Below are 72,089 nucleotides of genomic sequence, written 5' to 3'. Positions count from 1 at the left end.
TTGGAAGTGAAGTACTTCGAAAAGACATATGATTCAATGTATGAGAATCTAGATTTCATTTTTTTTTTGATAAGCTGCTCCATAAAGTCCTACATAATAATTCGCTTATGTTATTATTGAAACAACACAAGAATAAAACACTATAATGGTTGTTACTCAAAGTAAAAGAATAGTTGTAGCTCACTCCAAGTATTCTCAGCATCTATGAGAGTTTAACTGCCGTGAGCTTCTCAAATTCCTTCTAGTCTGACGATGTATGTTGTGTGGAAGGTGATCATCTTTTTTATGGGATGCGTGAAAAAAATGACATATGTCTCAGAATCCTCTTTACTTGTCTCAAAAGCCTTATTCTTTGTATCATCATCCTCAATATCTGCCTCATCGTCATTCTTTGCTGTCTCATCATCATCGTTGTCTGTCTCACCATCATCGTTCTTTGTCTCACCATCATTGTTCTCAGTCTGAACATCCTCGATTTCTTTATCAGTTGACTAAACAGTTGACTAAACAGTTGACTAAACAGTTTTGATCCAAAATCTCCAACAGTTGACTAAACAATTTGACCACAAACAGTCAAATTAGACCTGCAACTATGAAATCCATTGTTTCATCCTACTAATTTGGGCATGTATCATCAACATAATATTAGATTTGCCGAAGTTGTTTGTGAACATAAGATACATATGTACACATTCGCAAAACACTAAAATAAACAGAGCAATCAATTACATTGTGACGCCCCGTATAAAACCATCGTGTACGGTTCATCAACAACAGGATCATTACAAGGTCAAGCACTATATGCTGTTTGAAAACCAGTTTTGCATTCATAAAAAGATAGCGTTTTACAAAAGATAACATGACACAAAGGTCGTTACAAATTCATTGTTTGAAATAAAATAACTTACGAATGTAAAAGAAAAGTTCCATGATTGAGACATCTCTAAGTAATGCAGCGGAAATCTAACATAGCAGGTCCATAACAGCAAGTCTATAACACCAATACAGCAAGTCTAACAGCGAAATCAATATGGTCTAAGCACCCGAGAAATACACGCTTAAAATTCAACACTAATGTTGGTGAGCTATAGTTTGTAATCAGTAAAGTAATGTAGACCACGAGATTTCAGTGCTTCAATCAGCAGTATAAATCAGTATGAAAAGTATATGCTTAACCGTGGGCACCCGGTAACTAGACTTAACGTATGTATATCACCCCCTAAAAGTACACCGGACAAGTGCATTTTTCCTCGAAGTATTAAACACCCATTGTCTGCTAGCGCGACTAGCCTGAGTGGGGTTGTCAAACCCTATGGATCCATATATAAGATTCGCATTCATGGTTAGGAAACCAATGATTAAACGTTACCGAGGTAAGGGGAATCTTTGTGCCATTTTGTAACCCACACATATATAAAGTTTAAGTACTCATGTCTAGTATGTAAAATGTAAAAAAAAACGCATGTATTCTCAGTCCCAAAAATAGTAAAAAGTAGTAAGGGATGCAATAACTCACAGTGAATAAGCAGTAAAAGTCGATATGAAACGTATGCAGGTAGTAAGTCGGACCGAAAGGTCGTCAACCTAAGTCAAAGGTCACTTGGTCAGTATGTTGTCCCAATAAGTGTAAAAGTGCATAAATTAAGTTTAAGTGTCATCATCCACATTATCATCGTTCATCAAAACTAAGGTAAGTTTAACAAGAATAGTGATCGAAACAAAAGGCTGACTTTGGACAGCTGTTAAGACCTCCATACAAATCGAAAAGATGCGTAGTCAGTGGCCATGGCTCCGTATGTGAGTCTTCTAACCGCTGACCAATTTTCAGAACCTAACTCGTCTTCGTTTGACCGTGGTGATGGTTTAAGTGCGAGCAGGTCAAAAATTTTCAGCACAACGTTACAAAGGCGTAGTGACTTTCGGAAGGCTATAAATCCTAAACCATATATCGGATTAAGGCGAGGCCTAAACGAAAAGTCATCTACTCGAAAAGAACTATCTTAAAATCAATTTTACAGAAGTCCAGGAGTCTGATCAGACCCTGGAAAACAGCAAACAAGTGCTCCGGTGAGATTCTTGGTGCTTGATGCTCATCACGGTTCTCATCCTTGATGTTGTAGCTTCAAGAGTACAACTCATTGATGTGTTAGCATCACTTTGACCAAGATTCGACCATCAACACACAATATGTTAAGACCAAGTAAGAATAAAACTCACTTAAGAGTCTTAGAAGGATGATGAACCAAGGTTACATCATATTCTTACTCTTAACACAAATACAAGTTCTATTTACAACTAAAGCTATAAACTTTCCATCAATCAAACAAGTATGAACACAAATTTGATCAAACAAAGTAATGAAACCCTAAGCTAGAGAGGTTGGATCCTTTTCACACAAGTTATGAGATTACAAAGCTAGAAAGCTTTAATCTTTGGTGTTCTTGAAGATCTTGAAGCATTAAGCTTGGATCTTCAAGTTACATGAAGATCATAAACACAAGTTTTGATCTTTATAACAAAATAATGAGATCATAAGTTAGAAAACCTAGATCCAATAAAAGAAATAAAGATTCAAAGATAGAAAGCTTGAATCTTGGTTGTTCTTGAAGATCCTTGAAACATGAAGCTAGATCTTCAAGTTACATGAAGATTACAAACACAAGTTTGAATCTTTACAACAAAATAAAGCGATTAAAAGCTACAAGATTTAGATCTACAAAATAGGTGAAGATTCAAAGCAAGAAAGCTTGAATCTTCCATGTTCTTGAATGATTCAAATCCATGTTTGAATCTACAAGATGTAACAAGACCAAAAGCTAAAAACTTGATCCTTTAAATGATGATGATGATGTCGTGGATGAGAAGGGAAGAAGAAGAGAAAGAAAATTTAAAACTTACACTTTTTAGAGTGAGAAAGACTAGAGAGAGAATTAGAGAGTAAGTGTGTGTAAATTGTAAATGAAATCAAGTGTGAAATGGGATGAATAAGCTTGGTATTTATAGAAGGTGAGGGTGTGGGGAGGTGGTGGTGGCTGTGGGGTTTAGGGGGGGACATGGGGGATAACTTTTTGCTTTTTGGTTAATGGTTGTCTAAAGTTGGTGGTTATGTTAGGATCCCATGCAACATTAAGGATAATGGTTAACAAAAATGCTAGTATGTTCCCTCTAATAAATGGGTATTTGTCTTTCATTAATATGGGTCACTAACTTATTAAAATTGGGCTAATTAAATAGTTCACTAGCTAGTGTAGGGTGGGCTAACGTCCAACAAGGTAGAAAGTCCAACAAGACTAACTATTGTGCTCTAGTAAATTACTAAGCATAATTAAGCATCTAAAACCCCAAGTAATCGTTATTATAAAATAACAATTAGTATTTTGTAGTCATAATATTCTGATTATGACCAAAGTTAAACGTGTACACAGTACGCAGTTCGTTCTAAACGTCAAGTGACACCAACGGTCATAAAGGCTTCCGGGGATCAAGTTAAGTAACCTACGTACTTAAAGGCACGTTTCAACATATAAACGAAAGTAATCCACACGTAGTAAGATCTCAGAGAATAATATAGCTTAGTATGCACAAATACACAATTTCGTGAAAGCACAAAGCACAAAAGCAAGTCGAAAAAGTCGGGTCGTTACATTACCCACCTGTTAATGAAAATTTCGTCCCGAAATTTTAAGCTGAGGTAGATGGTAGAGTTGTGAAGAGGTGAGAATACTTCTGCTTCATCTGATCCTCTCGTTCCCAAGTAACCTCATGTCCTCGTTTTACATTCCATCGGACTCGGACGATTAGAATCTTATTGCGTTTCAAGATATTGACCTCACGGTCCATAATTTCGACAGGTTCTTCCACGAAGTGGAGTTTGTCGTTAATCTTAAGCTCCTCGAGAGGTATGATGAGTTCTGGTTCGGTAAGACATTTCTTCAGATTCGACACGTGAAAAGCGGGGTGAACTGCGCTCAATTGAGTCGGAAGATCGAAATGGTAAGCAACGGGTCCAACACGCTCCAAGACTTTAAAAGGACCAATATATCGCGAATTCAACTTCCCACGCTTTTCGAAATGGATTACACCTTTCCAAGGTGCGACTTTCAACATAATGCGGTCGCCGATTTGAAATTCGCGATCTCCACGTTTAAGGTCGGCATAGCTCTTTTGACGATAACGGGCCGTCTTGAGCCTCGCTTGAATTTGGACAATCTTCTCGGTTGTTTCATGGACGAGTTCGGGATCGGTGATTTGCTTTTCACCTACTTCGGGCCAACAGATAGGAGAACATCATTTACGGCCATACAATGCTTCAAAAGGTGCGGCCTTAATGCTTGGGTGATAGCTGTTGTTGTAAGAGAATTCGGCTAGCGGAAAGTACTTCTCCCAAGTCTTTCCGAAATCAATAACACAAGCACGTAACATGTCCTCCAAGGTTTGGATCGTGCGCTCACTCTGTCCGTCGGTTTGCGAGTGATACAAAGTACTCATATCTAGACGTGTTCCCAAGGCTTCTTGTAAAGATCGCCAAAATCTGGAAGCGAAACGGGTATCGCGATCTGAGATAATCGATAAGGGTACACCGTGACGAGATACAATCTCCTTTATGTATAACTGTGCCAGTTTCTCCATCGTATCAATTTCCTTCATGCCTAGGAAGTGTGCAGATTTGGTAAGACGGTCAACGATAACCCAGATGGTATCATAACCGCCTACCGTCTTCAGTATCTTCGTGATGAAGTCCATTGTTATTCCTTCCCACTTCCATTGTGGGATTTCAGGTTATTGAAGTAATCCATACGGCTTCTGAGGCTCGGATTTAATCTTGGAACAAGTTAAACATTTTCCAACATATGTTACAACATCCCTTTTGAGGTTTGGCCACCAATATTGAACCTTGAGGTCGTGGTACATCTTACCAGCTCCTGGATGAATCTAATACCTTGACTTATGAGATTCTACTAGAATAAGGCTCCGTAAATCTCCATAACTAGGTACCCAAATTCTTCTGATAAAGTATCGGAGTCCAGTCTCCTTGACCTCAAATCGAGAAACGAGAATGTTCAAGTGCTCTTGAGAAATATTCTCCTCCTTGAGAGCCTCTTCTTGAGCTACGCGGATCTGGCTGTTGAGATTCGTCTGAATGGTGATGTTCAAGGCACGGACACGAAGAGGTACCATTCTCTCCTTTCGGCTCAAGGCATCGGCTACAACATTTGCCTTGTCAGGGTGGTAACGAAGTTCACAATCATAGTCGTTCAACGTCTCAATCCATCGACGCTGTCTCATATTTAGTTGCTTTGGATCAAAGATGTGTTGGAGGCTTTTGTGGTTGGTGAAGATAGTGCTCTTGGTTCCATAGAGATAGTGTCTCCACATTTTGAGTACAAAGATAACGGCTCCAAGTTCAAGATTGTGAGTAGTGTAGTTTCGCTCGTGAATCTTCAGTTGTCGGGAGGCGTAAGCAATAACCTTCTTCCGTTGTATCAATACACACCCAAAACCTTGTCGGGAGGCATCGCAATACATAACGAAGTCATCACTGCCTTCAGGAAGGGATAGAATAGGAGCGGTGGTTAACTTCTGCTTCAGGGTTTGGAATGCCGACTCTTGCTCGGTTTCCCAAACGAACTTCTTCCCCTTGTGAGTTAACGCAGTCAAAGGACGCGTAATTAAAGAGAAACCTTCGATGAATCTACGATAGTAACCGGCGAGGCCTAAGAATTGGTGGATATGAGTAGGAGTAGTGGGGGTTTCCCACTTGCTGATAACTTCGATCTTTACGGGATCGACTTTGATACCCTGATCGCTCACAATATGACCGAGAAATTGAACTTCCTTCAACCAAAATTCGCACTTAGAGAATTGGCATAAAATTGCTCTTGTCTCAAGAGTTCTAGCATGAGTCGAAGATGTTGCTCATGTTATTCTTTGCTTTTGGAATAGATGAGGATATCACCTATGAACACGATAACGAACTTCTCTAGGTACGGCTTGCATACACGATTCATGAGATCCATAAACACGGCAGGTGCGTTGGTTAAACCAAATGGCATCACAAGAAATGCATAATGGCCATAACGATTTTGGAACGTAGTCTTCAGCACATCGCTCTCCTTCAACCTCAACTGGTGATAACCTGATCGTAAATCAATCTTGGAGTAAACAGTGGATTCTTGTAGCTGATCAAAAAGATCGTCAATCTTGGGAAGGGGATACTGATTCTTGATCGTCAACTTGTTCAGTTCACGATAATCGATACACATGTGGAAGATCCGTCCTTCTTCTTCACGAACAAAACAGGTGCACCCCAAGGCGATGAACTCGGTTGGATAAACCCTCGGTCTAGCAAATCTTGTATTTGACTCAGCAACTCTTGCAGTTCAGATGGTGCAAGTCGATAAGGTGCGCGAGCTACGAGTGCAGCTCCTGGCACTAGGTCGATCTAAAACTCCACTTATCTCGGCATCGGTAATCCAGGCAACTCTTCTGGAAAGACGTCGGGAAATTCTTTCACAATTCGTACATCATCCACGCTATTCTCTTCAACTTCTAACTTCTTCACATGTGCCAGAATAGCAAAGCGCCCACTCTTCATAACCATTTGTGCCTTCAAGAAACTAATAAGGTTCAGCTTCGAGCTACATCTATCTCCGTAAACAATCAGTGGCTCTCCAGTCTCACGTGGTATACAGAGAATCTTCTCACCACAGATAACTTTGGCTCTTACTTTGGACAACCAGTCCATACCAACAAGCACATCAAAACTTTCCAACTTGATGGGTATCAGATCAATCTCAAAATCCACTCCGGCTAGGTTGATAATTCCTCCTCAACCAATTTGGTCAACTTTCTCATGTTTTCCATTGGCTACCTCAACAAACATACTCTCCTCCAAATGTACAAACGACCAATCTATCTTAGAGCAAAAGTGTTTACATACATAACTCCTATCGGCACCAGTATCAAACAGAACAGAAGCTAATAGGTTATTGATCGTGAATGTACCTGTAATCAAGTCAGGATTCTCGCGGGCATCTCTTGCGTTCATGTTGAAGGCTCTTCCACATGCTGGCCCGCCATCCTTCTTCTTGTTGGGACATTCATTCCTGAAGTGGCCCTGCTGTCCGCACTCATAGCACTTCCTTGGTCCATTTGGGTTTGTCCTCACAGCTGAGGCGGTGCTCTTACAAACTCTGCCGATGTGTCTAATCCTTTTACACTTCTCACACACTACATTGCATTGTCCGGTATGATGCTTGTAGCATTTCTTACACTGAAGAAGAGTACTCTTGTAGTTAGGATTTGAGCTAGGGTTCGGGTTCGGTTTCCTCCAGTCATTGTTCCCTTTGAAATTCTCATACCTCTTAGCTGGGTTCTGGTCAAAACCTTTTCCCTTGTTTCCGTCCCACTTACGTTTCCCATTACTAAATCCCGATTCTGATTTCGCCTTCTCTGGCTCTTGGCGGGTAATTTGATTCATCAGGGTGTTCGCCATGCGCATAGCTTCTGAGACATTCGCTGGTTTCGATGAAGTGAAATTTCATTGAATGTCCTTGGGGAGTCCCCACATATACCTCTCCATTCGCTTGTACTCTGGAGTAACCATTGTGGGACACATCAGCTCTAACTCCAAGTACCTTCGGTTATAGCAATCAAGATCAGTTCCTACCACTTTCAGTTCCCAAAACTCTACTTCCATCTTCTGAATTTCTATTTTGGGGCAGTACTCCTCGATCATAGCCCTTTTAAACTCTTCCCATGGTGTAGCATAAGCTTCGTCAATTCCCTGAGCCTATGCGAACGCATTCCACCAAGTCAAAGCGTCATCCGACAAAGTGCAGGATGCAAACTTAGTTTTATTCCCCTCAGAGTAGTTACTCACACAGAACATAGATTCCAACTTCTCAAACCATCTTGTCAGCCCAACTGGCCCTTCTGTTTCACTGAAATTGTGGGGCTTGCAGCTCTGGAACTCCTTGTAAGTACACCCGTTCTGAACAACTGGGTTAGTCGGTGGAGCTGGAGCAGGGTTGGCATTCGCCATAGCCGCGGCTACTCGAGTAGCTATCATCTACTCGATCTGAGTTGCGGTGGGGATTTCTCGCGGACCTCTTCCGTTAGCCATCGATCTTCCAAACAAAAATTTCGACTTACGTCAAAATCCAATGATTGGTAACGTCATAGCATAAGGTAAACAGTATGGAAACAACACCACACACGATAACTAAGCATGACAACAAGTAGCAGGTAGCACAAAAGCCAACATGTAATAAAACGATGTACAATAATTAAGCAGCAGTAATTCCATACATAATAAGAAAGTTACGTACAATGGCATGAGGTTCGTACATTACATTAATGAAATACAGGAAACTACAAATGGAATACATAAGGAAATCTAATACAATAGTCCTAGGGTGAAGGTGGGTAAATGATGTCATCAGGTGGGACATCTGGCCCTCGAGCTCAGTTACTCGAGCCCGGAGGGCATGCATTTCCCTCGTCAGTTCCTCGAAGACGGGGGATGCTGGTGGGACAGGTGGTGCATATGGTGCAGATGGTGCAGGTGGTCCATATGATGCAGATGTAGACGGCACAGTGCGGGCGGTCTTACGCACGAATGGATCAACAGGATAAGGTACTACCCGCTTACGGGTTGTGACCCTAACCAACTGTCCATGTGCGTCCACGAATGGTCTACCTCTGTTAACCCCTGGAATAACAGTACTATCAAAATGATACCGATTCTTCGGCGGGGTAGAGGGCGGCTGCACGAGCTCCTCCTCATAATCCTCCTCAGGATCCTCCTCGCTGGAGTCGTCTGATGATGATCCGTCTGAATCGTCGAAAGGTAATGCGGGATCATCGCGGGTGGGAGAAAGCATCTGGCCGGTGGTCATAAGTCGATATCTGCATAGTGGAATCGGTACAACACGTCCATCAGTGGTGCGTCTAGCCCATTGTCCATGCTTGTTACGAAAAGGACCGTCTCCATTTCCCCCAGGGATCACAGTACCACCAGAATGGTGCTGTGGCTCGAGGAGTCTAGGGTTGGGTGGTGCTAGAATCATCTCGGGATCCTCATCTCCGTTTGAGATGTCCATCAGGTCAAGCACGAGTCCACTATCACCAGAAGGCGAATCGCCAGAGTCGTCGAAGGGTAGCAGTGAGTCAGCAATAATAGTAGGCGAGGCAACAGTTTTAACGACCCGTCCTAATCCATCTAGACGAATTCATTACATTTGGTTACATCGCGAGGTACTTGACCTCTATATGATACATTTTACAAACTATTGCATTCATTTTTAAAAGACAAACTTTCATTACATCGAAAGTTGACGGCATGCCTACCATTTCATAATATAACCAGCTATAATTGACTTAATAATAATCTTGATGAACTCAACGACTCGAATGCAACGTCTTTTGAAATATGTCATGAATGACTCCAAGTAATATCTCTAAAATGAGCAAATGCACAGCGGAAGATTTCTTTCATACCTGAGAATAAACATGCTTTCAAATGTCAACCAAAAGGTTGGTGAGTTCATTAGTTTATCATAATCAATCATTTCTATCATTTTTATAGACCACAAGATTTTTATATTTTCGAAAACAATCTGTGCATGTCTGCTCACTACTGTAAAAATCATTCAAACGAATTGAACCCTGGTAACTGACATTAACAAAATGCATCTAGAATATCCCCAAACATAAAAACTTCGAAGTACTAAAGCAGTTCAAATTCTCTGACTGGGGCTTGTCAAGGCCTATAGATCTATCTTTAGGATTCGCCTCAATTGGTAGCAATTATAATAAACAGCAATTCTTAGGTTACCAAGCTCAAAGGGGTGATATCCGGTATAAAAATTCAATCGTAGAATGTAGTTTCTAATTACTTGTGTCTATTCGTCAAACATTTATAAAAGCGCATGTATTCTCAGTCTCAAAATATATATTGCAAAAGCATTTAAAAAGGGAGCAAATGAAACTCACTATACGATATTTTGTAGTAAAAATATTCATACGACGAAACTGAACAATGCAGGGTTGGCCTTGGATTCACGAACCTATATCAAGTATATATATTAACACATATTACATTTAATCAACTAAGTTTATATATATTTTATAAGGTATTAAGATTAATCTATTTATATATAATTATATGAAATATTATGGTATTTGTAATAAATATATTCTTTTATAGATATTATTTATTTGTTATAATGATATTGTTATTATGAAAGTAATAATAATAATGATAGTTTTGATAATAAAGGCAATCTTATTAAAAATAATAATTTTAATAATAATAATAAAAATGATGATGATGATGATGATGATGATAATAATAATAATAATAATAATAATAATAATAATAATAATAATAATAATAATAATAATAATAATAATAATAATAATAATAATAATATGTAATAATAAGGATGATGAAAATTATACCATCCTAATCATCATCGTCATTCAATTAAAGTTTCATCATGATCATCGTTTTCATAACATCTATAATCATCTCTATAATCATATTCATCCTAACGTTTAATATCACCATTATCTCTACATCATCAACATCAAATATCTATCATCTTCTTCATTTTCATAATCTCATATTCTTATCATCATAATCATGATTTCATATCATCATACTTGTTACCCTAATCACAATCTAATTATCATCTTGTCCTCCCATCATTACTTAACACCACGATTATCATCGTTATCATTTTTAACCGAGACCCTCTCATCATCTAGCATATCATCTTTATTGTCCTTAAACCGTCATCATCATTCATCATCGAATCATCATCAACATCATAAACTAAACATCATGATCATAACTTAGTCATCATCCTAACTATTATCATACGTGGACTCCTCACCATCTTCAAACCCCATCATCATTATCATACGCTAATCAAAACATCATCTTTATCATTTTCATTTTAACACTTAACAAAATAATTGTAATTGAGGTGTGGAGAGTTGGGCTGGGCTTTCTTATGCATATATATATAGCATGATGGGCCTGATGAAAACGAATCCACCATCTAGCAATATATATAATGTGAGTAATATGACAAAAGTTGCTGTCAGATTACAATTATTTAATTAATACGAATAGTATTTTCACATCATCACTTAATCATCTAGTGTTACCATCTCATTGCCTTTTATCTGTGTTATCGTAGTTGTAATAGAAAACCATAGCAGGAACAGTACAAAATAGCAGCTAAAGCTTCGCTTTTGGCTGCACTTTTTGAGCATAAAGAAGCTGACAGAAACTATAGTTAGCGAGCAGTAATGACAGTAAAAATGGAGTTGTATTAGTGTGTTTTACATGGTGTTGGTTGTTCGTAGGGTATGTTGTGGTTGTGACCATGAAGCGGAAAAACAACGCAGCCAAAGCTACTGTTTGGACAGCCATGGCAGCGACAGGAACTGTCACAGCAGCAGTTTTCGAGCAACAGAAAGTTTCAGAGATGGTTCGTGATGGTTAGCTGCAACAACAGAGAAAAAGTAGTAGTGCCATGATGGTCTCGGTTGGGCTGAGTAATCAAGAAGAAGTGAGGTGATGAAGAAGAAGAGAAAGGTTTTATATCAATATGTATATGTATATCATATATATCATATGTATATTTTGTGTGTATATAAGTAGTTAGAGAAAGGTGATAGGATATTAAACGAAAAGAAGGAAACAATATTAGTGGGTGGGGTATTTGGGGTGTCAATCAATCAAAGAAAATAACACATATGTCCAATTTTTAAAAAGTGGTGATCGACTAATATTCATGAGGGTGGTCCTTGATGGGGTCGATGAAGTTAGTGATCAAGTGGGGTTGTGGTGGGTAACAAGAAATCAAAGTTACAAAATTTTAAATATGTGCATTTACGTAGTATTTAATAGTTACTGAAAAAAATTCATGTAAGTGATATTAATAGCTTTTTAAAAATAATCAAAATTCACGTCAAAAACATCATTTAATGCTGACCTTCTTTCATCATTTTAGCAACCAGAATAAATTTAGCATCATATTTAATTGGATAAGCTTTTAGACTTCTAAAGTTAGCATCACATTTCAGTTACATCAGAATGAGATAAGCACCGGTGACCAAGCTCGATGTAATAGATGTAGATAACAAAATGCATCTCTATATATACTAGTGGGTTACAAGTAGTTCATATAATAATAAAAACATAAATAATAGAACGTGGAAATAAAATATATATAGCAGCCACCTAAATTTGACGATCTTGACTGCCCATGACTAAATTTAAAATGACTATAGTCATGGAAATCGCAGCTGTAATTTATCAAAAGATCTACAAAAAAATGCATTGTGTATCATATCCTTGTCTCAAGGGATATACGGCACATATACAAAAACTCATACACGTAAGTACATTTACACTTATAGATGTACGTTGCCAAATTTGACTAACAAAGAAATTCAAAATTTTCTGAAATAAATGAAAATCATGATTGTCCTTTATGTCGACACTTTAGATATTTTTAATATACTTTAATTATATATATAGATATGTTTTAAATAATAATTTTCATAATATCATATTTTTATTTCACACAATTACTTTTAATAACAACAACATATAATATTTCAAATTATATTTCCAATTATATATATATATATACACACACACACACACACACACACATATATCTATTTACGATTAATTGTTCGTGAATCGTCATAAATGGTTAAAGGTTAACTGAATTCATGTAAACAGTTCAAAATTTTTGAGACTCAACATTACAGACTTTGCTTATCGTGTTGAAATCATATAAAGATTAAGTTTAAATTTGGTCGGAAATTTTCGGGTCATCACAACAGTCGTCTCTAAGTCACTCTCGAAGTCAAAGGTCATGGGTAGCATGTCTGATATCTGAACAAGGAAAAATAACTTTTTTCATGTCAGTAAGACATATAGCAAGAACGTAATCAGGCACTACATCAACCTAGATCGTCTACCGCAGTACATAGCATGGCAATAACAACAGTACCAAACAAAGTAACATGCAATCGAAAGCAGACAGTAGCATGCAGTAACGAGGATAAGTAATAGCATACAGCAAGTTCACATAGTAGTAAGGGCAAGAAGTAGCATGCAGCAAGATCATACGGCAATATAAGTAAGCAGTAACAAGTAAACGAGCAAGTTGTAGATTAGTCCTATTAGTGAATCCTACTCGGTCTGGTCTAGACTCACTAATGCAACCTAATTCCCTACAACCAATGCTCTGATACCAAATGTGACACCCCGTACAAAACCATCATGTATGGTTCATCAACAACAGGATCATTACAAGGTCAAACACTATATGTTGTTAGAAAATAAGTTTTGCATTCATAAAAAGATAGCGTCTTACAAAAGATAACATGACACAAAGGTCGTTACAAAGTCATTGTTTAAAAATAACATAAGTTATGAATGCAAAATAAAAGTTCCATGATTGAGACATCTCTAAGTAATGCAGCGGAAATCTAACACATCGGGTCCATAACAGCAAGTCTATAACATCAAGACAGCAAGTCTAATAGCGGAAGCAACATCGTCTAAGCACCTGAGAAATACACGCTTAAAAGTTAACACGAATGTTGGTGAGCTATAGTTTGTAATCTGTAAAGTAATATAGACCACGAGATTTCAGTGCTTCAATCAGCAGTTTAAATCAGTATGAAAAGTATATGCTTAACCGTGGGGACCCGGTAACTAGACTTAACGTATGTATATCACCCCCTAAAAGTAGACCGGGAAAGTACGTTTGTCCTTGAAGTATTAAACACCCGTTGTCTGCTAGCTTGACTAGCCCGAGTGGGGTTGTCAAACCCTATGGATCCATATCTAAGATTCGCGTTCACGGTTAGGAAAGCAATGATTAAACGTTACCGAGCTAAGGGGAATCTTTGTGGCGTTTTGTAACCCACACATATATAAAGTTTAAGTACTCGTGTCTACTATGTAAAACGTAAAAAAAAACGCATGTATTCTCAGTCCCAAAAATAGTAAAAAGTAGTAAGGGATGCTATAACTCACAGTGAATAAGCAGTAAAAGTCAATATGAAACGTATGCAGGTAGTAAGTCGGTCCGAAAGGTCATCAACCTAAGTCAAAGGTTACTAGGTCAGTATGTTGTCCCAATAAGTGTAAAAGTGCATAAATTAAGTTTAAGTGTCATTATCAACATCATCATCGTTCATCAAAACTAAGGTAAGTTTAACAAGAATAGTGATCGAAACAAAAGGCTGACTTTGGACAGCTGTTACGACCTCTATACAAATCGAAAAGATGCGTAGTCAGTGGCCATGGCTCCGTATGTGAGTCCTCTAACCTCTGACCAATTTTCAGAACCTAATTCGTCTTCGTTTGACCGTGGCGACGGTTTAAGTGCGAATAGGTCAAAAATTTTCAGCACAACGTTACAAAGGCGTAGTGACTTTCGGAAGGCTATAAATCCTAAACCGTATATCGGATTAAGGCGAGGCCCAAACGAAAAGTCATATACTCGAAACGAACTATCTGAAAATCAATTTTAAAGAAGTCCAGGAGTCTGATCAGACCCCGGAAAACAGCAAGCAAGTGCTCCGGTGAGATTCTTGGTGCTTGATGCTCATCACGGTTCTCATCCTTGATGCTTGTAGCTTCAAGTGTACAACTCATTGATGTGTTAGCATCACTTTGACCAAGATTAAACCATCAACACACAATATGTTAAGACCAAGTAAAAATACAACTCACTTAAGAGTCTTAGAAGGATGATGAACCAAGGTTACATCATATTCTAAGTCTTAACATAAATACAAGTTCTATTTACAACAAAAGCGACAAACTTTCCATCAATCAAACAAGTATGAACAAAAATTTGATCAAACAAAGTAATGGAACCCTATGCTAGAGAGCTTGGATCCTTTTCACACAAGTTATGAGATTACAAAGCTAGAAAGCTTGAATCTTTGGTGTTATTGAAGATCTTGAAGCATAAAGCTTGGATCTTCAAGTTACATGAATATCATAAACACAAGTTTTGATCTTTATAACAAAATAATGAGATCATAAGTTAGAAAACCTAGATCCAACAAAAAAAATGAAGATTCAAAGCTAAAAAGCTTGAATCTTGGTTGTTCTTGAAGATCCTTGAAGCATGAAGCTAGATCTTCAAGTTACATGAAGATTACAAACACAAGTTTGAATCTTTACAAAAAAAATAAAGAGATTAAAAGCTACAAGATTTAGATCTACAAAATAGGTGAAGATTCAAAGCAAGAAAGCTTGAATCTTCCATGTTCTTGAAGGATTCAAGTCCATGTTTGAATCTACAAGATGTAACAAGACCAAAAGCTAAAAGCTTGATCCTTTAAATGATGATGATGATGTCGTGGATGAGAAGGGAAGAAGATGAGAAAGAAAATTTAAAACTTACACTTTTTAGAGTGAGAAAGACTAGAGAGAGAATTAGAGAGTAAGTGTGTGTAAATTGTAAATGAAATCAAGTGTGGAATGGGATGAATAAGCTTGGTATTTATAGAAGGTGAGGGTGTGGGGAGGTGGTGGTGGCCGTGGGGTTTAGGGAGGAGGGGAAGGGGGGACAACTTTTTGCTTTTTGGTTAATGGTTGTCTAAAGTTGGTGGTTATGTTAGGATCCCATGCAACATTAAGGATAATGGTTAACAAAAATGCTAGTATGTTCTCTCTAATAAATGGGTATTTGTCTTTCATTAATATGGGTCACTAACTTATTAAAATTGGGCTAATTAAATAGTTCACTAGCTAGTGTAGGGTGGGATAACGTCCAACAAGGTAGAAAGTCCAACAAGACTAACTATTGTGCTCTAGTAAATTACTAAGCATAATTAAGCATCTAAAACCCCAAGTAATCGTTATTATAAAATAAAAATTAGTATTTTGTAGTCATAATATTCCGATTATGACCAAAGTTAAACGTGTACATAGTACGCAGTTCGTTCTAAACGTCAAGTGACACCAACGGTCATAAAGGCTTCCGGGGATCAAGTTAAGTAACCTACATACTTAAAGGAACGTTTTAACATATAAACGAAAGTAATCCACATGTAGTAAGATCCCAGCGTATAATATAGCTTAGTACGCACAAATACACAGTTTCGTGAAAGCACAAAGCACAAAAGCAAGTCAAAAAAGTCGGGTCGTTACATACATTACCCGAATCAAGTGTGTACGAACTTGGTACGATAACATAACAAAATGCAAATTTATAAATGTCAAAAAAATACTATACAGGAACTATCATTTCAGTTCCAATCCAATCCAGGAACCATTTTACAATTATTCTTAACCATTTAAAATTGTACATATAACTATCGATCAATTCAGTTCCAATACAATATAGGAACCATTTTGACCCAATATCTCCAACAGTTGACTATACAGTTTGACCAAAAACAGTCATATCAGACCTGCAACTATGAAATTCATATTTTCATCCTACTTATTTATGCATGAATCATCATCACAATATCAGACCTGCAGAAGAAATGTCTGTAAACATAAGATACATATGTACACATTCGCAAAATACTTAACTAAACGGAGCAAACATTTACATGACCCGAATCTAGTGTGTACGAACTCAGTATCATAACATAACCAAAATCAATTTTATAAATGTCAAAACAATATCCTACAAATTATCATTTAAGAAACATTGATCAACATAGGTATTAAAAAAAAAAAAAAAAAAAAAAACTTAAGATTAACCTACTGGTGGTTTACATCTACCTATCTTGAATCATGACTCAACTTCAACATCTACTTCTGTATTTTCAATAACAGTTGTAGTGACCCGAACTTTTCCATGTTTATATATATATTAAATGAAATTGTTATTTTACATGATTAAGTGTTTCCAACATGTTAAGTAATCAAACTTGTTAAGACTTGATTAATTGAAATAGGTTTCATATAGACAATTGACCACCCAAGTTGACCGGTGATTCACGAACGTTAAAACTTGTAAAAACTATATGGTTATATATATAGTTAACATGATATTATGATAAGTAAACATATCATTAAGTATATTAACAATGAACTACATATGTAAAAACAAGACTACTAACTTAATGATTTTGAAACGAGACATATATGTAACGATTATCGTTGTAACGACATTTAATGTATATATATCATATTAAGAGATATTCGTACATCATAATATCATGATAATATAATGATTTAAAATCTCTTTTGATATTATAAACATTGGGTTAACAACATTTAACAAGATCGTTAACCTAAAAGTTTCAAAACAACACTTACATGTAACGAATAACGATGACTTAACGACTCAGTTAAAATGTATATACATGTAGTGTTTTAATATGTATTCATACACTTTTGAAAGACTTCAAGACACTTATCAAAATACTTCTACTTAAAAAAAATGCTTACAATTACATCCTCGTTCAGTTTCATCAACAATTCTACTCGTATGCACCCGTATTTTTACTCGTACAATACACAGCTTTTAGATGTATGTACTATTGGTATATACACTCCAATGATCAGCTCTTAGCATCCCATGTGAGTCACCTAACACATGTGGGAACCATCATTTGGCAACTAGCATTAAAATATCTCATAAAATTACAAAAATATGAGTAATCATTCATGACTTATTTACATGAAAACAAAATAACATATCCTTTATATCTATTCCATACACCAACGACCAAAAACACCTAAAAACACTTTCATTCTTCAATTTTCTTCATCTAATTGATCTCTCTCAAGTTCTATCTTCAAGTTCTAAGTGTTCTTCATAAATTCCAAAAGTTCTAGTTTCATAAAATCAAGAATACTTCCAAGATTGCAAGTTTACTTCCAAGTTTTCTAAATCCATTCCAAGTAATCATCCAAGATCAAGAAACCTTTATTACTTACAGTAGGTTATCTTTCTAATACAAGGTAATAATCATATTCAAACTTTAATTCAATTTCTATAACTATAACAATCTTATTTCGAGTGGAAATCTTACTTGAAATTGTTTTCGTGTCATGATTATGCTTCAAGAACTTTCAAGCCATCCAAGGATCCTTTGAAGCTAGATCCATTTTTCTCATTTCTAGTAGGTTTATCCAAGGAACTTGAGGTAGTAATGATGTTCATAACATCATTCGATTCATACATAAAAAGCTATCTTATTCAACGTTATAAACTTGTAATCACTAGAACATAGTTTTGTTAATTCTAAACTTGTTCACAAATAAAGTTAATCCCTCTAACTAGACTTTTAAAATAAACTAAGCACATGTTCTATATCTATATGATATGCTAACTTAATGATTTAAAACCCGGAAACACGATAAACACCATAAAACTTGATATACGCAGTCGTAGTAAAACCGGGGGCTGTTTTGGTTGGGATAATTAAAAGCTAAGAAGAACTTTGATTTAAAAGCTATACTTCTGGAAAAATGATTTTTCTAATGAACATTAAACTATATCCAAAAATCATGGTTAAACTCAAAGTGAAAGTATGTTTTTCAAAATGGTCATCAAGATGTCGTTCTTTCGACGGAAATGACTACCTCTTTCAAAAATGACTTGTAACTTGTATTTCTGACTATAAACTTATACTTTTTCTGTTTAGATTCATAAAGTTAAGTTCAATACAAAACCGTGGCCACTGGAATCAATCAAAACGGATTAGAAACGAAGAAATGGCGAGTAAAACAAGATTGATAAAAACTACTCATTTTACCTACGTGAAAGTTAGTAATAAATCTATTCCAAACATAACCTAATCAACTTATATTGTATATTATGTAATCTTGAGATACCATAGACACGTATACAATGTTTCGACCTATCATGTTGACCCATCTATATATATATTGCGGAACAACCATAGACACTCTATATGTGAATGTTGGAGTTAGTTATACAGGGTTGAGGTTGATTCCAAAATATATATATAGTTTGAGTTGTGATCAATACTGAGATACGTATACACTGGGTCGTGGATTGATTCAAGATAATATTTATCGATTTATTTCTGTACATCTAACTGTGGACAACTAGTTGTAGGTTACTAACGAGGACAGCTGACTTAATAAACTTAAAACATCAAAATGTATTAAAAGTTTTGTAAATATATTTTGAACATACTTTGATATATATGTATATATTGTTATAGGTTTGTGAATCAACCAGTGGCCAAGTCTTAATTCCCGACGAAGTAAAAATATGTGAAAGTGAGTTATAGTCCCACTTTTAAAATCTAATATTTTTGGGATGAGAATACATGCAGGTTTTATAAATGATTTACAAAATAGACACAAGTACGTGAAACTACATTCTATGGTTGAATTATCGAAATCGAATATGCCCCTTTTTATTAAGTCTGGTAATCTAAGAATTAGGGAACAGACACCCTAATTGACGCGAATCCTAAAGATATATCTATTGGGCCCAACAATCTCCATCCAAAGTACCGGATGCTTTAGTACTTCGAAATTTATATCATATCCGAAGGGTGTCCCGGAATGATGGGGATATTCTTATATATGCATCTTGTTAATGTCGATTACCAGGTGTTCACCATATGAATGATTTTTATCTCTATGTATGGGATGTGTATTGAAATATGAAATCTTGTGGTCTATTGTTACGATTTGATATATATAGATTAAACCTATAACTCACCAACATTTTTGTTGACGTTTAAAGCATGTTTATTCTCAGGTGAATACTAAGAGCTTCCGCTGTTGCATACTAAAATAAGGACAAGATTTGGAGTCCATGTTTGTATGATATTGTGTAAAAACTGCATTCAAGAAACAGATTTCGATGTAACATATTTGTATTGTAAACCATTATGTAATGGTCGTGTGTAAACAGGATATTTTAGATTATCATTATTTGATAATCTACGTAAAGCTTTTTAAACCTTTATTTATGAAATAAAGGTTATGGTTTGTTTTAAAAATGAATGCAGTCTTTGAAAAATGTCTCATATAGAGGTCAAAACCTCGCAACGAAATCAATTAATATGGAACGTTTTTAATCAATAAGAACGGGACATTTCAGTTGGTATCCGAGCGTTGGTCTTAGAGAACCAGAATTTTGCATTAGTGTGTCTTATCGAGTTTGTTAGGATGCATTAGTGAGTCTGGACTTCGACCGTGTTTACTTGAATAAAAAAAAAAAGATTGCTTAACAAATTTTGTTGGAAACTATATATTTTTAACATGTGAATATTATGTGATATATTAATCTCTTAACGTGTTTGATATTATGTGATAGATGTCTACCTCTAGAACAAGTCCCATTGACTCACCTAATAATAATGAAGAGTCGAATGTAAATTGGAATGATTCGTGGACTGATTCACAAGTTCCCGAAGAGGAACCGGAAGAAGAGTCGGAACCGGAAGAAGAATCAGAACCGGAAGAAGAACCAGTGGGGGAAATAATAAAACGGTTAAGTAGAAGAAAATCCTCAACCAACCGACCAAAGTTAATTATGGTCAACGGTGTTTCCGCCAAGGAAGCAAAATATTGGGAGGATTACCAATTCTTCTATGAATCAGATCCCGACGATGATTCCGATGATGTTATAGAAATTACCCCAATTGAATTTAAAAAGGCAAAAGAGAACAATAAGGGAAATGGCATAAAAATAGAGAAATCTGATTCCAACCCCGATGAACTTTATATGTATCGTCAACACCCGTATTTCTTAAGTTGTAACAATAACCCGGGAACCTCTAAACCACCAGGTTTTTCTAGACCAATGTGGAAAACGACGGCTCGTATTAGGGGAACATCATATATCCCTAAAAACTTAGCAAAAAGAACCAATTTCGAAAAAGAAGAAACGAGTGAGTCGGAATAAGATAGTTGTATTTGTGCGGTGTAATATATGTAATATAATGTGCTTATGCTTTACGATATATGTAAAAATTGCTTGTATTAATAAGTATCTTTTATGAATCTAACTCTTGTCTATTTTACAGTATAAAAACACAAAATGGATAGACAACCCAATATTTTAGAAGACTTACCCGGAGACATGATTGATGAAATCTTGTCTAGAATCGGTCAGAATTCCTCGGCACAACTATTTATGGCAAAAATCAGTTTGTAAGACATTCGAAGAACGTTCCAAGAATGCCTTGGTTTATAAAAGGCTTTCGTTTGAAAGATGGGGGATATCACATTGGGAAACCCATAAGTTACGATGTGTTTACTTTGACGCATATATTGCGGGGAACCCAAATACTATTTTACGCAACGGGTTAAGAAATTATTTTGACTCAATGTATCCGAATATAGGACTTCATGATTTAGAAAAAGTGGCTAACATGCAACAAAAAGAAGCATGTTATGCTTACGGGTTAGAAATGTTCGCTTTTCACCAAAGTGAGAAAAAGAACATCGGGCTACAACTATTAAACAAAAAGTTCCCACAAGTGACGGAGTCGGTAATTGGGGTAAGAAATGAGGTTTTTAGGTTATTACGAGACTGTTGGTCATTACGTAACCTTCGCCCTTTTGACGACATTACAACATGTTGTCATACTATCGGTCACAATGGTTACGTTCCACAAGACCAAGGATGGGAAGTGGTATTAGTAAAACCAGAATGCATGACTTGTTTCTGGACGTATGAATTACGTGTCTTTGTTGCCTTTGCTGAACGCCTTATTTATTAACTAGAATTATCTTCGCAACTACTTTGTATCAAAGTTTTATGTGCTATATTTCATGCTATATGTAAAATAGCGGTATTGTAAGTTTGCAAGTTATTGTATAAAGGTTTGAATATGATATATATATTTTTTGTGATTAGTTTTTCATATAGAATTGTAGTAGTTGAAATGGTATGTTAGCTACTAAGTATGAACTTAACGGGTAGGTACTACCCGAATTAAAGAGTATAAAATGCTAATATGAAGAAAGAGCTTTTATAAATAAGTTCATATTACGCTACGAAATACTATTGACTACTCTTGATATTCTATATGATTAACTCGTTTCATTTGACTATTTTGAAGGAAATGGCACCGACTACTCGACACACCTTGAATATGAGTGAAGAGGAATTCCATGCCTTTCTTGCTTTAAACATAGCCGCAGTACAGGCCGCGCTACATACCAACCTTAACCTTGGATCTAGCAGTACAGGAAATCGTGTAGGATGCACCTACAAAGAATTCACTGCCTGCAAACCTTTGGAATTTGATGGAACCGAAGGACCGATCGGATTGAAACGGTGGACCGAGAAGGTCGAATCGGTGTTTGCTATAAGTAAGTGTACTGAAGAGGACAAAGTGAAGTACGCTATACATACCTTCACAGGTACTGCGTTAACATGGTGGAATACCTATCTAGAGCAAGTGGGACAAGATGATGCTTACGCACTACCGTGGTCAGCATTCAAGCACTTGATGAATGAGAAGTACCGTCCCAGAACCGAGGTCAATAAGCTCAAGACAGAACTTAGAGGGTTACGAACCCAAGGATTTGATATTACCACGTACGAAAGACGATTCACAGAATTGTGCCTATTGTGTCCGGGAGCGTTCGAAGATGAGGAAGAGAAGATCGACGCGTTTGTGAAAGGATTACCGGAAAGAATCCAAGAAGATATAAGTTCACACGAGCCCGCCTCCATACAACAGGCATGTAGAATGGCTCACAAACTAGTGAACCAGATTGAGGAAAGAATTAAAGAACAGTCGGCTGAAGAGGCCAATGTGAAGCAAGTCAAAAGAAAGTGGGAGGAAAACGGTGATAAGAATCACCAATACAACAACAACAACAATAACAATTACAACAATAATCACAACAACTATCCCAACAATCGCAACATCAATCGCAATTACAACAAACGACCCAACAAAAACAACAACAACAACAACATCAACTACAACAATCATCCCAATAACAATAACAACCGCAACAACAATAACAATCAGAAGCAGCTATGCCAAAGGTGTGAAAAGTATCACTCGGGGTTCTGCACCAAATTTTGCAACAAGTGTAAAAGAAATGGTCATAGCACGGCGAAGTGTGAGGTCTACGGACCGGGGGTTAACAGAACGAAAGGAATAAATGGTGTCGGAACGAGTAATGGCGGAGCAAGTAGTGTCGGAGCAAGTTATGCCAATGTAGTTTGTTATAAATGTGGAAAACCGGGCCACATTATTAGAAATTGCCCGAACCAGGAGAACACGAATGGACAAGTCCGTGGAAGAGTTTTCAATATTAATGCGGCAGAAGCACAGGAAGACCCGGAGCTTGTTACGGGTACGTTTCTTATTGAAAATAAATCTGCTTACGTTTTATTTGATTCGGGTGCGGATAGAAGCTATATGAGTAGAGATTTTTGTGCTAAATTAAGTTGCCCATTGACACCTTTGGATAGTAAATTTTTACTCGAATTAGCAAATGGTAAATTAATTTCAGCGGATAATATATGTCGGAATCGAGAAATTAAACTGGTTAGCGAAACATTTAAGATTGACTTGATACCAGTAGAGTTAGGGAGTTTTGATGTGATAATCGGTATGGACTGGTTGAAAGAAGTGAAAGCAGAGATCGTTTGTTACAAAAATGCAATTCGCATTATACGAGAAAAAGGAAAACCCTTAATGGTGTACGGAGAAAAGAGCAACGCAAAGTTAAATCTTATTAGTAACCTGAAGGCATAAAAACTAATAAGAAAAGGTTGCTATGCTGTTCTAGCACACGTCGAGAAAGTACAAACTGAAGAAAAGAGCATCAATGATGTTCCCGTCGCAAAAGAATTTCCCGATGTATTTCCGAAAGAATTACCGGGATTACCCCCACATCGATCCGTTGAATTTCAAATAGATCTTGTACCAGGAGCTGCACCAATAGCTCGTGCTCCTTACAGACTCGCACCCAGCAAGATGAAAGAACTGCAAGGTCAATTACAAGAACTTTTAGAACGTGGTTTCATTCGACCAAGCACATCACCGTGGGGAGCTCCTGTTTTGTTTTTCAAGAAGAAAGATGATACATTCACGTTGTGTATCGACTACCGAGAGTTGAACAAACTTACCATCAAGAACCGCTACCCACTACCGAGAATCGATGACTTATTTGATCAACTACAAGGCTCGCCTGTTTATTCAAAGATTGACTTACGTTCCGGGTATCATCAAATGCGGGTGAAAGAAGATGATAATCCAAAGACTGCTTTTAGGACGCGTTATAGTCATTACGAGTTTATGGTTATGTCGTTTGGATTGACTAATGCACCAGCTGTGTTCATGGACCTTATGAACCGAGTGTGTGGGCGATATCTTGACAAGTTTGTCATTGTTTTCATTGATGACATACTTATTTACTCAAAGAATGACCAAGAACACGGTGAACATTTGAGAAAGGTGTTAGAAGTATTGAGGAAGGAAGAATTGTACGCTAAGTTTTCAAAGTGTGCATTTTGGTTGGAAGAAGTTCAATTCCTCGGTCACATAGTGAACAAGGAAGGTATTAAGGTGGATCCGGCAAAGATAGAAACTGTTGAAAAGTGGGAAACCCCGAAAAATCCGAAATACATATGCCAGTTTTTAGAACTAGCTGGTTACTACAGAAGGTTCATCCAAGACTTTTCCAGAATAGCAAAACCCTTGACTACATTAACGCATAAAGGGAAGAAATGTGAATGGAAGGATGAACAAGAGAAAGCGTTTCAGTTATTGAAGAAAAAGCTAACTACGACACCTATATTGTCATTTCCTGAAGGGAATGATGATTTTGTGATTTATTGTGACGCATTAAAGCAAGGTCTCGGTTGTGTATTAATGCAACGAACGAAGGTGATTGCTTATGAATCTAGACAATTGAAGATTCACGAACAAAATTATGCGACGCATGATTTGGAATTAGGCGCGGTTATTTTTGCATTAAAGACTTGGAGGCACTACTTATATGGGGTCCAAAGTATTATATATACCGACCACAAAAGTCTTCAACACATATTTAATCAGAAACAAATGAATATGAGGCAGCGTAGGTGGATTGAATTGTTAAATAATTACGACTTTGAGATTCGTTACCACCCGGGGAAGGTAAATGTGGTAGCCGACGCCTTGAGCAGGAAGGACAGAGAACCCATTCGAGTAAAATCTATGAATATAATGATTCACAATAACCTTACTACTCAAATAAAGGAGGCGCAACAAGGAGTTTTAAAAGAGGGAAATTTAAAGGATGAAATACCCAAAGGATCGGAGAAGCATCTTAATATTTGGGAAGACGGAACCCGGTATAGGGCTGAAAGGATTTGGGTACCAAAATTTGGAGATATGAGAGAAATGGTACTTAGAGAAGCTCATAAAACCAGATACTCAATACATCCTGGAACGGGGAAGATGTACAAGGATCTCAAGAAACATTTTTGGTGGCCGGGTATGAAAGCCGATGTTGCTAAATACGTAGGAGAATGTTTGACGTGCTCTAAGGTCAAAGCTGAGCATCAGAAACCATCAGGTCTACTTCAACAACCCAAAATCCCGGAATGGAAATGGGAAAACATTACCATGGATTTCATCACTAAATTGCCAAAGACTGCAAGTGGTTTTGATACTATTTGGGTAATAGTTGATCGTCTCACCAAATCAGCACACTTCCTGCCAATAAGAGAAGATGACAAGATGGAGAAGTTAGCACGACTGTATTTGAAGGAAGTCGTCTCCAGACATGGAATACCAATCTCTATTATCTCTGATAGGGATGGCAGATTTATTTCAAAATTCTGGCAGACATTACAGCAAGCATTAGGAACTCGTCTAGACATGTGTACTGCCTATCATCCACAAACTAATGGGCAGAGCGAAAGGACGATACAAACGCTTGAAGACATGCTACGAGCATGTGTTATTGATTTCGAAAACAGTTGGGATTGACATCTACCGTTAGCAGAATTTTTCTACAACAGCTACCATTCAAGCATTGATATGGCACCGTTTGAAGCACTTTATGGTAGAAAGTGCAGGTCTCCGATTTTTTGGAGTGAAGTGGGGGATAGACAGATTACGGGTCCGGAGATAATACAAGAAACTACCGAGAAGATCATCCAAATTCAACAACGGTTGAAAACCGCCCAAAGTCGACAAAAGAGCTACGCTGATATTAAAAGAAAAGATATTGAATTTGAAATTGGAGAGATGGTCATGCTTAAAGTTGCACCTTGGAAAGGCGTTGTTCGATTTGGTAAATTAAATCCAAGGTATATTGGACCATTCAAGATTATTGATCGTGTCGGACCAGTAGCTTACCGACTTGAGTTACCTCAACAACTCGCAGCTGTACATAACACTTTCCACGTCTCTAATTTGAAGAAATGTTTTGCTAAAGAAGATCTCACTATTCCGTTAGATGAAATCCAAATCAACAAAAAACTTCAATTTATCGAAGAACCCGTTGAAATAATGGATCGTGAGGTTAAAAGACTTAAGCAAAACAAGATACCAATTATTAAGGTTCAATGGAATGCTCGTAGAGGACCCGAGTTCACCTGGTAACGAGAAGATCAGATGAAGAATAAATACCCAGCTGCTTAAAATTTCGGGACGAAATTTATTTAACGGGTAGGTACTGTAGTGACCCGAACTTTTCCATGTTTATATATATATTAAATAAAATTGTTATTTTACATGATTAAGTGTTTCCAACATGTTAAGCAATCAAACTTGTTATGACTTGATTAATTGAAATAGGTTTCATATAGACAATTGACCACCCAAGTTGACCGGTGATTCACGAACGTTAAAACTTGTAAAAACTATATGATGACATATATATGGTTATATATATAGTTAACATGATATTATGATAAGTAAACATATCATTAAGTATATTAACAATGAACTACATATGTAAAAACAAGACTACTAACTTAATGATTTTGAAACGAGACATATATGTAACGATTATCGTTGTAACGACATTTAATGTATATATATCATATTAAGAGATATTCGTACATCATAATATCATGATAATATAATAATTTAAAATCTCTTTTGATATTATAAACATTGGGTTAACAACATTTAACAAGATCGTTAACCTAAAGGTTTCAAAACAACACTTACATGTAACGACTAACGATGACTTAACGACTCAGTTAAAATGTATATACATGTAGTGTTTTAATATGTATTCAAACACTTTTGAAAGACTTCAAGACACTTATCAAAATACTTCTACTTAACAAAAATCCTTACAATTACATCCTCGTTCAGTTTCATCAACAATTCTACTCGTATGCACCCGTATTTGTACTCGTACAATACACAGCTTTTAGATGTATGTACTATTGGTATATACACACTAATGATCAGATCTTAGTAGCCCATGTAAGTCACCTAACGCATGTGGGAACCATCATTTGGCAACTAGCATGAAATATCTCATAAAATTACAAAAATATGAGTAATCATTCATAACTTATTTACATGAAAATAAAATTACATATCCTTTATATCTAATCCATACACCAACGACCAAAAACACCTACAAACACTTTCATTCTTCAATTTTCTTCATCTAATTGATCTCTCTCAAGTTCTATCTTCAAGTCTTAAGTGTTGTTCATAAATTCCAAAAATTCTAGTTTCATAAAATCAAGAATACTTCCAAGATTGCAAGTTTACTTCCAAGTTTTCTAAATCCATTCCAAGTAATAATCCAAGATCAATAAACCTTTGTTACTTACAGTAGGTTATCTTTCTAATACAAGGTAATAATCATATTCAAACTTTAATTCAATTTCTATAACTATAACAATCTTATTTCGAGTGGAAATCTTACTTGAAATTGTTTTCGTGTCATGATTCTGCTTCAAGAACTTTCAAGCCATCCAAGGATCCTTTGAAGCTAGATCCATTTTTCTTATTTTCAGTAGGTTTATCCAAGGAACTTGAGGTAGTAATGATGTTCATAACATCATTCGATTCATACATAAAAAGCTATCTTATTCAACGTTATAAACTTGTAATCACTAGAACATAGTTTAGTTAATTCTAAACTTGTTGACAAATAAAGTTAATCCTTCTAACTAGACTTTTAAAATAAACTAAACACATGTTCTATATCTATATGATATGCTAACTTAATGATTTAAAACCCGGAAACATGATAAACACCATAAAACTGGATATACGCCGTCGTAGTAAAACCGGGGGCTGTTTTGGTTGGGATAATTAAAAGCTAAGAAGAACTTTGATTTAAAAGCTATACTTCTGGAAAAATGATTTTTCTTATGAACATGAAACTATATCCAAAAATCATGGTTAAACTCAAAGTGAAAGTATGTTTTTCAAAATGGTCATCAAGATGTCGTTCTTTCGACGGAAATGACTACCTCTTTCAAAAACGACTTGTAACTTGTATTTCCGATTATAAACTTATACTTTTTCTATTTAGATTCATAAAGTTAAGTTCAATACGAAACCGTGGCCACTGGAATCACTCAAAACGGATTAGAAACGAAGAAATAGCGAGTAAAACAAGATTGATAAAAACTACTCATTTTACCTACGTGAAAGTTAGTAATAAATCTATTCAAACCATAACCTAATCAACTTATATTGTATATTATGTAATCTTGAGATACTATAGACACGTATACAATATTTTGACATATCATGTCGACCCATCTATATATATATTGCTGAACAACCATAGACACTCTATATGTGAATGTTGGAGTTAGCTATACAGGGTTGAGGTTGATTCCAAAATATATATATAGTTTGAGTTGTGATCAATACTGAGATACGTATACACTGGGTCGTGGATTGATTCAAGATAATATTTATCGATTTATTTCTGTACATCTAACTGTGGACAACTAGTTGTAGGTTACTAACGAGGACAGCTGACTTAATAAACTTAAAACATCAAAATGTATTAAAAGTTTTGTAAATATATTTTGAACATACTTTGATATATATGTATATATTGTTATAGGTTTGTGAATCAACCAGTGGCCAAGTCTTACTTCCCGACGAAGTAAAAATCTGTGAAAGTGAGTTATAGTCCCACTTTTAAAATCTAATATTTTTGGGATGAGAATACATGCAGGTTTTATAAATGATTTACAAAATAGACACAAGTACGTGAAACTACATTCTATGATTGAATTATCGAAATCGAATATGCCCCTTTTTATTAAGTCTGGTAATCTAAGAATTAGGGAACAGACACCCTAATTGACGCGAATCCTAAAGATAGATCTATTGGGCCCAACAAGCCCCATCCAAAGTACCGGATGCTTTAGTACTTCAAAATTTATATCATATCCGAAGGGTGTCCCGGAATGATGGGGATATTCTTATATATGCATCTTGTTAATGTCGGTTACCAGGTGTTCACCATATGAATGATTTTTATCTCTATGTATGGGATGTGTATTGAAATATGAAATCTTGTGGTCTATTGTTACGATTTGGTATATATAGGTTAAACCTATAACTCACCAACATTTTTGTTGACGTTTAAAGCATGTTTATTCTCAGGTGAATACTAAGAGCTTTCGCTGTTGCATACTAAAATAAGGACAAGATTTGGAGTCCATGTTTGTATGATATTGTGTAAAAACTGCATTCAAGAAACTGATTTCGATGTAACATATTTGTATTGTAAACCATTATGTAATGATCGTGTGTAAACATGATATTTTAGATTATCATTATTTGATAATCTACGTAAAGCTTTTTAACAGGATTCGCGTTTACTAGATCTATCAACAGGATTCGCGTTTACAATACCCATGTAAATAGTAGTTACCAAGCTACAGGAAAATATGTCAGTGGTACAACTCAACGTAGAATATATTTTTAAGTACTTGTGTCTATTTTGTAAACATTTATAAAAGCAGCGCATGTATCCTCAGCCCAAAAATATATATTGCAAAAGCAATTAAAAAGGGAGCAAATGAAACTCACTTTTGCCTTGAAGGTATTTAATTTGACTTGGTCTCCGATAGATATCACGAACATAACCATATATATAATATATCAACATATTTTCTTTTTAAGTAATCGTTACATATATATATATATATATATATATACTTTTAATACTTTTAATATTTTCTTAGTCCGTAGTTAGCAGTCCGATGTTAGTGGTCCACAATTAGTTGCTTAAATAAAATAAATAAAGACCCCATCGTATTCGTATTGATCAGAATTAATCTCGACCCATGGTACCATGTTGTCAAATGACGTGTTGCGTACATAAAGTACCGTGTTGTCAAATGACGTGTTGCGTACAATCATGAGGTCTTATGATTAATCTTCTCGTGTTGTTTACGGGTGGTCCTGAAATATATAAAATCAAATCATAAGTAATTATATATAAAATATCATATTAATTAGAAAAGATATGATTAATTTACTTTTTCTCCAAATATTTTCGTAGCTAAACTAGCTTCGGATACCCAATCTTGTTTTAGTCGTAGTTTCTTCATTACAACTCCGTTTTTGTTGGTTCAACTTGCCACTTCCTTGGATCGAGTCAAATTTCAAGAATATGAACTTAAAATACCTTAGTTTGTATTCAAAATCATAGGTTATAGGTCAAACTTTGGTGAAACTTATGAAAGTGATCATTTTCCATCATAAAAACAACATTTAATGATCATTTTTCTAAAAATACTTACACTTTGAGTTAAACCATGAAATTTTTATGTGTTAACATATTCATAAGAAATATCATTTTTCCAGAACATGAACTTCCAATTCAAAGTTCAAGATGGTTTTTAATTCTCCAACCCAAAACAGCCCCCGGTTGCACTCCGACGACGTAGATTCAGTTTTTAAGATGTTCTTTGTAAAACCAAGTTATATCTTGTTAGGTTAGCGTATAATTATGATATATTACAGGTCTTGAAGTGTTTTAAAAGTCAAGTTAGAAGGATCTATTTAGTTTGTGAACAAGTTTGAAATCATTCAAACTATGTTCTTGTTGTTAAAATTTTATACCACAAAATAAGATAGATATATGATTATGAATTGAATAAGATTATGAACAAGGTTACTACCTCAAGTTATTTGGACAAAGTTACTGCAAAAGATAAGAAATAATCTTGGAATCAAAGAGTGGTGGAGTTAGATCAAAAGGTTGGAAGTAAACTTCTTCAAATGGGTGGTTATTTTGATATGTTCTTGAAAGAGTTTTCTTATGGTGTTTAAGGCTTGTAATTGAAGCTAAATGATGGGAAAAATGCTTGGAGATGATCAAGTATGAAGTTAGGAGTATTTTGAGAGAGAAATGAGGGTGTAGGTATGAGAAAATGGAGTGAAGAAATGGTGTTCATTTATAAAAACGTTTTTAGTTTATAAAGAAAGAAAAGGATTCCTAATTTTGTTTTCTTACTAATAATTCATACTACTTGACAAATTCTAGTTACCTCATATCTAGGGCAGTAATAATGTTAATTAGGATGTTGATTTGATGTGTATATACCAATAGTAAATACGTATAGAAGCTGGGTATGATACATGTACATATACCCTAGATATACGTATAGAAATCTTGAGGAAACGGAACGAGAATTCAAATATAGCTATCTTTTGTGAATATACTTATATTATTTTATGTATTTAAGTCCTTAAAAAGTGATTAAATATATTATATATACGATACATGTATAAGCATTATAGATTATAAGTATATATATCAAAGAATGTTACGTATAGTTATCGTTTTGAAAACTTAAGTTAGTAGTTTCAAAATATACTTATAACTCATTGTCATTAGTACACAATGAGATGTTAAACCATCCTTAGATCATGTTAAATATATATAAATACATATATATACACAAACGTATAATTATCGTATGTTATATAGTTCGTGATATCATCGGTCATATTGGACGGTCAAACGTTGTGTAAAACTCTTTTCAAAAACACAAGTCTCAACAATTTGGATTGCTTATCATGTTGGTATGGTTTAATTTATGTAAATATTAATCTCATAAGTATAATTTGGTCGGAAAATTCTGGGTCATTACAGTACCTACCCGTTAAAGAAATTTCGTCCCCGAAATTTGATAGAGGTTGTTATGGATAACAATAAAAAGGTTTTCATGACAAATATAAGGTGATAATGGAGTTTTATCATCATTGAGTAATGTAGATAAAATGATTTGATTATGCGAAGAATATAAATGAGACTATCGTAAAAGAGTGAGATGAGTAAAATATATTCGTCTTAACCGATGATGTAGTTATGATTGATTTCCGGTATTTAAGGGATTTAAAGAGAATCTTACATAATAAGATTTGGTTCTTTGGTGATTAAGGAAATCAGGATCTTCTTTTATTATATGCAATAATCTGTTTCGATTGCTCTGTCGGATATTTCACTATAAATTCACCCCTCCGTTTCCTTTTTTTCCACGACTCACACCTTCTATTCTTTCTCCCTTGATTCTTACTTTAAAGCATTCATCAATATGCTCCATCTAGTCCTGATTCTTGATATACTCCTAACTTTTATATCTGTCATTCTTCTTTTTCATCTACCACCAGAAGAATCTATTTACTTCTACTATACTCTTGTGTTTATAGTGTTTCTAATTCTCCCGTGTCTCTATATTGCTATCTGCATCGATATACACGGTTTGTAATTTCGGGGTTATTATCGGAGTTTATATTCTTCATTATTTTTCGGAGCTTCATGCTTTCGTTTTCTCTTCCCGTCTTCGAGTAATGAACATAGCTAATGCTCTAAGAAGAAAATGGTAATAGAACAATTTTGATTTGTTAAATTACCAGAATACCCTGGAGAAGACCGAGTCATCCAGAAAAATATTCTCTTGATATGTTTAGAGATTAGATAGAATGTAAGAGTCGTGTAAATGGCACATGATGACGATACTGTGAATCATCATGCTTCATTAGAAACTCGGCATGACTTACTGTAATATAATGACGTTGATCAAGTGTCATTATATTATACTAATCCATGCTTCAGTTCCCAACACTACTTCAAAACATTCATATTTTAAACTCGAAGGTTTCAGAATTTATAAACTAACACAGTTTCTTTTATGTTGCAGATATTACGGAGAGATAAATGATCTCAGATAAGAATAGTTGTGAAAATATCGCCAGAAATATGGAGGATATTTATAATAGAACATACGAGAATATCTTAGAATTTCTAATATCAATGGATGATGAAGAAGATTTTTCTGTGAAGGTTTAGAATGAGAAATAAGATGTTTGCTAACGATTTCAGCAGGCACAGAATCATTTGGATTCTTTGAAGGCAAACTTATTCTTTGTGATTTGTCCATGGCTTTCTTCATAGTTTCGCATAATTCGCTTTTCGGTACTAAATTTTCTATCGAGCGTTCCTAACACTCCTTTCTTTATCATCAAACTTTTAGCCATGAAGATCATCTACAACATGCTGCTTCATCAGCATTTTCAAAGTTAACTGATCTGGGTCATCGGTTATCAAACCGAGGTAGTTTCAGGAGAATTGTGTTTTTAGAATGATTAATCGCTGATGGTAATATTGTGGAATATAAAAGGTTCCCCAGTAACAATAAAGAGTACGCATATATATCGCGGTTATAATAAAGTTGTTTCGGATGAAAAGTCGGAGTTGACTTGCTGGTGCTGTGACAAAATTAGCTACTTTGGAAAGGGATTGCAAAACGATCTTCGGTAATAACAATGTCAAAGGAACTAGAACAGATACGTGTCAAACGTTTACTCAGTTTTCGAGGGTTTTTCAGGTGCATAACTATATGCATCAATCTTTTCTTCCGTAGATGAAGTGCGGTTGGTTTATCCTCTCGATTGAGGTGTTTTTAAGAATCATGATAGATTTGAACGCTGATTATAATCGTCGAGATACGATGAGGTTTAAGATGAAATCAAGTGGCAATCTTGAAGAAATGTTTAGTTTCATATGTAATAATCAATATTTTAATTGTCCAATGTCATTAGTCTACAGTCGATAGTCCACAGTAACAGTCCAATAATTCATATATAGTTTAATATATAATATACGAATTAATTAATACGTGTCGTGACCCGTATACGTCTCAGACTCGATCACAACTCAAACTATATATATTATTGTAGAATCAACCTCAACCCTGTATAGAGAACTCGATCATTACTGCATATAGAGTGTCTATGGTGATTCCAAATAATATATATAGATGCGTCGATATGATATGTCAAAACATTGTATACGTGTCCCGATATTTAAAGTGCGTAAAATAATTACAGAAATTAAATAACGATAAATAAAAGTGCGATAATTAAATTGCGATAAATAAACTACGATAAATAAAATGTAATCAGTTAGCTAGAAACAGTTAGCTGGAACAGTTAGCGTGGATTCTTAACAAAAATTTTCATAGTTAATTTGTTTGTTTCTAACAGATTTTATTTTGTCATATGTTTTCTTCATATGCCACTTGTTGGATTCTGGGAAGTCAAAATCCAAATATGAAATTGAATGAAAATGGTTATTCTACGGTGAACAGATACGTATATCGGTGGTTGTAAGTAGGATAGTAAATGACTATTGAATCAGCTTCGACGAATGTACAATGTAACTTATTAAGATGAAATCTAATTATTCCTCGGGTATTACCTACCCGTTAAAAAAAAAAATTTCACCATTAATATTTTGTACAAAAGAACTTTTAATTACAATCTTTATGAAAACATATATATATATATATATATATATATATATATATATATATATATATATATATATATATATATATATATATATATATATATATATATATATTTTTTCTTCAGATGAAATCATGAATTTAATGAGTTAATATGATATTAATCTCATTTGCTTTTCGGTTTGAGCTAGAATAAGAAATCTCTAAAACTTTTTGAAACCACATATCCTTTGCAGAATATCAATGAAGTTATGGATCAATACTTCATCGTTCATTATTGTTGGTACTCCTTGGTATTTATGGTGCGTATGATGTTGATGTTTGTGGGACAGATTATGATGTCGAGACGTATGATACGGATGTTGTTTGTTAGTGGTGATGATGGTATTGTTGATGTTATTGATGGTGGTGATGATTATGCTGCTGGTGCTGCTGCTGGTGTTTGCAACCTTCGCACCATGTTCTCCAAAGCCGTCACGCGAGCGCGAAGTTCGTTAACTTCTGCTAGTGCACCGGGACGATTGGCGGTTGGAGCGAGCGAATGAACAAGATTTGAAATATGGGATAGTATATAATCATGACGAGATACTCTAGAAATGAGAGAGAAAAATGGTGTTTCGAATAGGTTCGCCGGTAAGTGCTTCAGGTTCATCGCCAAGAGGGCAATTTGGTGGATGGAATGGATCACCTTCTTCTTGTCTCCAGTGATTTAGTATATTACAAACCCATCCCCAATTCATCCAGAATAGATGATGGGAAATTGGTTGATCCATTCCGGTGCGCTGTTTTCGGAGCCCGAATGGAAATCCATATCGACATAACTGTCGGAATCTGAAGAATTCGAACTAGATGCGGAATCCATCTTGTATAATGGGGAAAATGAATTTTTGGTATGGAATAGATTATAGGAGTTAGATTTGGTACTCTTCAATACATAATTTACATATGTATATATAATACCAAAATCCCATAAATTACAGAGAATCTTTGAAAAGGTATCAGTCAAAGTTCGCAATAACAGATATGCTAAGATAAGAATTCGTCTATACACTATCAATGCAGTAAATGCAGTAAAACGTGTCTAGACTTATGAATGATAAGCAGGTAATTTCCTAAGGATGATAAGCAGATGATTTCCGACTAGAAATGATAAGCAAAACTTTTGACATGTAGACACGGTCGAAGTCCAGACTCATTAATGCATCCTAACAATTACTAGTTAGACACACTAATGCAAGACCTGGTTAGCTACGACAACCTGGCTCTGATACCAACTGAAAGGACCCGTCCTAATCCACCTGGACGAAGTCATCAACATTTGGTCCCATTGCGATGATCGGCTCCAAGTAATGTACTTATATTGAGCAAATGCACAGCGGAAGACTTAATTCGTACCTGAGAATAAACATGCTTTAAAGTGTCAACCAAAAGGTTGGTGAGTTCATAGGTTTATCATAACAATCATTTCAATATGTTAATATACCACAAGATTTCATAATCATAAACATAATACACTCGCAAGTGTATGTAAAGCATTCTAAGTGGTTGAGCACTTGGTAACCATACTTAATATTTAATCAACGTCGCATATTCCCTTTATTATGAAATCTCACTACACCGTACCAAGTGTAGTCACCAAAACGAAGTACTGTGCAACCGTTGAATACTGGTTGTCTAGCCCGGTTGGGGTTGTCAGGCCCGATAGATCTATCAACAGGATTCGCGTTTAGAATACCCATGTAAATAGTAGTTACCAAGCTACAGGGAAATATGTCAGTGGTACAACTCAATGTAGAATATATTTTTAAGTACTTGTGTCTATTTTGTAAACATTTATAAAAGTAGCGCATGTATCCTCAGCCCAAAAATATATATTGCAAAAGCAATTAAAAAGGGAGCAAATGAAACTCACTTTTGCCTTGAAGGTATTTAATTCGACTTGGTTCCGATAGATATCACGAACCTAACCATATATATAATATATCAACATATTTTCTTTTTAAGTAATCGTTACATATATATATACTTTTAATACTTTTAATATTTTCTTAGTCCGTATTTAGCAGTCCGATGTTAGTGGTCCACAATTAGTTGCTTAAATAAAATAAATAAAGACCCCATCGTATTCATATTGTTCAGAATTAATCTCGACCCATGGTACCATGTTGTCAAATGACGTGTTGCGTACATAAAGTACTGTGTTGTCAAATGACGTGTTGCGTACAATCATGAGGTCTTATGATTAATCTTCTCGTGTTGTTTACGGGTGGTCCTGAAATATATAAAATCAAATCATAAGTAATTATATATAAAATATCATATTAATTAGAAAAGATATGATTAATTTACTTTTTCTCCAAATATTTTCGTAGCTAAACTAGCTTCGGATACCCAATCTTATTTTAGTCGTAGTTTCTTCATTACAACTCCGTTTTTGTTGGTTCAACTTGCCACTTCCTTGGATCGAGTCAAATTTCAAGAATATGAACTGAAAATACCTTAGTTTGTATTCGAAATCATAGGTTATAGGTCAAACTTTGGTGAAACTTATGAAAGTGATCATTTTCCATCATAAAAACAACATTTAATGATCATTTTTCTAAAAATACTTACACTTTGAGTTAAACCATGAAATTTTTATGTGTTAACAAATTCATAAGAAATATCATTTTTCCAGAACATGAACTTCCAATTCAAAGTTCAAGATGGTTTTTAATTCTCCAACCCAAAACAGCCCCCGGTTGCACTCCGACGACGTAGATTCAGTTTTTAAGATGTTCTTTGTAAAACCAAGTTATATCTTGTTAGGTTAGCGTATAATTATGATATATTACAGGTCTTTATGTGTTTTAAAAGTCAAGTTAGAAGGATCTATTTAGTTTGTGAACAAGTTTGAAATCATTCAAACTATGTTCTTGTTGTTAAAATTTTATACCACAAAATAAGATAGATATATGAATATGAATTGAATAAGATTATGAACAAGGTTACTACCTCAAGTTATTTGGACAAAGTTACTGCAAAAGATAAGAAATAATCTTGGAATCAAAGAGTGGTGGAGTTAGATCAAAAGGTTGGAAGTAAACTTCTTCAAATGGGTGGTTATTTTGATATGTTCTTGAAAGAGTTTTCTTATGGTGTTTAAGGCTTGTAATTGAAGTTAAATGATGGGGAAAATGCTTGGAGATGATCAAGTATGAAATTAGGAGTATTTTGAGAGAGAAATGAGGGTGTAGGTATGAGAAAATGGAGTGAAGAAATGGTGTTCATTTATAAAAACGTTTTTAGTTTATAAAGAAAGAAAAGGATTCCTAATTTTGTTTTCTTACTAATAATTCATACTACTTGATAAATTCTAGTTACCTCATATCTAGGGCAGTAATAATGTTGATTAGGATGTTGATTTGATGTGTATATACCAATAGTAAATTCGTATAGAAGCTGGGTATGATACAGGTATATATACCCTAGATATACGTATAGAAATCTTGAGGAAACGGAACGAGAATTCAAATATAGCTATCTTTTGTGAATATACTTATATTGTTTTATGTATTTAAGTCCTTAAAAAGTGATTAAATACATTATATATACGATACATGTAAAAGCATTATAGATTATAAGTATATATATCAAAGAATGTTACGTATAGTTATCGTTTTGAAAACTTAAGTTAGTAGTTTCAAAATATACTTATAACTCATTGTCATTAGGACACAATGAGATGTTAAACCATCCTTAGATCATGTTAAATATATATAAATACATATATATACACGAACGTATAATTATCGTATGTTATATAGTTCGTGATATCATCGGTCATATTGGACGGTCAAACGTTGTGTAAAACTCTTTTCAAAAACACAAGTCTCAACAATTTGGATTGCTTATCATGTTGGTATGGTTTAATTTATGTAAATATTAATCTCATAAGTATAATTTGGTCGGAAAATTCCGGGTCATTACACATAGGTATGTCACTCTGTAAATGTTCATCTACATCTTCGATACACGTTTGTTCATCCATGTCGAAAAAATCTCTAGGTGTCGCCTTGATCATAACTTTTAATCCTTTATGAACACAATCTGCAACATAAAATACTTGTTGTGCTTGAGAAGCTAGGATAAATGGCTCTTTAGGAGTCCTCAAATGGTCAAAATTGACTGTCGTATACCCATTCTCATCAACTTTTATACTTGATCCACTCGGGATCCAATCACAATGGAACAACACAACTGACCTTTCAACCGCATACTGCAACTTAACGATATAATTTATGACACCGTAGTATGTTACATCTCCCACGATAGGATTGTTATCTCTAGCACTCACTAAGCTATTTGTAATGGCCGCAAGCATGACTCCACTGTTCTGTGTTCTCCTATTCTTTTCTAGATGTTTGTTGTGAAATCGATAACCATTTATGACATATCCGTTATATTTCTTCACCTTCTCATCTGGACCACTTGCGAATTTCCTTATATCTGCAGTGATTCTATTATCCCCTATAGCATGTAGAGCCTTAACCTAAAATGGTAGCAGATAAACAAATTGATTTTATAAGAAAAATATTTACTATTATCTCTTAATCTCTAAACAAATCACCCATCGCAGCTGTTAAAAGAAAAAAAAACATGAAGATGCTTACTTGTTCATGAAACCAAGATGCAAAATTATCACTATGCAATTGTTGTATCTCACGCTCACGTCTTTTCCGTTTACCCTGACGAGTGCGAGTAACTGCCAGATGTTCTCTACAATGTCAAAAAAACAAATTCATAATTACCACAATTGCAGAAGGTAAGATATATAGTTAGTTAAAGTCACAAGTTATAATAAAAACACTTACGTTCTTAAGAATTCAATTTCACTGCAATTGAACAATACACAAGAATGTGCTATAGCCAAATTGTCTTGGTCAACTGTTTCCATTTGTGAAGCACCAATGAGGCGACCTGACATACTAAAGATCGGTAAAACATCTTCATCTTCATTACCATCAACCTGATAATTTCAACCTTTCTTATTATGTACAGTTTCGACATCACTCGATAGGTATAGTGAGCAAAATGACAAACACTCATCAGCTAAATACCCTTCTGCAATTGAACCCTCGGGTTTACTCTTGTTTCGGACGTAAGATTTTAATGTAGCTAAATATCTGAGTGATCAAAAGACACAAGATAATGTATAATTAAATATAAGTAAATAAATTAAGTTTTAACTAAAATAGAAATGCACACCTCTCAACTGGATACATCCAACGATATTGAATCAGTCCTCCTAATTTGGCCTCTGTAGCAAGGTGAACCGAAAGATGAACCAGTACATCAAAGAATGATGGTGGAAAAATCCTTTCTAAATCACGAAGGTTTTTACAATATCATGTTCCATTTGAACCAAATCATTTGGATTTAGAACTTTTGAGCATAACTGTCTATAGTACCGACATAGCTTCATCACAACATAACGGACATGCTTAGGTAAAACATCTCGTATGGCCACTGGAAGCAACTGTTGCATCAAAATATGATTATCATGACTTTTAAGGTTAGACATTTTAGGAGGTTTTAGCTGAATGCATCGAGATATATTAGCTGCATAGCCATCGGGAACTTTCACACCCTTAAGAACCTCATAAAATCTTTCTTTTTCATTTTTAGACAATGAGTAACAAGCTGGTGGCAAATACACTTTCTCGTTTGGTAAATTTTGAGGATGAAGTTCCTTTCTAATACCCATTGCTTTTAAATCACAACGTGCTTTTAAATGATCTTTGGTTTTTTTGTCTATATTCAGTAAAGTTACTACGACATTGTCACATACATTCTTCTCAGTATGCATTACATCTAAATTATGGCGTATCAAGTTTTTTTCCCAGTAAGGTAACTTAAAAAAGATACTCCGCTTCTTCCAGTTATATGGTAGATCTGGATTATCCTTAACAAGTTTTCCAAATTTGAACACACGACCATTTAGCTATTTAAGGACTTCTGCCCCCGTTAAATAAGGTAGTGGTATTTCTAGGTCAGTATGTCCCATGAAGCAAAATTTTTTGCCAAAAGTTAAGCATTGTGATATGGTATATTTATGACAACAAGGACATGAAAGTTGTCCTTTAGTGCTCCATCCTGATAGGTTCGCATATGCAGGAAAGTCACTTATCGTCCATAACAAACCAGGACGCATATAGAAATTAGTCTTTGTTGATGAGTCATAGGTCATTACTCCAGTATCCCACATCTCCTTAAGCTCATCCACTAATGGTCTCATATAGACATCTATATTATTACCCGGAGCACATGGGCCAGGTATAAGTAAAGTTAGCAAGATGTATGGTTTTTTTCATGCACAACCATGTAGGTAGATTATATGGTATCAATACTACTGGCCATGTACTATGCGAAAGATTCTTATTTCCAAAAGGGTTAAACCCATCACTTGCTAAACCTAGCCTAACATTACAAACATCTTTAGCAAATGCAGGGTTAATGGAAACGAATGTTTTCCAAGCAGGTGAGTCAGCTGGATGCCTCAAAAAATCGTCTTTCGTACGACCCTCTTCATGCCATCTCATGGTGACTGCCATTTTAGGTGACATAAAAAATCTTTGCAGCCGGGGTATGAGCGGAAAATAACGTAACACTTTTGACCCAATCTTCTGACCATTATCATTTGCTGTGTTAGACTGATCATCTTCATTACCTTGTCTACTTTCTTTATATCTTGACTTGTTACATATGTCACATTTTGTTTTATCCTTGTTTTCTTTCCAATACAACATACAATCGTTTTCACATGCATCAATTTTCTCATAACCAAGCCCCAAGTCTCTTATTATCTTCCTTACTTCATACAAAGACTTTAGTATGGTAGCATCAGGGAAGGCTTCCCTCACTGTATCAAGAATCATATTGAATCCTTTGTCATTACACTTACCAACACACTTAGAATGGCATAGTCTGATTATAAAAGAGAGTATACTGAATTTTTTACATCCAGGATAAAGTTCTTTCTTTGAATCTCTCAATACATTATAAAACCATTCAGCATTTATGTTTGGTATACTTAGATTCTCATTTTCTTCTTCATCATCACTAAACCAGTGGAAGGCGCCTTGAACCAATCCACTCATATCATCTTCGGCATCCATCATAGGACTATCAAATTGTTTGGTAACAGCAGCTGGAAATCTATACCCTTTCATAAACCCAACACATATCAGATGCGTTTTAGCATCATCCCGCTCAACCCATAACATGTCCCGGCAGTCTTTGCAAGGACATGATATCTGACCATTCATGGCTTCTATTTTAAACATATAATCAAGATATTCATCTAGTCCTTTTTCGTACATTTTAGATTCTCTTGTGAAATACAACCAACTCGAGTCCATAATAGAACTGTAGTAAATAAAACAGATTTATTGAATCAGTTGTTTATACATATAAAAGATTAAAACACAGTTACAGATTCGTACATCTCAGTTATATCAAATTAAACACAATTATAGAATTACTTATTAAAAAACGTTCATATAATCAGTTTATTATACATAAGATATGTAACCTGGTGGAGTGCAGCGTCTAAGAAAGTAAGAAAAATACAGAGTAAAATAAATTATTCTGGTAATTGAAAATAACCTGGTGATCCAAGTGCAATTCGAGATGTAAAGAAACCAGAGTCGCATAAATTCGAGAAGTGAAGTGATTCAATATAGAAGGAAGTCTTAAAGGATAAAGCGTAATTGAAATTGATATTGATATATTCATTGAAATCATATGATCATATGGAAAAATAGTATTATTAATTATTATTTATTTATTTTTATAGTATAAATCATGAAGATATATCTGATTTTATTAAAATGTATATATGTATATAGTTTTAACAAATATATATAAAAAAATAGAAAAAAATTTATCTAACAAAAATAAATAAATAAATAAATAAATATATATATATATATATATATATATATATATATATATATATATATATATATATATATATATATATACACACTTAAATATCTTTTATATACATTACCTTTTTCAAATATATTTAGTTTTAACAAAATAAATAAAATTATGTAAATTTTTTAACATATAGTTTTTATTTATAAAATATTTTGATATATAAATTACTTTTAACCTATACTTTTCTTTACACTACAATTTTATCATAGGCATATATACATGTATACATATAGATAGAGAATGCGAATTTAGTGTTTAGGGTTTAGTTTTGAAGGTTATGATTTAGGGTATAAGATTTGGGGGTTAGGGGTTATAGTGTTAAATTTACTGTTTAGTGTTTATGGGTTAGGCTTAAAAGGTTAATGTGTTTTTAGTTTGGGGTTTAAATGGTTAATTATATAAGATTATGATAATCTTTAGTTTATAGTTTAGGATATTTAGTTTAAGGTCAATAGTTTAGGGGTTGGGGTATATATACGGCTTAGGGATACTGGTCTATGGTTAGGGCTTATGAGCCCGTTCATGATGGTTTACAAGTTATGTTTTAGCTTTTGGGGTTTAAGTTTATTAGAATTTTATGGTTTGATGTATATATTGATTCAATTTAGTGTCCAGGGTTTAGTTTTAATATATATAATGGTAATTAGGACTTAATAATTAGATTTGGGGGTTAGGGATATGATTCGGGCTTACGGCCCGGTTAATGGTAATTAGGATTAGGGATATGAGTAGGGCTTATGGCACAGTTCAGGGTTTACGAGTTATGTTTTAGACTTTAGGGTTTATGTGTTGTAGAGTTTTATGGTAATAGGTATTGATCGAATTTAGTGTTTAGGGTTTGGTACTTTAATGGTTATGGTTTAGGGTATAATATTTGGGAGTTAGGCCGGGGTTACAGTATTAAATTTACTGTTTAGTGTTTATGGGTTAAGCTTTAAGGGTTACTGTGTTTTGAATTTGGGTTTAAAGTGGTTAACAATATATGATATGATCATTGATCTTAGGTTTATATATGTTTGGGATTTTTTACTTTAGGGTTAATAGTTTAGGGGTTAGGGTCAATAGTCTAGGGTTAGGGCTTACAGGCAGGTTCATGGTTTACGATTTATGTTTTAGAGTTTAGGTATAAATGTTTTATTACAATTAGTGTTTTATGGTTTGAGCTATTGAGTTTAGTGATTAGGGTATAGTGGGCTTTAAGGTATATTAGTGATCGGTACACACAGATATAGTGGTTAGGTTTTATGGTTTGTACATGTTATCAGTATGATCGGTACTGATTACAGGGTTTTGATTTTGTAAGTAATTAGTATATATACACACAGATATAGCCAACATATTGGTGAACGGTCGTATAGCTTAAATTTATCAATTATTTATTACTTAAACTAATGTAAAATATTTCATACACAGTACTATTCTCACAGTGTCTAAGTAACTTACTATCATAATTCACGATTCATTATTCAAATTAACTTCTTAATCACTTAAAAAATTAAAATTAAATGGCTTGTCAAATATATTTACTAAGTATTTAGATTAGATATGTGTCCATTTCTTATATAAACTTAAAAATATAATATTAATGATATTGTTTACTTATATATATATATATATATATATATATATATATATATATATATATATATATATATATATATATATATATATATATACTTATACTCAGATATATAAATATAATTATATAGTTTATGCTATAATTTATAATTAATCACGGTAATATTTATATTTATATATATTTAACAATTATTCAGATTGAGATATATCTTCCAAAAATAACTGCTATTCACAATACCAAGTCAATGCCACCAGTTATTCAAATGCAAAATTCACGGAGATCTCTTCAAACCCTAGAGATTATTGAAAAAATTGGGATTAGAGGTATTATTTTCATTGAGTTACACTTAAGGCGCCAAACGAAATGAGGATCAATTATAAATCATATTAACCTCTTTCAATTCATACCGTATTTTACCAAAGATAGTATCGGTGAGTTCATTGTCGATTCATTGTAAAAAAAAAGGTATGTGATTACGGATCCTCGATCTAGTTGCTTATTGTAAATCTGTTTTTGTTCGTTTAAACATAATTATGTTTGATTGTTTATCTATCTGTTGCTAACAGTATCATATATATTGATTTCAACCATTTTATTGTTTAAACATTGATCCGTTTTGTTTTTCTAATCTGTTGATAATAACTCTGTTGGAAATCTATTTTCTCATTAATATGATTATATGAAACATTATTTCGTTAATTTAATCATGTTAAAAGATGACATTTATAACTTTATGTCTTGCAAACAGATTTCTTCTTTTTTTTTTGGTTGAAATTCATATATTATTAAAATTTTGTTCAAGATATATGCAGTATCTATTGTATATTTATGTTCATAATATACTGCTGTAAATCATACAGAGCTGCTTGTTTTAAAATGTTGTTTACATTGATGTTCCAATCTACTATAATAGGTTTTACATTATATAATTTCTGATTATTATTCTATACATCGTTCTAGTTTTTTACAATGGAAAAGAATAACAAGTAAAGAAAATATGTTACGTCAGTGTCAAGTATGCCGCAGTATGAACAACTCAGACGAAAGAGGATGGCAGAAAACCAAGCAAAACTAACAGCTTTGTCAGCGCTTGCCACTGATCTAAGAAAGAAGTCAGGTAGTGATAAATAAAAAAAAAGGAAACAAAAGCAATTAGATACTACAGGAAATGATGAAGACTATATGCCTGATTTCATATCTGAAGATGATGATAACCAACATAGTGAAGAAACTGCTAAAACAGTTAGAGCTTCTAAGAAAGTATTGTTTACAAACTAAGACAATATGTTACATTTTTTAATAATGTTCAATGACATTTATATTGATATAGAAACAGCATACTAAATCCATTGCACCCACCTACTCAACAAGACAATCAAATCTTTCAAACAAAAGAGTTGTTGTTGATCCTAAAAGCTCCCGTGCGTTATCATCTCAATCCGAAATGACAAAGGGACAAACAAATGCTACACTGAGGGCAACAAAGAGTAGCATCGAAGATTTTGAGCAAGGCCTCAAAAAAATTCTCAACAAGTTGATAAGTTTAAAAAAAAACGGAATACATCTAGTGAAATAGTCACAAAGGGTGAGTTGATACTTAGATGGTACACACATTTTATATATGATGAACATTGGTTAATATCACAGTTATTGGTGAAACTCATAAATTGTATGTATGTACAGATAAGAATGCAGTACCTGTTTTTGAAAAAGTGATTATTCAGTGGACACAGGGTTGAGAGATCATGACTATGATGATGATGATGTTACTCTTGAAGATGTTAGAGATGATGAAAATGAACAGAATTACAACAATGGAACTTATAATTATGACGACGACGATGATGAGTTTGTAGTTTATGACTTTCGCAAACCGGAAACAGAAACATGTTTTGTTGATATACTTGAATGAAGTTTTATTTTCTTCCTAGTATTATGTATTTTAATTTTCATTATCACTTTTTACTATTACACAAATTACTATTATTCCAATACAAAAGTGATTAACAATAAAGATGAGACAGAAGCTGCCGTTCGGAATCCACAAAGAAACAGTGAGTCGGGTAATTTTTTGTTTTGTTTGTTTTATTTAATGGAACGTGTTGGTTATATGGTATATTGATTATCGTATAAACTTGTATTAAAAATCATGATCTCTATTTTTAGGTCGAGTGGCAAAAACCTGGCTGTCGAATTAATATTGAAGTTAATAGCCACGGTCAACCTATCAATGAAAATGCTAGTAAACTCACCCATGCCCTGGGAACCATTGCAAGGAGTTGTAAGCATTGTCCAATTTATTTACCATGGACTAAAGTTTCTGCCGAAAATAAGCAAAAGATGCTTCAACATTTAAGGGTATTAAATAATATAAAGTCGTATTCACATCTTAATGACATAATATGTTTTAATTATATCAACTGATTTATTTTGTATCTAGAAAAAGTTTGTTATTCCCGAACATGCTAATACTTGGATGCTCAAATCAATTGGGAGGAAAATGAAAAACTGGAGGGCAAGATTAAAGAAGAAATACTGGGATTCAGAAAAATCATTTAAGAAGCAAGTAAAATCAAGTCCTCCAGAAATGCAGAGAGATCATTGGAAGCTACTTGTAACTTATTGGAATAATGAAATGGTTAAGGTATGAAAAAAAATTCACAAGCTAATAATATTATTTGCTTACAAAATACGATATTTACAATTACTATTTCAGGAGCTAAGTTCGAAAAATAAAGCAAATCGGGACAAAAAGAAAATGTTGCAGCTGACCGGTAAAAAGAGTTATGCACGTATACGTGCAGAGATAAAGGTAATTTTGAGGGGCAATCGTTACTATAGTATTAGGATATCAATTATTTGTACTTATTTTTTTATTATTTTATTCTAACAGGCTAAAGAGGGAAAATCTCCAACTCGAATGGATATGTTTCGAAGGTGTTTTTCCAGAGGAGGCAATACTAAAAGTGATGCAGCTAAAATCGCAATTGTAAGTATTAATATAAATTTAGATTGCAATATAGTTGATAGATATATATATATATATGTAGTGCAGCTGTAATTATCATGTAATGGGCATGATGAGACTTGTTTCTAGGGATATATCTTATTATGTAAATTACAGTTAATCAACACGTCATGGCCATTGTCACACTGATCACACATGTTAGTAGGGATTGATCTTTTTGTGTATATAACTCTTGTATTATCTAAATTAATACAGACGAACATGGAAGAGCTAGCTAAAACACTGCCTGAAGGTTCAACTGATAAGCCTGGTCTAGATGATGTTTTTTCCCAAGTTATGGGTAACAATAAATATGGTGCAGCAGATATGTATGGATTAGGTGTTCGAGCTTCCGATCTTTGGGGTAAATTATCAAGTCGTAATGTTATTTGTATGGAGAACATTCAACTCAAGTCAGAGAACAAAGAACTTGCTGAAGAAAATGTACATCTGAAAGAACAGTTGGCAAGTAAGGATGGTTCAGTTGTTGAAGATAGCACAACACCACAGGGCCTCACTATAGTCAATGTTGCTGCACTTCTTAAGGTATTATTCTATTTAACACCTTAATGTGTTTGATATTTACCTTTAACATTCATAACTGCTTATTGCATACTTATTTCTAGGTTGGATATGAAGTTTTTTTACACAATATACTTAACCCTAGCGAGAAGGTAGGAAAAGGATGGTTGAGGACCTTGGATCCAACTGCGGTAATTGGCGGTGTAGAGATTGGAGATGATTGGTGTGGGGTACATCTTCAACATGTCCTTAAAAAAGGTGCTGATGTGGTTAGGCCATTTGATCTGATTAAGAAAGTTGAAGATGCTACGAGCGTAACTATCACGTGGCCTTCTACGTTCATATCGGTATGTCTATCATAAATTTTTGATAATATTAATTTTTATATATAACATGCACTTTTATGCTTATAAATATATGAATATTTTTTTTTGTAGGTGGTACCCTTGAATTAATAAAGATGTGTTGATCGAAGACGTTCTTCGTTACTTTTTGTTGTTTTTATTTTATTTGTCGAATGTTATTTTAGTATTGGTATGTTGGATTATCTATGAATTTTTTATGTTTGGTGTTTTTCAATTTATGAGTACAATTTATTATAATATGATTATGTTTTATTTTATAATTATTTTTAATAGAAATTATTAATTGGATGTCGAAAATTTGAATTAAATTGAATCAGGCCCGAATATATGGATCCAATAATCCGATCCGGGCCCAAATAATTAACCCGATCCGAATACCTGATTCGTAAAAGAACTCGAATCGGACCCGAATATCCGAATCGAATCCTAATATAGAAACCTATTCGGAATTACTATGACTTGAAAGGACTCATTTTGTGGTTTTAATACTATCACTTGAAAGGACCTCATATTGTCTAACAATACAATTGTTTTAGGACTTTTTTTGTGATGACCCGAAAAATTTCGACTTATTTAAACCAATTCTCTATACGATTTATTATTTTGACACGTTAAACAAAGTCTGTTAGATTGAGTCTCAAAATTTTAGAACTGTTTCATATATACAATTACCTTTGACTACTCTCGATGATTCATGAACAATTATATGTATGTATATATATATATATATATATATATATATATATATATATATATATATATATATATATACAAGTAAAAATGACTTTCCTACAGTAAAACACTATTTGCTATAGTAAAAATGACTTTGCTACAGTGCAACCGACTTTGCTACAGTAAAACACTATTTGCTACAGTGAAATCGTACTTTGCTACAGTGCTACATTAAAACACTATTTGCTACAGTAAATACTATTTGCTACAGTAACACTGAAAACAAAAAACACTAATAAGGCGGCCATGCGATCGCATGGCAAAAACACTGAAAACTCATGCGATCGCATGAGCTACAGTAAATGGAAAAGTATTATAAATACGCCAGTTTTCTGCTCGTATCAACACATCCTTTTTTCTTCTTCTGTAATTTAAATTTATATTTATAATTATAATTTTAATTTTAATTTTAAGTTTAATAATAATAAAAGTATATTCGAGGGTGTTTTAATTCGGGTTTCAAACCGCTTTAAGCTAAGGAAATATTGGGTATTGTTCGGGGTATTGTTCTTGAATCCAAGGCCAACCATACAGTCGTCTACCATCATTACGTCTACGCAATTTGCCTACAATATTGAGTCTCAATATTGAACTGTGAGTTATAGATCCCTTTTTAAATACTTTAAATATTTTTGGGCTGAGAATACATGCAATTTATTTTAAACGCAATAAGACACAAGTACATACTAAATTCTACACTGAGTTAAACCGAAAATCCCTTAGCTTTGGTAACTAGTAGCTGCCAGTACATAGGATATGGACTGGTGGGCGTGAATAATTTTATATGGATCCATAGGGCTTGACATCCCCGTCCGAGCTAGAGCGCTAGCCTTTTAACGGACGTATGTTATTTGAGTTTATGACACATTGGTTTACGTGTATTAAAGAGAATGGGTAATTATCCTTATAGCGTTAAGTTTAGTTACCAGGGTGCTCTGTTACGTAGAATCTATTGATAAACTTTTGATGAAATCTTGTGGTCTATCATTATATATTTATGACTCGAGCAATTAAACCTATAACTCACCAACATTCGTGTTGACTTTTTTTTATCATGTTTTATTCTCAGGTCCTTAGACTGCTTCCGCTGTGATATGCTTGTTGCCTGCATGGAGTCTCTCATGCTTTGTATAAAGTTTATTGCATTCTAAATAAAACTGTGTTGTGTAATAAATAATTGGACTGTGATGTCAACCTGTAAATTAAAGACTTATGTATTGTGGGGTTTTGCTTATACCTAAGCACTCGCCCACATGACTATGACTTTTTATGTTTAGAAAGTCACGTATTTTAATGAATGCAATATTTTATCAAAACGTATCATATAGAGGTCAAAACCTCACTGTGGAATCAATGATTAACGTGCCGCGTCAATAGCGATTTTGATGGGTCGTTACATTTTTAAATGGTACCAACCTTGAAAATATTATATTAGGACTCTGTATTTGGTATTAAATTAACATCTTATTATATATTAGAACCCATTTTGTGGTTTTAAGGTTTAAGAAATATATATTAGGACTTTTTTTAGCGGTACTAACCTTAAAAATTATTATATTAGGACCCTATTATGTGGTACTAAAGTAATATCTTGTGTATAATGGGACCTTTTTCTTGGTAGTAAACAAGAATATATCGATACATTAGGACCTTTTTTATTGGTACTAATGTAGTGTTTTTTTTATAATAGGACTCTTATTTGGGTATTAACATAATAATGGTACCATTTTTTTTTTGTCCTTAAAAAATATAAAACTTAATTAGGACCACTTTGTTTGTACTAATATATATATATATATATTTTTTTTTTTTACTTTTGGGACCCTTTTGTATGTCCCAATTTAAATAGAAGTCACTCGATATATACTTGTAAGGACTTTTCTGTGTGGTCGTTATATATATCATAGGACTCTATAATTAGTTTCATAATCTTATTACCTTTTAGGACACTTTTTAACGTCTATACTTTATACGACCGCCTTAGTTGGTACACATGTCCTGTTAGTCCATTCAGGCCAAAAGGTCCAATAAAGTGACATTATAGGACCAATTTGGGTGTCCTATTTGTACACTTTTGTTGTAGTGTTAGGTTTCTATCTACTTTACTTTCAGTATATCAACTGTAATGATGTATAATGCTTGAACTGATATGATCTCATTAGTATGATGGAATGGTTGTTAGTTTTCTTTTAAAGTTTTGCCAACTTAAACCGACAAACTCCTTCCGTTTGTGATCAGTGTTCAATCAACACGGCACGTTGTTATTTTGTTAACTAAACTGATAACGAGGGTTAGGAGTAGAGCTCAACTCACTAATAAACCTAGTACTTTACTAAGGATAACCTCCGAGGTATAGCTACCTTTCAATTATACAACCAAGTGACATACTTCTCACTACTCAAAGAGAACTCCGAGGGTTCAAAGACAAGTAGGTCTGTGTAATTGGCTCATCCAACCAGATCTACATCATTCCAAGTATAGTCTTAACATAAGCATAATTACCTTTCCCTAACCCAACACAGATATCTTGGTCAACATTTCCCTGATCTGCATACTCCGGATATCCTTCCACTTATTTACTTTTCCGCACTTACGACTTTTAGCTTAAACCAACTACTATCCTTTATCTAGGTAATTTAAATAAACGACAATTATCCACTTGATCTTCAATTCGTTAATCCATTAAAAAATGACACTAGGTAAACTTACACCTTCTACACCTTAGAAAGTAAAAGTAAATTTAGGCCCCCGCATAATACAAATAAACAAAACCACTGTGTGCTACCCTGCTCAACTGAATCTGATGTCCTGCGGCCTAACGACACTACACGAACAAAACCGTCCATTTCAACCGTATCACCAGGGCAAGCCGTTTGCAGGGCCGTTTATCCTGGCCGTTTGGCATGCCGTTTTTGAGCCAGGCAAGCTGTTTGGCAGGACGTTTGTGAAATGTCCCGTTCATATTGATTATAAACGTTCCATATTAATTGAATTCGTCGCGAGATTTTGACCTCTATATGAGACGTTTTTCAAAGACTGCATTCATTTTTAAAACAACCATAACCTTTATTTTATCTATAAAGGTTTAAAACGCATTACATAGATTATCAAATAATGATAATCTAAAATATACCGTTTACACACGACCATTACATAATGGTTTACAATAAGAATATATTACATCAAAAATAAATTTCTTGAATGCAGTTTTTACATAATATCATACAAGCATGGACTCCAAATCTTGTCCTTATTTTAGTATGCAACAGCGGAAGCTCTTAATAATCACCTGAGAATAAACATGCTTAAAACTTCAACAAAAATGTTGGTGAGTTATAGGTTTAACCTATATATTATCAAATCATAATAATAGACCACAAGATTTCATATTTCAATATACATCCCATACATAGAGATAAAAATCATTCATATGGTGAACATCTGGTAACCGACATTAACAAGATGCATATAAGAATATCCCCTATCATTCCGAGAAATCCTTCAGACATGATAAAAACAACATCGAAGTACTAAAGCATCTGGTACTTTGGATGGGGTTCGTTAGGCCCAATAGATCTATCTTTAGGATTCGCGTCAATTAGTAGATCGGTTTACTAATTCTTAGGTTACCAAGCAAAAGGGGCATATTCGGCTTCGATCATTCACCCATATAATGTAGTTTCAATTACCTGTGTCTATTTCGTAAAACATTTATAAAACTGCATGTATTCTCATCCCAAAATATTAGATTTTAAAAGTGGGACTATAACTCACTTTCAAAGATTTTTACTTCTTCGGGAAGTAAGACTTGGCCACTGGTCGATTCACGAACCTATAACAAATATGTACATATATATCAAAGTATGTTCAAAATATATTTACAACATTTTTAATACGTTTTAATGTTTTAAGTTTATTAAGTCAGCTGTCCTCGTTAGTAACCTACAACTAGTTATCCACAATTAGATGTACAGAAATAAATCGATATATTATCTTGAATCAATCCACGACCCAGTGTATACACGTCTCAGGCTAGATCACAACTCAAATTATATATATTTTTGGAATCAACCTCAACCCTGTATAGCTAACTCCAACATTACTGCATATAGAGTGTCTATGGTTGTTCCAAATAATATATATATATACATGGGTCGATATGATATGTCAAAACATTTGCATACGTGTCTATGGTATCCCAAAATTACATAATATATTAGAATACATATATAATACAATATAAGTTAGCTAGGATATGATTTGTATAGAATTGTTACAATATTTCCCGTAGCTACAACAATCAAAAAATATCCAATCTTGTTTTACCCATAACTTCTTCATTTTAAATCCGTTTTGAGTGAATCAAATTGCTATGGTTTCATATTGAACTCTATTTTATGAATCTAAACATAAAAAGTATAGGTTTATAGTCAGAAATATAAGTTACAAGTCGTTTTTGTAAGAGGTAGTCATTTCAGTCGAAAGAACGACGTCTTGATGACCATTTTGAAAAATATACTTCCACTTTGAGTTTAATCATGATTTTTGGATATAGTTTCATGTTCATAAGAAAAATCATTTTCCCAGAAGAACAACTTTTAAATCAAAGTTTATCATAGTTTTTAATTATCAAACCCAAAACAGCTCGTGGTGTTACTACGACGGCGTATGTCCGGTTTTACGATGATTTTCATGTCTCCAGGTTTTAAATCATTAAGTTAGCATATCATATAGATATAGGACATGTGTTTAGTTGATTTTAAAAGTCAAGTTAGAAGGATTAACTTTTGTTTGCGAACAAGTTTAGAATTAACTAAACTATGTTCTAGTGATTTCAAGTTTAAACCTTCGAATAAGATAGCTTTATATGTATGAATCGAATGATGTTATGAACATCATTACTACCTCAAGTTTTATGGATAAACCTAATGGAAAAGAGACAAATGGATCTAGTTTCAAAGGATCCTTGGATGGCTTGAAAGTTCTTGAAGCAGAATCATGACACGAAAACAAGTTCAAGTAAGATTTCCACTCGAAATAAGATTGTTATAGTTATAGAAATTGAATCAAAGTTTGAATATGAGTATTACCTTGTATTAGAAAGATATCTTACTGTAAATAAGAAAGATTTCTTGAGGTTGGATGATCACTTTACAAGATTAGAAGTAAGCTAGCAAACTTGGAAGTATTCTTGATTTTATGAAACTAGAACTTGTAGAATTTATAAAGAACACTTAGAACTTGAAGATAGAACTTGAGAGAGATCAATTAGATGAAGAAAATTGAAGAATGAAAGTGTTTGTAGGTGTTTTTGGTCGTTGGTATATGGATTAGATATAAAGGATGTGTAATTTTTTTTACATGTAAATAAGTCATGAATGATTACTAATATTTTTGTAATTTTATGAGATATTTCATGCTAGTTTTCAAATGATGGTTCTCACATGTGTTAGGTGACTCACATGGGCTGCTAAGAGCTGATCATTGGAGTGTATATACCAATAGTACATATATCTAAAAGCTATGTATTGTACGAGTACGAATACGGGTGCATACGAGTAGAATTTTTGATGAAACAGAACGAGGATGTAATTGTAAGCATTTTTGTTAAGTAGAAGTATTTTGATAAGTGTCTTGAAGTCTTTCAAAAGTGTATGAATAGATATTAAAACACTACATGTATATACATTTTAACTGAGTCGTTAAGTCATCGTTAGTCGTTACATGTAAATGTTGATTTGAAACCTTTAAGTTAACGATCATGTTACATGTTGTTAGCCAAATGTTTATTATATCTAAAGAGATGTTAAATTGTTACATTATCATGATATTATGATATATAATATATCTTAGTATGATATATATACAGTTAAATGTCGTTACAACGATAATCGTTACATATATGTCTCGTTTCGAAATCATTAAGTTAATAGTCTTATTTTTACATATGTAGTTCATTGTTAATTCACTTAATGATATATTTACTTATCATTTAACATAATTAACCAAGTGTGTCAATATCTTAATATGATTCATATGTACTTAGTAAGATGTTGATATAACGATAATCGTTATATATATCATTTTCGAGTTTCTTAAATTCAATAGCCTCATTTTTATGTATATAACTCATTGTTAAAATACCTAATGAGATACTTACTTATCATAATATCATGTTAACTATATATATAATCATATATATGTCATCATATAGTTTTTACAAGTTTTAACGTTCGTGAATCACCGGTCAACTTGGGTGGTCAATTGTCTATATGAAACCTATTTAAATTAATCAAGTATTAACAAGTTTGATTGCTTAACATGTTGGAAACACTTAATCATGTAAATAAAAATTTCATTTAATATATATAAACATGGAAAAGTTCGGGTCACTACAGTTTGGCAGGCCGTTTGGCTTGCCTGGTGAGCTGAAATTCCTGGATCGTAACTTGATTTCTTGTCTTTCTCATTTTTGGGCCTTAATACTGTGGTAAAAACGTGACTTTTTAGTCGATATCAAGTCCTTGAGATCTCGAGCAGATTTCTTCAGCCTTTTCAGGATTTTATCCGAAACGCTTGTCTTATTAATTAAACATGTATTGTTATCATTTATGTTTAATAATGCATTCCGATATTACCATGTTAGCTTAATTAATCTATATGTTGTCATGATAGAAGTTTGGGTTAGCGTAGTTATGTTAAATTAGTACGGTTACTATCGTCATACTGAACTTGTGATTCCGATAGATTTGAATGCTAGCATCTTAAGGATTGACCAACCTAGGTTGTGATCAGGACTTATCCACCTATATGAACCTAGCTACTTCATAAGATTAAGACCCCTAGTTATACTGTATCTGAAGAATCTATGAACTATGTATGGCCAGAGTTCTCGAGATTCATCTAATGCGCTTTTAGGACACGGAACTTAGGAATTAAGACATGAATGACATAGTATACCTATTGATTGTTCCAAAGAGACTTCTTAGGAGCTGTTAAGATCTAGCCAGTGCCTTAACTATATGACCCAAACTTATTGCATGTTCTTGTTCGATTGTTGCTCTAGGATTAAGTTATATCAACTTTTAGGTATCTATTAGGTTTCTATCTGCTTTACTTTCAGTATGTCAATTGTAATGTTGTATAATGTTTAGATTTGTATGATCTCATTAGTATAATGAAATGGTTATTAGTTTACATTAAGGTTTTTTCAACTTGACCCGACGGACTCCTTCCGTTTGTGATCAGTGTTCACTCAATACGGCACGTTGTTATTCAGTTAACCAAACTGATAACGAGGGTTAGGATTAGAACTCAACTCACTAATAAACCTAATGGTTTACATAGGATAACCTCCAAGGTATTGTTACCTTTCAATTATACAACCAAGTGACATACTTTTCACTACTCAACGAGAACTCTGAAAGTCTAGAGATAAGTAGGTCTGTGTAATTGGCTCATCTAACCAGATCTACATCATTCTAATCTTAGCTTTAACATAAACGTAATTACCTTTTCCTAGCCCAAACTGATATCTTGGTCAATTTTTCCCTGATCTGCATACTTCGGATATCCTTCCATCATCTTTACTTTTTTGCAATTAGGACTATTAGCTTAAAACCAACAACTATCCTTTATCTAGGTAATTTAATCAAAGACAATTATCCACTTGATCTTCAATTCGTTAAACCATTCAAAAGTACGACGCTAGGTTAACTTACACCTTCTACCTTAGAAAGTTAAAAGTAAATTTAGCCCCCGTAAAATATAAATAATAAACCAATGTTCTCCCTCTCGATTAGCTGATTCTGATGCCTAGTGGCCTAACGACACCACATAAATAAAATCGTCAGTTTCAGTGATATCATAGGGGTAACAAGTTTTTGGCGCCGCCGCCGGGGAATCGAATATTTTGATTGAGAAAGATTTTAACAGACAAAAGTATTGTTTGGTGGTGTCTAAGAAAGACAATTATACACGGACTTGGTTATTGGATTTTCTAAACAGTCTGCAATTATTTTGGAACCAAAAGGATCCTGCCTCTCCGTAGTCGATCTGGCCACTTAGGTACAAAGTAATCTGTAAGAAATCCTATCAGTTGAAATATCTGATAAGATTAGCGACCGAATTTCAAGAATAAATTTTTTAGTTAAATTATCGATCCTTTTAGTTAAAAGTTACTTTTTATACTCTTTTAAACTGAAAATCTAAAAAATGGAACAACAAAACACCATTGCTTCTATGCAAAATTCATGCTTAGAAGAAAGAGGAGGACCAATCAACTTAGAAATTGAAGAAGTTCCTAACATCAGTTCATGTATGATCAAACTGGTCAGTATGATCAGTAAATTACAAGGATCTCTGACTGACGATCCAAACTTACACTGAAAAACATTTATCAGTCTGGTTGACTCTTTTAAAAGGGAAGAAAACGGGAAAAATATTTTGAAACTTCATCTTTTTCAATATTCCTTGTCTGTACGCGCTTTAACCTAGTTTGATGAGCTTCAACAGAATTCAATACAATCATGGGAGGAATTGGCCACAAAGTTTTTAAACCAATTTTATCCACCCTCTCTGTAAACCTGTTTAAGAAATGACATCACAAACTATTCTCAAAAAGAAAATGAGTCATTGTGTCTAACATGGAATAGAGTAAAGGTGATGCTTGAAAGATGTCCAAATCATGCGTTAACAGACATAATATGCACACTTTAAAATGGTTTGACCAAGGATGATAAGTCTCTCCTAGACATGGCCTCACAAGGCAATTTCATGTCACGAACAGTAGACGAAGCATGGAATCTCTTAGAAACAATAGCTGCACAACAGGAAGATTGGAGCAATGAAGCTGCTGAGAAGGATGACATCTTCACTCAAACGGTAAATTGCTAGAAATCAGGATACAAGATCTCGCCCTCACTTTTCAAATTTTACCAATTCCTAAAAGTCCCAATACTACTAGAACCAATCTAAGATATCCTTACCCTAGATGGGCATATAAACAGCAGAAAAGCTCAGACTCTAATATAATCTTCCCATTAAACCAACCTACTCTCCACTCTAAGGAACTTTAGTCGAATTTATGAAAAAGCAAGACATGATAAACCTTCAAGACATAGAATGCCAAAATAAGTTTGATACTTTGATAAAGACTTTTGAAGAGTTAATAACCAAGTTTCAGCTTACGCTTAAACGATTAACCACTAAAATTGAAACAGAGTGTAGTGAGTTTGATGCCCTAATAGTCACTAGAGGTGGGAAGGAAACAACTGTTAATGTACCCATACAAGATTTTTCCGATACGGAACCTGTGCCAATTGACCCAGTTGTCAATCCACCGGAAGTCTGGAACCTATCTCTCCTAAAGCTCCGAAAATTATTCCGCGAGCCCACATACCTTTTCCCGGTAGGCTTAGGAAGGAAAAACAAGAAGCGAAATTCACTAATTATTGGGATATTATTAAAAATCTGCATATGAATGTACGACTAGTAGATGCCTTAATAGAAATACCAAACTGCGCTAAATTTTTCAAAGAATTGCTTTCAAACAAAGAGAGATTAAGAGAGATAGGTATCTTACCCTTAAGTAAGGAATGTTCATTAGTGTTACAACATGGTATTCCCCCTAAGTTAGGAGATACGGGAAGATTTACGATACCTTGCTACCTGCAAGATGTCCAAATCAGCAATGCGTTAGCAGACTTAGGAGCCAGTGTAAACCTATTGCCCTATTCATTATTCAAAAAGCTAGGACTTAATGACTTAAGACCTACCAGAATTACTATACAACTCGCGGACAGATCAGTTAAGATTCCTCGAGGAATAAATGAGGATCTTCTAGTCAGAGTGGATTAGTTTGCATTCCTCGTTGATTCGTCGGATATTGAGGAAGACATGAAGGTCCCACTTATACTTGGCAGACCATTCTTGAATACTGCCAAGGCCATAATTGATGTACACGAGAAATCACAGAAATTAAGAGTTGGGAATGAAGAAGTCACATTTAATGTCGACCGACTCATGACCCATCCTTGCGAAGAAGATCTCAATCTCGCTCACTCTTTTCAAGAACTTGTCAACGAATATCTGGAGGACACCATGGCTATATGTAGTCAAGATCAAATTTCTAAGGATCTTCTCTTTACACATCCTGAAGGAAATCTCGACAACCATTCAGCCATAGATCCTGGTCAATATAAATATCCCCACTCTGAAAGTAACTTTCTCGGCAAGACTATCCGTATAGCACCGCTAGGTCAAGGCATTCCCATACCTCTGTTAAGGAGAAGACCGAATGAAGAGATATATTTCATTCCGGTATTCCAGGAACTGCAGTTAAATGAGGACAGTGATGAAATTCCTGAACCGATCTTCGTAACTAAAGAAGATGTTTCTAGAAGACGAAGCATTAAGAAGGACAATCTCCAGAACCAAAAAACAGATATCATCAGTGGCCGATATTAAGGAAGAAGAATCAGAATTCTAGGAGAGATATGACTTGTTAGATATAAAGGAGATAGAAAGAATGAAGCCATCTATTGAGGAACCTATGGAATTAGAGTTGAAGAAGCTACACGAGTATCTGGAGTATGAAATCTTAGAAGGAGAATCGCAACTCCCTGTAATCATTTCTAAAGACCTCACGCCACATGAGAAGGAAAAATTAATTGAGGTTCTGAAGTCACATAAGAATGCAATCGCTTGGAAGATTTCTGACATAAAAGGAATCAGTCCAAATTATTCCACCCACAAGATCTTCATGGAAGATGATTTCAAACCATCAGTTCAGAGGCAAAGAAGGGTCAATCCAATGATTCAAGAAGTCGTCAAGAAAGAAATAATCAAACTTCTGGATGTCGGTATGATCTATCCTATTTCCGATTCGCCATGGTTCAGTCATGTTCAAGTGGTAACCAAGAAGGGAGAAATGACCGTAATCAAAAATGAGAATAATGAAAATATTCCAACTCGGGAGGTCACCGGTTGGAGGGTTTGCATAGATTATCGTAAACTAAATGATACAACCCGGAAAGATCATTTTCCATTACCATTCACTGATCAAATGTTGGAACACATATCAGGAAACGAGTTTTATTGTTTCCTTGACGGTTTTTCCGGCTACTTTTAAATTCCCCTAGATCTAAAGGACCAAGAAAAGACAACCTTCACATGTCCTTATGGAACATTTGCCTATCGATGCATGCCCTTTGAGTTGTGCAATGCACCTGCTACATTTCAGCGATGCATGGTACCAATATTCCATGACATGATCGAACGTTGTATGGAAGTCTTCATGGATGACTTTTTCATCTTCGGTAGTACCTTTGATTCGTGCCTTTCTAACCTTGACAAGATGCTCACCCGGTGTGAAGATTCGAATTTAGTTCTGAAATGGAAAAAATGTCACTTCATGGTTAAAGAAGGCATAGTTTTAGGACATAAGATATCAAAGTCAGGAATAGAAGTCGATAACGCTAAGATTGAAACCATAACTAAGCTTCCATAACCTACCACAGTAAAAGCTGTGAGGAGTTTCCATGGACACGCCGGTTTCTACCGACGTTTTATCAAAGATTTTTTCAAAGGTCACATGACCTATTGCTTATCTCCTCGGAAAGGAAGTTCCGTTTGTCTTCAATAAAGAATGTGTTCAAGCGTTTAACTATCTAAAGGAGCTGCTCACACATGCACCCATCATGATAGCTCCTGATTGGAGCTTACCATTCAAAATCATGTATGATGCGAGTGATTTCATAGTTGGAGCTGTATTAGGAAAACGTAAAGATAAACATTTCCATCCAATCTATTATAACAGCAATACCATAACCAGAGCTCAAGAAAACTACACCACTTTAGAAAAGGAGCTGCTAGAGGTAGTTTTTGATTTTGACAAATTCCGTTCCTATCTCATCCTGTCCAAAACTACGTTTTACACAGATCATTTAGCCTTAAAATATCTATTCACTAAGCAAGATGCTAAACCAAGACTCCTACGATGGGTCTTACTCCTTCAAGAATTCGATATTGAGATTAAAGATAAGAAAGGAGAAGAGAACGTCGCAGCAGATCATCTTAGTCATTTGGAGAATCCAACGATGGAGCAACTTGTTGAACAAGATATGTAAATCCCGCTGTTTACATACATAGATTAAGGTACATACTTAATCGTCTGTACGATTATATTTCATTGTCCACGTGATTAAATGACTTAAGTGCTATTTTGATGTGTACGATATGTATATATATTATACATGTATAAGGATATGTTTGACTTAGAACGGTATTAAGTTAAGTGAGGCTTCGTGGTGAAGTCTAGATATACATACGAAGCAAGTTTGGGGCATACGAGTCGCGAAATCAATATCTAGTTTTGTTGTCAAAAAACTGATCAGCCTTAGGCTATCACAGCGCCGCGAAGGATTTTGCCGCGCCGCGATGTTTAACCCAAAACAAGAATTAGGAGTCATGATATACAGGTCGAAAATCTTGTGCATTCTCGTGCCGCGAGGTTTCTGGTCGCGTCGCGACATCTCAAGCAAACCAAAGTCAGGAGGCGTGCTAAGAAGGGTCGGTTTTCCCTTTATATGTCACGCCACGACTAATGGGGCCGCGTCGCGGCATAACGACCCTGGATTTTCCAACGTTTATTTATTAAAATTTATTATTATTAATACGTGTGATAAAACTAATGTACGTTATTACATTTACATGTTGCCATGATTGCCCGAACTTGACTTTAATTGCCCGAAACGTCTTTGTGACACCCGGAACTTGCACGAATAATATTTTCAAGTATTATTTACATTCATGATTAGTTTTATTAATCATTTTAATTAACTATAGTTATTAGTTAATTACTTGGGCTTTAATTGGGTTTATTTGTTAATTAAGTGAACTTGGGCTTTATTAGTGTTATGGACTTATGACCTTGGGCTTATAAGCCCACCCTACATTATTTGTAGTGACCCGAACTTTTCCATGTTTATATATATTAATTGAGATTGATGTTTACATGATTAAATGTTTCCAACATGTTAAGCAATCAAACTAGTTAAGACTTGATTAAATGAAATAGGTTTCATATAGACAATTGACCACCCAAGTTGACCGGTGATTCACGAACGTTAAAACTTGTAAAAAAAAAAAAAACTATATGATGACATATATATGGTTATATATATAGTTAACATGATATTATGATAAGTAAACATATCATTAATTATATTAACAATGAACTACATATGTAAAAACAAGACTACTAACTTAATGATTTTGAAACGAGACATATATGTAACGTTTATCGTTGTAACGACATTTAATGTATATATATCATATTAAGAGATATTCGTACATCATAATATCATGATAATATAATAATTTAAAATCTCTTTTGATATTATAAACATTGGGTTAACAACATTTAACAAGATCGTTAACCTAAAGGTTTCAAAACAACACTTACATGTAACGACTAACGATGACTTAACGACTCAGTTAAAATGTATATACATGTAGTGTTTTAATATGTATTTATACACTTTTGAAAGACTTCAATACACTTATCAAAATACTTCTACTTAACAAAAATGCTTACAATTACATCCTCGTTCAGTTTCATCAACAATTCTACTCGTATGCACCCGTATTCGTACTCGTACAATACACAGCTTTTAGATGTATGTACTATTGGTATATACACTCCAATGATCAGCTCTTAGCAGCCCATGTGAGTCACCTAACACATGTGGGAACCATCATTTGGCAACTAGCATGAAATATCTCATAAAATTACAAAAATATGAGTAATCATTCATGACTTATTTACATGAAAACAAAATTACATATCCTTTATATCTAATCCATACACCAACGACCAAAAACACCTACAAACACTTTCATTCTTCAATTTTCTTCATCTAATTGATCTCTCTCAAGTTCTATCTTCAAGTTCTAAGTGTTCTTCATAAATTCCAAAAGTTCTAGTTTCATAAAATCAAGAATACTTTCAAGTTTGCTAGCTCACTTCCAATCTTGTAAGGTGATCATCCAACCTCAAGAAATCTTTGTTTCTTACAGTAGGTTATCATTCTAATATAAGGTAATAATCATATTCAAACTTTGGTTCAATTTCTATAACTATAACAATCTTATTTCAAGTGATGATCTTACTTGAACTTGTTTTCGTGTCATGATTTTGCTTCAAGAACTTTGAGCCATCCAAGGATCCATTGAAGCTAGATCCATTTTTCTCTTTTCCAGTAGGTTCATCCAAGGAACTTAAGGTAGTAATGATATTCATAACATCATTCGATTCATACATATAAAGCTATCTTATTCGAAGGTTTAAACTTGTAATCACTAGAACATAGTTTAGTTAATTCTAAACTTGTTCGCAAACAAAAGTTAATCCTTCTAACTTGACTTTTAAAATCAACTAAACACATGTTCTATATCTATATGATATGCTAACTTAATGATTTAAAACCTGGAAACACGAAAAACACCGTAAAACCGGATTTACGCCGTCGTAGTAACACCGCGGGCTGTTTTGGGTTAGTTAATTAAAAACTATGATAAACTTTAATTTAAAAGTTGTTATTCTGAGAAAATGATTTTTATTATGAACATGAAACTATATCCAAAAATTATGGTTAAACTCAAAGTGGAAGTATGTTTTCTAAAATGGTCATCTAGACGTCGTCCTTTCGACTGAAATGACTGCCTTTACAAAAACGACTTGTAACTTATTTTTCCGACTAGAAACCTATACTTTTTTTGTTTAGATTCATAAAATAGAGTTCAATATGAAACCATAGCAATTTGATTCACTCAAAACGGATTTAAAATGAAGAAGTTATGGGTAAAACAAGATTGGATAATTTTTTTCATTTTAGCTACGTGAAAATTGGTAACAAATCTATTCCAACCATAACTTAATCAACTTGTATTATATATTATGTAATCTTGAGATACCATAGACACGTATACAATGTTTCGACCTATCATGTCGACACATCTATATATATTTCGGAACAACCATAGACACTCTATATGTGAATGTTGGAGTTAGCTATACAGGGTTGAGGTTGATTCCAAAATATATATAGTTTGAGTTGTGATCAATACTGAGATACGTATACACTGGGTCGTGGATTGATTCAAGATAATATTTATCGATTTATTTCTGTACATCTAACTGTGGACAACTAGTTGTAGGTTACTAACGAGGACAGCTGACTTAATAAACTTAAAACATCAAAATATATTAAAAGTGTTGTAAATATATTTTGAACATACTTTGATATATATGTATATATTGTTATAGGTTCGTGAATCAACCAGTGGCCAAGTCTTACTTCCCGACGAAGTAAAAATCTGTGAAAGTGAGTTATAGTCCCACTTTTAAAATCTAATATTTTTGGGATGAGAATACATGCAGGTTTTATAAATGATTTACAAAATAGACACAAGTACGTGAAACTACATTCTATGGTTGAATTATCGAAATCGAATATGCCCCTTTTTATTAAGTCTGGTAATCTAAGAATTAGGGAACAGACACCCTAATTGACGCGAATCCTAAAGATAGATCTATTGGGCCTAACAAACCCCATCCAAAGTACCGGATGCTTTAGTACTTCGAAATTTATATCATATCCGAAGGGTGTCCCGGAATGATGGGGATATTCTTATATATGCATCTTGTTATTGTCGGTTACCAGGTGTTCACCATATGAATGATTTTTATCTCTATGTATGGGATGTGTATTGAAATATGAAATCTTGTGGTCTATTGTTACGATTTGATATATATATAGGTTAAACCTATAACTCACCAACATTTTTGTTGACGTTTAAAGCATGTTTATTCTCAGGTGAATATTAAGAGCTTCCGCTGTTGCATACTAAAATAAGGACAAGATTTGGAGTCCATGTTTGTATGATATTGTGTAAAAACTGCATTCAAGAAACTGATTTCGATGTAACATATTTGTATTGTAAATCATTATGTAATGGTCGTGTGTAAACAGGATATTTTAAATTATCATTATTTGATAATCTACGTAAAGCTTTTTAAACCTTTATTTATGAAATAAAGGTTATGGTTTGTTTTAAAAATGAATGCAGTCTTTGAAAAACGTCTCATATAGAGGTCAAAACCTCGCAACGAAATCAATTAATATGGAACGTTTTTAATCAATAAGAACGGGACATTTCAGTTGGTATCCGAGCGTTGGTCTTAGAGAACCATAAAATTTGCATTAGTGTGTCTTATCGAGTTTGTTAGGATGCATTAGTGAGTCTGGACTTCGACCGTGTTTTCTTTAAAAATGATTGCTTAACATTTTTGTTGGAAACTATATATTTTTAACATATGAATATTATGTGATATATTAATCTCTTAACGTGTTTGATATTATGTGATAGATGTCTACCTCTAGAACAAGTCCCATTGACTCACCTAATAATAATGAAGAGTCAAATGTAAATTGGAATGATTTGTGGACTGATTCACAAGTTCCCGAAGAGGAACCGGAAGAAGAGTCGGAACCGGAAGAAGAATCGGAACCGGAAGAAGAATCGGAACCGGATGAAGAAATAGAACCGGTGGGGGAAATAATAAAACGGTTAAGTAAAAGAAAATCCTCAACCAACCGACCAAAGTTAATTATGGTCAATGGTGTTTCCGCCAAGGAAGCAAAATATTGGGAGGATTACCAATTCTCCGATGAATCGGATTCCGACGAGAATTCCGATGATGTTATAGAAATTACCCCAACTGAATTTAAAAAGGCAAAAGAAAATAATAAGGGAAAGGGCATAAAAATAGAGAAATCTAATTCCAACCCCGATGAACTTTATATGTATCGTCAACCCTCGAAGTCCTTAAGTTGTAACAATGACCCGGGAACCTCTAAACCACCAGGTTTTTCTAAACCAATGTGGACAACGACGGCTCGTATTAGGAGAACATCATATATCCCTAGAAACTTGGCAAAACGAACCAAAACCGAAGATGAAGAAACGAGCGAGTCGGAATAAGATAGTTGTATTCGTGTGGTGTAATATATGGAATATAGTGTTCTTATGCTTTATGATATATGTAAAAATTGCTTGTATTAATAAGTATTTTTTTTATGAATCTAACTCTTGTCTATTTTACAGTTTAAAAACACAAAATGGATAGACAACCCAATATTTTAAGAGACCTACCCGGAGACATGATTGATGAAATCTTGTCTAGAGTCGGCCAGAATTCTTCGGCACAACTATTTAAGGCGAGATCAGTTTGTAAGACATTCGAAGAACGTTCCAAGAATGTCTTGGTTTATAAGAGACTTTCGTTTGAAAGATGGGGGATATCACATTGGGAAACCCATAAGTTACGATGTGTTTACTTTGATGCATATATTGCGGGGAACCCAAATGCTATTTTACGCAACGGGTTAAGAAATTATTTTGACTCAATATATCCGAATATTGGACTTCGTGATTTAGAAAAAGCGGCTAACATGCAACATAAAGAAGCATGTTATGCTTACGGATTAGTAATGTTCGCTTCTCACCAAAGTGAGAACAAGAACATCGGGCTACAACTATTAAACAAAACGTTTCCACAAGTGACGGAGTCGGTAATTGGGGTAAGAAATGAGGTTTTTAGATTATTACGGGACTGTTGGACATTATGTAACCCTCGTCCCTTTGACGACGTTACAACACGTTGTCTTATCAACAGCCATAACGGTTATGTTGCACAAGACCAAGGATGGGAAGTAGTCCTAGTAAAACCAGAATGCATGACTTGTTTCTGGACGTATGAATTACGTGTCTTTATTGCCTTTGCTGAACGACTTGTGTACTAGCTAGAATTATCTTCACAACTATCTTGTATCAAAGTTATTGTGTGCTATATTTCATGCTTTATGTAAAATAAGCGGTATTGTAAGTTTGTAAAATATGGTATAAAAGTTTGAATGCGAAATATTATTATAATCAGTTTTTCATATAGAATTGTAGTAGTTGAATTGTATATTAGCTACTAAGTATGAACTTAACGGGTAGGTACTACCCGAATTTAAACTTATAAAACGCTAATATGAAGAAAAAGCTTTTATAAATGAGTTCATATTATGCTACGAAATACTATTAACTACTCTTAATATTCTGTATGATTAACTTGTTCCATTTAACTATTTTGAAGGAAATGGCACCGACTACTCGACACACCGTGAATATGAATGAAGAGGAATTCCGTACTTTTCTAGCTTCAAACATAGCCACAGTACAGGCTGCGCTACATACCAACAATAACCTTGGATCTAGCAGTACAGGAAATCGTGTAGGATGCACCTACAAAGAATTCACTGCCTGCAAACCTTTGGAATTTGATGGAACCGAAGGACCGATCGGATTGAAACGGTGGACCGAGAAGGTTGAATCGGTGTTTGCCATAAGTAAGTGTACTGAAGAGGACAAAGTGAAGTACGCTACGCATACCTTCACAGGTTCTGCGTTAACATGGTGGAATACCTATCTAGAGCAAGTAGGACAAGATGATGCGTACGCACTACCGTGGTCAGCATTCAAGCACTTGATGAACGAGAAGTACCGTCCCAGAACCGAGGTCAATAAGCTCAAGACAGAACTTAGAGGGTTACGAACCCAAGGATTTGATATTACCACGTACGAAAGACGATTCACAGAATTGTGCCTATTGTGTCCGGGAGCATTCGAAGATGAGGAAGAGAAGATCGACGCGTTTGTGAAAGGATTACCGGAAAGAATCCAAGAAGATATAAGTTCACACGAGCCCGCCTCCATACAACAGGCATGTAGAATGGCTCACAAACTAGTGAACCAGATTGAAGAAAGAATTAAAGAACAGACTGCTGAAGAGGCCAATGTGAAGCAAGTCAAAAGAAAGTGGGAGGAAAACGGTGATAAGAATCACCAATACAACAACAACAGCAATTACAACAATAATCGCAACAATTATCCCAACAATCGCAACATCAATCGCAACTACAACAAACGGCCTAACAACAACAACAACAACAACAACAACAACAGCAACTACAACAATCATCCCAACAACAATAATAACCGCAACAACAACAACAATCAGAAGCAACTATGCCAAAGGTGTGAAAAGAATCACTCGGGGTTCTGCACCAAATTTTGCAACAAGTGTAAAAGAAATGGTCATAGCGCGGCGAAGTGTGAGGTCTACGGACCAGGGGTTAATAGAATGAAAGGAACAAATGGTGTCGGAACGAGTAATGGCGGAGCAAGTAGTGTCGGAGCAAGTTATGCCAATGTAGTTTGTTATAAATGTGGAAAACCAGGCCACATTATTAGAAATTGCCCGAACCAGGAGAACACGAATGGACAAGGCCGTGGAAGAGTTTTCAATATTAATGCGGTAGAGGCACAGGAAGACCCGGAGCTTGTTACGGGTACGTTTCTTATTGACAATAAATCTGCTTACGTTTTATTTGATTCGGGTGCGGATAGAAGCTATATGAGTAGATATTTTTGTGCTAAATTAAGTTGTCCATTGACGCCTTTGGATAGTAAATTTTTACTCGAATTAGCAAATGGTAAATTAATTTCAGCAGATAATATATGTCGGAATCGAGAAATTAAACTGGTTAGTGAAACATTTAAGATTGATTTGATACCAGTAGAGTTAGGGAGTTTTGATGTGATAATCGGTATGGACTGGTTGAAAGAAGTGAAAGCGGAGATCGTTTGTTACAAAAATGCAATTCGCATTATACGAGAAAAAGGAAAACCCTTAATGGTGTACGGAGAAAAGGGCAACACGAAGCTACATCTTATTAGTAATTTGAAGGCACAAAAACTAATAAGAAAAGGTTGCTATGCTGTTCTAGCACACGTCGAGAAAGTACAAAGTGAAGAAAAGAGCATCAATGATGTTCCCGTCACAAAAGAATTTCCTGATGTATTTCCGAAAGAATTACCGGGATTACCCCCACATCGATCCGTTGAATTTCAAATAGATCTTGTACCAGGAGCTGCAACAATAGCTCGTGCTCCTTACAGACTCGCACCCAGCGAGATGAAAGAACTACAAAGCGAATTACAAGAACTTTTAGAGCGTGGTTTCATTCGACCAAGCACATCACCGTGGGGAGCTCCTGTTTTGTTTGTCAAGAAGAAAGATGGTACATTCAGGTTGTGTATCGACTACCGAGAGTTGAACAAACTTACCATCAAGAACCGCTACCCACTACCGAGAATCGATGACTTATTTGATCAACTACAAGGCTCGTCTGTTTATTCAAAGATTGACTTACGTTCCGGGTATCATCAAATGCGGGTGAAAGAAGATGATATTCCAAAGACTGCTTTCAGAACACGTTACAGTCATTACGAGTTTATGGTCATGCCGTTTGGTTTAACTAATGCACCAGCTGTGTTCATGGACCTTATGAACCGAGTGTGTGGACCATACCTTGACAAGTTTGTCATTGTTTTCATTGATGACATACTTATTTACTCAAAGAATGACCAAGAACACGGTGAACATTTGAGAAAGGTGTTAGAAGTATTGAGGAAGGAAGAATTGTACGCTAAGTTTTCAAAGTGTGCATTTTGGTTGGAAGAAGTTCAATTCCTCGGTCACATAGTGAACAAAGAAGGTATTAAGGTGGATCCGGCAAAGATAGAAACTGTTGAAAAGTGGGAAACCCCGAAAACTCCGAAACACATACGCCAGTTTTTAGGACTAGCTGGTTACTACAGAAGGTTCATCCAAGACTTTTCCAGAATAGCAAAACCCTTGACTGCATTAACGCATAAAGGGAAGAAATTTGAATGGAATGATGAACAAGAGAAAGCGTTTCAGTTATTGAAGAAAAAGCTAACTACGGCACCTATATTGTCATTGCCTGAAGGGAATGATGATTTTGTGATTTATTGTGATGCATCAAAGCAAGGTCTCGGTTGTGTATTAATGCAACGAACGAAGGTGATTGCTTATGCGTCTAGACAATTGAAGATTCACGAACAAAATTATACGACGCATGATTTGGAATTAGGCGCGGTTGTTTTTGCATTAAAGACTTGGAGGCACTACTTATATGGGGTCAAAAGTATTATATATACCGACCACAAAAGTCTTCAACACATATTTAATCAGAAACAACTGAATATGAGGCAGCGTAGGTGGATTGAATTATTGAATGATTACGACTTTGAGATTCGTTACCACCCGGGGAAGGCAAATGTGGTAGCCGATGCCTTGAGCAGGAAGGACAGAGAACCCATTCGAGTAAAATCTATGAATATAATGATTCATAATAACATTACTACTCAAATAAAGGAGGCGCAACAAGGAGTTTTAAAAGAGGGAAATTTAAAGGATGAAATACCCAAAGGATCGGAGAAGCATCTTAATATTCGGGAAGACGGAAACCGGTATAGGGCTGAAAGGATTTGGGTACCAAAATTTGGAGATATGAGAGAAATGGTACTTAGAGAAGCTCATAAAACCAGATACTCAATACATCCTGGAACGGGGAAGATGTACAAGGATCTCAAGAAACATTTTTGGTGGCCGGGTATGAAAGCCGATGTTGCTAAATACGTAGGAGAATGTTTGACGTGTTCTAAGGTCAAAGCTGAGCATCAGAAACCATCAGGTCTACTTCAACAACCCGAAATCCCGGAATGGAAATGGGAAAACATTACCATGGATTTCATCACTAAATTGCCAAGGACTGCAAGTGGTTTTGATACTATTTGGGTAATAGTTGACCGTCTCACCAAATCAGCACACTTCTTGCCAATAAGAGAAGATGACAAGATGGAGAAGTTAGCACGACTGTATTTGAAGGAAGTCATCTCCAGACATGGAATACCAATCTCTATTATCTCTGATAGGGATGGCAGATTTATTTCAAGATTCTGGCAGACATTACAGCAAGCATTAGGAACTCGTCTAGACATGAGTACTGCCTATCATCCACAAACTGATGGGCAGAGCGAAAGGACGATACAAACGCTTGAAGACATGCTACGAGCATGTGTTATTGATTTCGGAAACAGTTGGGATCGACATCTACCGTTAGCAGAATTTTCCTACAACAACAGCTACCATTCAATCATTAAGATGGAGCCGTTTGAAGCACTTTATGGTAGAAAGTGCATGTCTCCGATTTGTTGGAGTGAAGTGGGGGATAGACAGATTACGGGTCCGGAGATTATACAAGAAACTACCGAGAAGATCATCCAAATTCAACAACGGTTGAAAACCGCCCAAAGTCGACAAAAGAGCTACGCTGACATTAAAAGAAAAGATATAGAATTTGAAATTGGAGAGATGGTCATGCTTAAAGTTGCACCTTGGAAAGGCGTTGTTCGATTTGGTAAACGAGGGAAATTAAATCCAAGGTATATTGGACCATTCAAGATTATTGATCGTATCGGACCAGTAGCTTACCGACTAGAGTTACCTCAACAACTCGCGGCTGTACATAACACTTTCCACGTCTCGAATTTAAAGAAATGTTTTGCTAAAGAAGATCTCACTATTCCGTTAGATGAAATCCAAATCAACGAAAAACTCCAATTCATCGAAGAACCCGTCGAAATAATGGATCGTGAGGTTAAAAGACTTAAGCAAAACAAGATACCAATTGTTAAGGTTCGATGGAATGCTCGTAGAGGACCCGAGTTCACCTGGGAGCGTGAAGATCAGATGAAGAAGAAATACCCGCATCTATTTCCAGAAGATTCGTCAACACCTTCAACAGCTTAAAATTTCGGGACGAAATTTATTTAACGGGTAGGTACTGTAGTGACCCGAACTTTTCCATGTTTTTATATATTAATTGAGATTGATGTTTACATGATTAAATGTTTCCAACATGTTAAGCAATCAAACTAGTTAAGACTTGATTAAATGAAATAGGTTTCATATAGACAATTGACCACCCAAGTTGACCGGTGATTCACGAACGTTAAAACTTGTAAAAAAAAAAAAAACTATATGATGACATATATATGGTTATATATATAGTTAACATGATATTATGATAAGTAAACATATCATTAATTATATTAACAATGAACTACATATGTAAAAACAAGACTACTAACTTAATGATTTTGAAACGAGACATATATGTAACGTT

The 72,089-nt window shown here is 34.5% G+C and overlaps 2 protein-coding genes across 2 annotated transcripts; one reads left to right on the top strand and one right to left on the bottom strand.

Annotated features, from left to right (window-relative positions):
- Positions 1 to 12,896: 12,896 nt before the first annotated feature.
- On the bottom strand, positions 12,897 to 42,097 carry LOC139868402 (uncharacterized). The gene is made up of 9 exons (XM_071856736.1): positions 41,140 to 42,097; positions 40,920 to 41,021; positions 40,212 to 40,529; positions 39,984 to 40,098; positions 39,819 to 39,901; positions 39,590 to 39,728; positions 39,389 to 39,494; positions 38,706 to 39,267; positions 12,897 to 12,925 (listed from the first exon to the last, which is right to left on the bottom strand). Exons 1-9 carry the CDS (start codon positions 42,095 to 42,097, stop codon positions 12,897 to 12,899), a joined length of 2,412 nt encoding a protein of 803 aa, XP_071712837.1.
- A 4,216-nt stretch (positions 42,098 to 46,313) lies between these two features.
- LOC139868401 (uncharacterized) lies at positions 46,314 to 48,413 on the top strand. The gene is made up of 9 exons (XM_071856735.1): positions 46,314 to 46,352; positions 46,465 to 46,656; positions 46,739 to 46,942; positions 47,015 to 47,110; positions 47,192 to 47,287; positions 47,522 to 47,851; positions 47,932 to 48,174; positions 48,265 to 48,267; positions 48,357 to 48,413. The coding sequence occupies exons 1-9, from the start codon at positions 46,314 to 46,316 to the stop codon at positions 48,411 to 48,413; spliced, it is 1,260 nt and encodes a 419-aa protein (XP_071712836.1).
- The last annotated feature ends 23,676 nt before the right edge of the window (positions 48,414 to 72,089 follow it).

Source organism: Rutidosis leptorrhynchoides, chromosome 9, assembly GCF_046630445.1.
Source record: "Rutidosis leptorrhynchoides isolate AG116_Rl617_1_P2 chromosome 9, CSIRO_AGI_Rlap_v1, whole genome shotgun sequence".
In the NCBI taxonomy this organism is placed as follows: domain Eukaryota; kingdom Viridiplantae; phylum Streptophyta; class Magnoliopsida; order Asterales; family Asteraceae; genus Rutidosis; species Rutidosis leptorrhynchoides.
This window is presented reverse-complemented; position numbering and strand designations above follow the sequence as displayed.

Bases quoted from the DNA above. Each gene is read 5' to 3' on its own strand.
- LOC139868402 (XM_071856736.1), bottom strand. From the start codon at position 42,097: ATGTACGAAAAAGGACTAGATGAATATCTTGATTATATGTTTAAAATA. The intron at 40,530-40,919 runs GTTTGTTATGGA...TACTGAATATAG, and splicing joins TAATTTCTATATGCGTCCTG to ACAAAAAAACCAAAGATCAT. The intron at 12,926-38,705 runs GTAATGACCCGG...TTCCTTGTTCAG, and splicing joins ACAGAGTGACATACCTATGT to ATATCAGACATGCTACCCAT.
- LOC139868401 (XM_071856735.1), top strand. From the start codon at position 46,314: ATGAGACAGAAGCTGCCGTTCGGAATCCACAAAGAAACA. The intron at 46,353-46,464 runs GTGAGTCGGGTA...CTCTATTTTTAG, and splicing joins TCGGAATCCACAAAGAAACA to GTCGAGTGGCAAAAACCTGG. The intron at 47,111-47,191 runs GTAATTTTGAGG...TTATTCTAACAG, and splicing joins GTATACGTGCAGAGATAAAG to GCTAAAGAGGGAAAATCTCC.